This window comes from Oncorhynchus nerka, linkage group LG3 (assembly GCF_034236695.1).
Source record: "Oncorhynchus nerka isolate Pitt River linkage group LG3, Oner_Uvic_2.0, whole genome shotgun sequence".
Taxonomy (NCBI): Eukaryota; Metazoa; Chordata; class Actinopteri; order Salmoniformes; family Salmonidae; genus Oncorhynchus; species Oncorhynchus nerka.
The window spans coordinates 63,997,787-64,069,875 of NC_088398.1; the positions used below are offsets into that span (position 1 = coordinate 63,997,787).

At 42.3% G+C, this 72,089-nt stretch overlaps 1 protein-coding gene and 1 pseudogene across 2 annotated transcripts; one reads left to right on the forward strand and one right to left on the reverse strand.

Moving 5' to 3' along the window:
- Positions 1-9,926: 9,926 nt before the first annotated feature.
- On the reverse strand, positions 9,927-20,451 carry LOC115112417 (Fanconi anemia group B protein-like; annotated as a pseudogene).
- Positions 20,452-22,873: 2,422 nt separating this feature from the next.
- On the forward strand, positions 22,874-51,183 carry LOC115112407 (motile sperm domain-containing protein 2-like). 2 transcript variants are annotated; one of them, XM_029639454.2, is made up of 15 exons: positions 22,874-23,119; positions 23,220-23,283; positions 24,950-25,102; positions 25,869-25,955; positions 26,610-26,764; positions 29,083-29,143; positions 31,518-31,556; positions 31,772-31,896; positions 32,643-32,813; positions 38,602-38,723; positions 46,325-46,418; positions 46,538-46,634; positions 47,439-47,568; positions 49,727-49,829; positions 50,073-51,183. In XM_029639454.2, the coding sequence occupies exons 1-15, from the start codon at positions 23,087-23,089 to the stop codon at positions 50,214-50,216; spliced, it is 1,578 nt and encodes a 525-aa protein (XP_029495314.1). In that variant the 5' UTR covers positions 22,874-23,086; the 3' UTR covers positions 50,217-51,183. The 2 variants fall into 2 exon arrangements, with proteins under 2 accessions (XP_029495314.1, XP_029495323.1); XM_029639463.2 differs by lacking the exon at positions 50,073-51,183 and having other exon boundaries at positions 49,620-49,798.
- Positions 51,184-72,089: the final 20,906 nt, after the last annotated feature.

Sequence of the window (72,089 nt, forward strand, 5' to 3'; positions counted from 1 at the left end):
TCCCCCACTGTTTCCAGGCAGCGCGCAGCTTTCGGACAGGCCAAAGGAGTACTTCGGGACCATCCAAGTGTGAAGTATGGACTGCGTATGGACTGCGATTCCCGGCCGTTTATGGATATCTCACATGGGTAAAGACTACACATTTGAATCTCCGGATGAGGCTATGGCTCACATTCAACATCACATCAAGAAGTCTTGAATATGCTCACAGTTCAGCAACTGTTGCTTGCGTACTGTGGATAGTAAGTAACCCACTTGTTGTACAATTATGCTTAGACATAACAGGCTAGTCTTGTATAGTTGGTGAAAGTGCCTTATCTCGCTCACCTATTTAGTTTGTTTACACATTGTCTCGGTGACTCAAAATATTTTTGGTTATTTGTTTACTGCATCCGTTTGCATTGACCCAGTTAACAGTACATGTCTCCCGAGGCTACCTACACGGTTTTTGGGGCCTCACTTTAATTAGAAAAGTTTTGAGCTGTCATTTATGCCCAGCAAACGTTCAACGTTGCGCACACGTAGTTTTTTGGTATTGGTTGTAAGCTTTCTCAGCTTCAACTAGACTACTATTATAATTACTATTATTTTTGATTGTCTTACTACGATTTCCTTACTTCAAATTAGATTTTTGGCTGAGAGCCTTTATACATTTTATTTATTTTCCCTCTCAATGCCTGTTATAAGACTGGGAATACAATTATATACATCTACAAGTGGTGCTTTTGTCATTCCGTTTGCACAAGGGATTCACCTTTTTTTTATTTGAAAAAATACATACAAATCTTTCTTTTTGCTGCTTGATCCACTAACAAAACGCGACTTTAAAGAGCGGGACTGTGGGTTTAGGTTTAAGACCGCACTCTCACAGACATACTGTGCGAAGAGAACATGTTCTATTTAGGCTTGTACCTCGTTTGGGGAGGTATTGTCTGGGATGGGGGGAGGGGGTGGGGGGGCAGGTTGAATTGTTCAGTTCTAATGTTGTCATTCTGTCTTTTTAGTTTTTTTATCTGTTTTTTTTTCTGTACTTTTTCCAAACATCTACCAACGTACATTATTACTCTGAGACAAGTTATTCTGGGGGTTTTGGGCGCTCATTGCTTTTCCATTCTATGCTCTAATGACAGGGTTGAATAATGGGAATGCCCAGAGGGGCCGAAATAATACGATCAAGTACATTTCTTGGAATACCAAAGGGGTTAACAACCCGGTGAAGCGTAAGAGGGTGTTGACACACTTAAAGGGTTTGAATGCAAATATTGCATTTCTACAAGAGACTCACTTGAGGACTGGTGAGCATTTTAGGATGCGTAAGGACTGGGTTGGTCAAGTGTTCCACTCGAACTTTCATAGTAAATCAAGAGGTGCTGCTATTCTGGTTGATAAAGCTACTCCCTTTGTAGCTTCTGAGGTTATTGCTGATCCTAAGGGACGATACGTCATAGTAACCGGTGAACTGTTTTCTACCCCTCTTGTTTTGGCTAGTGTTTATGCTCCCAATTGGATGACACAAGTTTCATTTCTTCCTTTCTGTCTACTATTCCCAATTTAGATTCTCATTTGTTGATTTTAGGGGGGGATTTCAACTGTAAAATGTCCCCAGTTCTTGACAAGTCCTCACAAACAAATACAGGCCCATCTAAATGTGCCCTACTTATTCAATCCTTTCTTCAGAAATGTGCTATGTTTGAGGCCTGGTGTTTCCTACATCCTACAGATAGACAATATTCCTTTTATTTTCATGTTCATCAAACATACTCCCGAATTGATTACTTCTTTTTGGACAAACAACTTCTGCCTAACCTTCGGCAGTGTACTTACGAGAGTATTGTTATCTCTGACCATTCACCATTAGTGCTTGAACTAGAGTTTCCCCAGCGACCTCCTATGTGTTATCAATGGCGTCTCAACCCCATTTTACTCTCAGATAAGGAGTTTGTCAATTTCATCTCTTCTGAAATCACCTTATTCCTAGAAACTAATTCAACACCGGGTATGTCCTGCTCTACCATATGGGAGTCTCTCAAAGCATACCTACGTGGCCAAATTATTTCTTATACAGCCAACCAAAACAGAGTTCGCTCCCAGCGACTTCGGGACCTGAGCGAGTCCAGAGCCACACTGGATGAGAAGTATGCTACGGATCCTTCCTCTGATCTGCATAAAGAGCGCCAACTACTCCAATCTGAATTTGATGAGCTTTCTACCAGGCAAGCTGAACAGTTACTCTTGCGAGCTCGATACAAAGTCTATGAACAAGGCGACAAGGCCAGTAAACTCCTTGCGCATCAGATCCGTAAATCTGAGGCCTCACGTTTAATCCCACAAATAAGGACCCCGTCTGGTGCCACCACAGTTATACATAAAGAGATCAATGATCAATTTAAACAAATTTACTCTGCGCTATACACCTCTGAATCCCCTCAAGACCCCTTGCTGATTGACTCCTTCTTTAATGGCTTGAATATGCCTTCAATTGATACAGACTCCCATGACTATCTAGAAGAAGAATTTACGCTTGAGGAGATTGCAACAGCAGTGTCCGCAATGAAAAGTGGTAAATCACCGGGTCCGGACGGTTTTCCAACCGAATTTTACAGGACGTTTTCTGGTCTGCTTTGCCCATTCTTGTCTCGACTATTTGCAGAGTGCCTCAATACTTCAAAGCTACCGCCTAGTCTTTATCAGGCTTCAATTTCATTACTACTAAAGAAAAACAAAGACCCCCTGGAATGTGGATCCTATCGCCCAATCTCGCTTTTAAACTGTGATTACAAAATCCTAGCTAAGCTTTTAGCCATCCGTATGGAAGGCTTGCTGCACCAAGTAATACACTCTGACCAGACTGGCTTTGTGAGAAATAGGCATTTATTTTTCAATATTAGGCGCCTTATGAATATACTGTACTCCCCAGCGTCGGAGGACCTGGAGGTGGTGGTCTCACTTGATGCCGAAAAAGCGTTTGACCGCGTTGAGTGGGATTACCTAACAGCTGCCCTTTATAGATTTGGCTTTGGCCCCAAATTCATTGCGTGGATAAAGATTCTTTATTTTTCCCCCATGGCTTCGGTACGGACTAATAACTTGTCCTCTGACTATTTTCCCTTGCACCGCGGATCCAGACAGGGTTGCCCACTCTCCCCCTTGTTGTTTGCTTTGGCAATCGAGCCTCTCGCCATTGCACTACGCTCTAGTGATTCCATTCAAGGCATAATCAGGGCGGGCTGGGAGCAGAAAGTCTCGCTATATGCTGACTACCTCCTTTTGTTTATCTCCAACCCCGATACCTCATTGCCACGTGCCCTATCTGTTCTTAAAAAGTTTGGATCAATCTCAGGGTACAAGCTGAATCTAGGCAAGAGTGAGCTTTTTCCGGTAAACAAGGCTGCTTTAACCTCTTGCCTCTACTTGGGACGCTTGCGTCCCAACTAGAGCTCTGGAAATGCAAATGCGCTACGCTAAATGCTAATAGTATTAGTTAAAACTCAAAAGTTCATTAAAATACACATGCAGGGTATCAAATTAAAGCTACACTCGTTGTGAATCCAGGCAACAAGTCCGATTTTTAAAATGCTTTTCGGCGACAGCATGAGAAGCTATTATCTGATAGCATGCACCAATACACTACAACACAAAAGCACAGCAGGGGACGTAAACAAAATAATTAGCATTTCGGCGTTACACAAACCGCACAATAAAATAGAAAACAGTCATTACCTTTCACCATCTTCTTTGTTGGCACTCCTAGATGTCCCATAAACACTATTGGGTCTTTATTTCGATTAAATCGGGCCATATAAAGCCAAGATATCGTTATATGTAGACTGTGTGATAAACGAAAAAAACAGCGATTTCACAACGTAACGTCATTTTTTAAAATTCAAAAAGTAGACGATAAACTTTCACAAAACACTTCGAAATACGTTTGTAATGCTACTTTAGGTATTAGTAAACGTTAATAAGCGATAAAAATCATCCATAGGCGATGTAAAAATCATTAGCTGTCGTCTTGGAAAAAATTTCACGAGAGAGCTCTTCCGGAATGATCTGGGCGGAGACCGGAGGTAAGTGGTGCCCCTGTTTCGGTTCAACCAAGAATCAAAGATGATTCAATTCACAAGACTCTAGACAACATGGGGATGCTGTGGGAGTTGAATGCTCGGTCTTATCTAATTCGGCTCACTGTTAACAATTGCTGGAAGTGGCGCAAGGATATTTATTTCCATTTTCTGTGATCAGGTTTTCCTGCGCTTTCCGATGTAACGCACGTTATGTAATAGCCACAGTCGTGATTTAACCAGTTTTAAAAACGTCCGAGGGTTTCCTATCCACACATTCTAACCATATGAACGTACTATATTCCTGGCATGAGTAGCAGGGCGCTGAAATGTTGCGCGATTTTTAACAAAATGTTCAAAAAAGTAGAGGGTAGGAGCAACAGGTTAAAGTGCTCTTTTACAAGTTCTCAGTTTAGGATTGTCCGGGATCAATTCACTTACTTGGGAGTAAAAGTGACAAGGAAATATTCAAATTTGTTTCAGGAAAACATTGTTGCTCTAGCAGACAGATTGAAACAATCTTTTACTTTTTGGAATTCGCTACCCCTTTCTCTTATCGGAAGGATTAATGTCATTAAAATGAATGTGTTGCCCAAATTTTTATATTTATTTCAATGTTTACCCATTTTTATTCCAAAATCTTTTTTTATTTCACTGGATCAAACATTCATGCATTTTATTTGGGATGGCAAGGTACCACGGATTGGTAGAAAACATTTACAGAAGCCTAGGTCATTGGGGGGTTTAGCTCTACCAAATTTTCAGACATACTACTGGGCTGCAAATTTCAGAGCCGTTCTGTACTGGCTGCAGACTGATCCTACTGGCCCTAGACCACTCTGGGTCCAGATGGAGTCTGAATCGTGTAAACCTGCAGCACTTTCCTCTGTGCTGTGCTCGTCTCTCCCAGTGTCCCTAGGCAAAAGGTGTGTCAACCCAATTGTAAAGCAGTCTCTTAAAATTTGGAATCAGTTCCGTTTAGCCTTTAACCTCCTAACCGCTTTTCTCTATCAGGCCCAATCAATCAGAACATTTTATTTCCTCCATCTTTGAATGATGGGCCTTTTGGAATTTGGCACTCACTAGACTTCTCCTCGCTAGCCCAATTATTCTTTGATGATACATTTGCCTCTTTCTCTCAGCTGCAGGAAAAGTTCAATCTCCCCCAATCCCACTTTTTCCGCTATCTCCAGACTAGAAACTTTGTCAGGGCTAACACACCTGGATTTCCCAATAGGCCTGTGAATACAGCTATAGAGAGCATCTTGGAGCTGAACAAGCTTCCTAGGGGCGCAATTTCAGATGTATATGCAATCATTCATGACTTACAGAACCCTTCTTTGGTGCCTTTAAAGACTCGATGGGAAAAGGATTTGGGGGAGGAACTTGGGGAAGACGCCTGGGAATCTGTGCTGCACAGGGTGCACTCGTCCTATGTTAGCACTAGACACAGCCTCATTCAATTCAAGGTGGTTCACCGTATCCACTTGGGGGCCAAACTTGGAAGAATATTCTCTGATTTTGATCCTACCTGTGTCAGATGTAAAGTGGAACCAGCCACACTGTTGCATATGTTTTGGGGCTGTCATAAACTGTCAGGTTTCTGGGAATTAATATTTAAATGTTTCTCTGATATATATGACACTGTTATAGATCCGTCTCCCCTTACAGCCCTTTTTGGAGTACTGCCCATGGGTACCCCCCTATCAAGAATCCAGTCGGACACTGTTGCTTATACAACTCTTTTAGCTAGACGGCTAATACTACAGAACTGGAAGATGGCAGCTCCCCCATCTTATAAATATTGGGTGAGGGATGTGTTGTGCTCTCTGAAACTAGAAAAAATCCAATTCAATTCACGTGGGAACCTCAAACTGTTTGATGAGGCTTGGGCTCCATTCCGGTCTTACTTTAAACAGTCCATCCTCTGATGGCATTCCAATTAATACTAAAATAAGTCTATGACTTAAGGGTTGGAGGAGCCTCTCTCTGTGTTTTTGCTGGAGGGGGGGGGGCATTAAGGTCCATGTGCTTATTGATTGTGATCCGCAGATGCCTTGTTCATCTTGCTCGGGCAGAGACTGAAGTGTGAGCTTGTTTTTCCCAGTTATTTTTACACTTTGTTCACGCCTACATGAATAATCATTTTATTTTTTTTATTTTAAAGCATTGTAAAAAAAAAAACTGTCCAGTGGATGGTCGGTCTGTGGCCATGACTCTCTGTGAGTGGTTGCATTTCTCCACCCTTATCCCTTGACTGTTTACAGGAACAATGGTGAGGTGTTTGCTCTGTCCCTGTACTATAGATTGCCCTTTAGCCTGGTATGTTTAACTTGTCTAAAGTATGGTATCTTTAAAGCAATTGTTTTATTTGTATTTTTATTTGTATTTTTTTTCTAGTTGAGTATATTATTTATATTGCTTTGTCTTGTCTATGTGTGTGTGTGTAAAACTTAATAAACAGAGTAAAAAAAAATAATAATAATCTTTGGTCGCAAATGGGTCTTCCAAACAGACAATGACCACAAGCATATTTCCAAAGTTGTGGCAAAATGGCTTAAGGACAACAAAGTCAAGGTATTGGAGTGGCCATCACAAAGCCCTGACCTCAATCCCATAGAACATTTGTGGTCAGAACTGAAAAAGCGTGTGCGAGTAGGGAGGCCTACAAACCAGACTCAGTTACACCAGCTCTGTCAGGAGGCATGGGTCAAAATTCACCCAACTTATTGTGGGAAGCTTGTGGAAGGCCACCCAAATGTTTGACCCAAGTGCAACCAAATACTAATTGAGTGTACTGTATGTAAAATTCTGACCCACTGGGATTGTGATGAAAGAAATTAAAGCTGAAATAAATCATTCTCTCTAAAATTATTCTGACATTTCACATTCTTAAAATAAAGTGGTGATCCTAACTGACCAAAGACAGGGAATTTTTACTATGATTAAATGTCAGGAAATGTGAAAAACTGAGTTGAAATGTATTTGGCTAAGGTGTATGTAAACTTCTGACTTCAACTGTATATATATTTGGCAGCAGTTGCAACAATTTAGCAGCGGTGGGACACTGCTGCTAAATCAATATAGGGGAAACACTGCATAGTCCTGCAGTGAGAGTAACCTGTGACCTTAGTCAATACATTCCCTTGCAAAAGTATTCATCCCCCTTGGCATTTTTCCTATTTTGTTGCTTTACAACCTGTAATTTAAATGGATTTTTATTTGGATTTCATGTCATGGACATACACAAAATAGTCCAAATTGGTGAAGTGAAATTTAAAAAATGACTTGTTTAAAAAATAAATAAACGGAAAAGTGGTGCGTGCATATCTATACACCCCCTTTGCTATGAAGCCCCTAAATGAGATCTGGTGCAACCAATTACCTTTAGAAGTCACATAATTAGTTAGATTGCACACAGGTGGACTTTATTGAACTGTCACATTATCTCAGTGTATATACACCTGTTATGAAAGGCCCCAGGGCCTGCAACACCACTAAGCAAGGGGCACCACCAAGCGAGCGGCACCATGAAAGGTTGTGGAGAAGTACAGGTGAGGTTTGGGTAATAAAAAAATATCTGAAACTTTGAACATCCCACGGAGCACCATTAAATCCGTTATTAAAAAATGGAAAGAATATGGCACTACAACAAACCTGCCAAGAGAGGGCCGCCCACCAAAACTCTCGGACCAGGCAAGGAGGGCATTATCAGAGAGGAAACAAAGAGATCAAAGATAACCCTGAAGGAGCTGCAAAGTTCCACAGCAGAGATTGGATTATCTGTCCATTGGACCACTTTAAGCCATACACTCCACAGAGCTGGGCTTTACGGAAGAGTGGTCAGGAAAAAGTCATTGCTTAAAGAAAAAAATAAGCAAACACGTTTGGTGTTCGCAAAAAGGCATGTGGGAGACTCCCCAAACATATGGAAGAAGGTACACTGGTCAGATGAGAATAACATTTTAGCTTTTTGGCCATCAAGGAAAACGCTATGTCTGGTGCAAACCCAACCATCGCCACAGTGAAGCATGGTGGTGGCAGCATCATGCTGTGGGAATGTTTTTCATCGGCAGGGACTGAGAAACTGGTCAGAATTGAAGGAATGATGGCACTAAATACAGGGAAATTATTGAGGGAAAAATGTTTCAGTCTTCCAGAGATTTGAGACTGGGATGGAGGTTCACCTTCCAGCTGGACAATGACCCTCAGCATACTGCTAAAGCAACACTCGAGTGGTTAAGAGGAAACATTTAAATGTCTTGGGATGGCCTAGTCAAAGCCCAGACCTCAATCCAATTGAGAATCTGTGGTATGACTTAAATGTTGCTGTACACCAGCAGAACCCATCCAACTTGAAGGAGCTGGAGCAGTTTTGCTCCAGCTCCTTAAAAAAATCCCAGTGGCTAGATGTGCCAAGCTTAGAGAGACATATCCCAAGAGACTTGCCGCTGTAATTGCAGCAAATGGTGGCTCTACAAAGTATTGACTTTGGGGGGTGAATAGTTATGCACGCTCAAGTTTTCCGATTTCTTTGTGTCTTATTTCATGTTTGTTTCACACTAAAATATATTTTGCATCTTCAAAGTGGTAGGCATGTTGTGTAAATCAAATGATACAAAAAAATCCATTTAATTCCAGGATGTAAGGCAACAAAATAGGAAAAATGCCAAGGGGGTTAATACTTTCACAAGCCACTATAGCTATAGCAAGCAGACCAGGGGCAGAGCGATCAAGGTTGACATGGAAGACCTCCTGTCACTCAGCATCAACATAAACAATGACTCCACTCCTCTCCACCAACATTACTCATCATTGTTAGTGTCAACATTACCGCAATGATGCCTTTGGAAACAGTCAATCAAGTATCTGGGGCTTGCTTGTCCCTTAAAGACATGCTCCGGAACTTTGGTGACTAATAAGTATTATTTTACTTCCCGCTTTGGGCTGGATGTGTCAATGTGTAGTTCATACATACATAATCTAAGACAGAATTACAGTCTTGCCTCAATTAGCCGTTTGAATGTAAGGTGTTTTTGGAAGCTGTGCTGCGCCATTTCCCCTACATGTTCCCCCATGTGGGGCAGCACCCTAGTATGTTGAGTACAACCAATGAGCTTCAGCCCCTCGCCATATGAGTGACCGCTAGCAAAATGCACCCACAGCAGAGCAAGAGCAATGATGTGGTACACGTGATGTATTACACAATTTCAGGGACCACTTTTGGCTCGTGAGCACTACTTTTAGAACTACTGGCTAAAAAGTATACAAAAGTACAGAATAATCCCTATAATAGACTATTAAATTATTAATGTAACAGTAACATAAGGATTCCAATAAATTGTACAAGATGGAAACTAGGCTAGTGTACATGACCTTGTCTTGTCAACAGATTTAAATCTGGAATGACTTGTCAATTGCCTTCATGTCTTAATAACAACCTACATAAACTATTTTGGCTCTGGAGAAGAAAGATGCAATCCTGCAAGCTTCATGTCTGGTCCTCTTCTTCAATGGTGCCTGATGACATCCTCTGTCAGAAACCACATTCTTCATTGTGATGGAAGCACTTCTGCAGATGGAAGGCAGCAGGAGCCCTGCAGTCATCCTTCTCAAACTTAATGAAAGTTAGCATGCAATAATGGGATGACAAAACAAATCCCTATACATTCTCCTCAGCCTGCCAGGCAGTGAGGTTTGAAGAGGGCTCCAGGCAGAAAACCATCCCCAGCTGATACCATAACAAATCGAGCAGGTGCCTCAGTGCAGGGTGAGAGTAAAATAGTGTGAGTGTTGTGAAAATGACAGAGAGGAGAAAAACGCAATGGCAGTTAGCACCATAGAACACAATTCTCAGAAAACAGGTTTAAAGCTGAATCGTTTTTATTTAAGTATTCTGTAAATAACAGACACCTTTAGTCAGAAATAACTGATCTAACAGCTTGGGATGATGACTCATGAGAGGGCTGCTGTTGATTCCCTTGGAGGAAGGACACAATAGTAACTGTACTACATGTGGTCATCACGAGACATCATCCAAGATGGGTTTATTTTATAGCATGTTACAGAGAACAGAACTGAACCATGAAGGGCAGAATTGCTACTAAAATGTTTTGCAGCCAAATCCAGCTACCAACCAGGGAAGGAGATTTAGACCTTCCAGTTACCTCCTTTATGCCATCCAGTTACCTCCTAACATTTCATTCTGAACACACACAGCGTTTCCCACTTCAGAACAGAGTAAGAAGCCGGCCTTTCCCAGTGTGCAATGCACAGCAGCACACATTAAAGAGTGTTTCACAGGCTGCCGGTCTGAGGGGAGAAGAGTGGGTGAGAGGAGTAGCGATCACACAGAGATGAGGTGTGAAGGGCAGGACGTTGTCCAAAGGAGACACGCATTCGCCCACACTATTGGTAGACAGGTTTACAGTAACAGATATGTAAACCTGCCAACTACAGTAGCATACACGGTGAACCATATCGATCTCTGGTTTGAAACTTCTGCTTACCAATGCATTGGGTAGCACTCAGTTCAAAATGAGATAAGAGCGACATCACCTGGACTGAAACTCAACATTTCATTGAATAATGGGCACTTACAGAATATTAGAAAGCAAATTAACGTAACTGTACAATCCATTGGTACTCATGAAAGCATATAAATAAAAGGAACTACTATACATGTCAATGCAGTGCAGAGCTGAATGAGTGACTGTGACTCTGAGGGTGGCTATATCTCCCTCCAACTGTACCTGGGCCAGTATCTGGGTCAGCCTGCGATAGCGTTCCACATCCATCAGGGGGCTAAACCTCCTCCTGCTCCTCTCCCTGTCCCACTGCCACACCTCCCTGCACCCCTTGAGTCGCTATGCGGAGCCTGGATCAGGGGGCTCCATCTTTCTCATTCCGCTGCACTTCCTCCCCTCCTTCTCAGTCTCCCCCTCCTCCTCGCCAAGGAGCAGAGACAATCTTCGTACTGGGCGACTTCAACTAGGGCGGTCGGGGAGCCAGAAGATCCCTGTCTATGGACGTAATGGAGCATGACAGCACATTTGACACTGCCAGAGGTCAGCAGTGGGGTCAGGTCAGTCACAGCGGTCACTGCCAGACTGGCACCATCTCGCCTGCTTATCTTGGCCGTAGGCATTGGGTGAGAGCAGTGAGATGGGATCTTTGTGTCTGTGGGGGGTGGGGGGGGACACTTGGCTGTGGGTCTGAATGACCGCAAGCGCCTGGCACTGGCCTGCCTCTGTCAGGAAGGATAAAGTCACACTCTCCGCTAAGTTGGAACAAAAATATATAACACGTCAGGAACAATCACTTGGACATGGTAGGTTGCCGCACAGGGAATCAATTACATTTAGCATTCATGAAGTGAGTGAGCTAGTGAGTGCCAGCAGCATACCACCGTGCATCCCACTGCTGGCTTGCCTCTGAAACTCAGCAGGGTTGGTCCTGGTCAGTCCCTGGACGGGAGACCAGATGCTGCTGGAAGTGGTATTGGAGGACCAGTATATATGCCCTGTGTAGGGTGCCGTCTTTTGGATAGGATGTTAAACAGGTGTCCTGACAGTGTGGTCACTAGAGATCCCATGGGGTGCTAAATTCCCAATCGGGCCCCCATACTATTATGACCACCTAATCATCCCCAGTTTCCAATCTGGCCCTCATACCATTATGACCACTCAATCATCCCCAGCTTCCAATCTGGCCCTCATATCATTATGACCACCTAATCATCCCCAGCTTTCAATTGTCTCATTCATCCCCTGTAACTATTTTTCAGGTTGTTTCTGTAAATGAGAATGTCTTCTCAGTCAACTTACCTGGTAAAATAAGGGATATGAGTAATTTAAAGAAGTCTCAAAGTGCCTGGAGACCCTATGTGCTACTTGAGCTGTACCAGCAATTCCATCATAAGGATGATGCTCTCCAGACAACTGGAGCAACTTGGACTCTTGATTGGTCTGCGCTTCCACAGAAACAGCTCCAGGGCTATTGGAGAGCGTGTTGCCATGGTGACCAGACAGGCATGTGGCTGCTGTGGAGTAATTTCTCAGAAAGCCTGTAGTTATCGCCTGAGAGACTGGCACTTAACAGTAGCTCTTCTATACTTTAGGCTGTGGAAGGTGAGATGTTATTGACGTCTTGCATTGAGAGCACTTCACAGGGATAAACAGCGTTTGATGTTAGGTTTGTTTGCTATATATCCTCATCAATGCAATGATCAAAGTTGTGATGTTGAGACAAATGTCCGGAGGGGAAACATTCTCTTTCAGGTGTGATTTAAGTGAGTGGTTTTGAAGATTAGTATTCAGGCTTTTTTTTCTGGCTTTTGGTTTGGGGAACTGTTCTCGTTGGTAGATTAAGAAATCTGGTTAGACACCAGTTGTGGGATCTAACAGCTGGTAAGTGGCATTCACCAGGCAGGAACCATGGTTGACTGAACCCCATTAACACATACAATCATTATATTAACATCATTACCATTGACATGCCCTCAGCTCCATAACATTAACAAGATATCATGAAGATTTGAAGCGTTACAATTCACTACTATTCGCTACTGGAGGCGGCAGGTAGCCTAGTGGTAAGTGTTGGGCCAGTAACCAAAAGGTTGGCTGATCAAATCCCTAGGCTGAAAGGGGCAGAACAACAGATTTGTACCTTGAGTATGGCAGTTAACCCACTATTTCTAGGCAATAATTATAAATAAGAATATGTTCTTAACTGACTTGCCTTGTTAAATAAAGGTTAAATACAAATGAAGCATAACTGAGGAAAATAAGATATTTCCTGGCTTCCACGCATAGCCTACAAGTCACTGATGCAGACCTTTGGAACATCTACATTTTAAAAAGTCTAATAAATACACGTAATATAGCCTACACCTTCACAATAAATCCAGTATTTATTTTAGACAGTTCTAAAGAAGCATGATATAAAGAAAAAGCAGTCTATTTCAGAAGAATAGTATACTCTGAGTTGTCCTTATGTTAGGTCTGATGTGGCTATGCCAAATTAATGTGGGCTACACTAGTACATTTAGCATTTGGCATTATTTTATATTATTTTACAGTATGAAGAATACAATTGAACAAAGCTGAAAAAAATATAAATATTTTCTCCAAAAGATTTGAGGGAGTGCGCACATGTGGCTATTCTGTGTTGAGCAGTTATTAACAAAGAAATAGGTACTCCTATATGCTTAATTTAGAGTTATTCATGTATCTTTAGTTGGTCTATAAACATTGGGCTATATGTTTTGTACATTTTTTGTACATTGTATGGCTACATGATGAGACTAAAGATGATTTGAAAAAAAGTTGCTTGAAAGGCATGAGCTCTAATTAGTTTTTTTGCACAGGCTGTACACACTTCAATTGCCTCATTCACAATTTGACAAGCACTTGATAATGCCTCAAATTTCATGGCGGCATTCCCTTTGTGGCCGTAATGCACTCTAAAAAAATCCAAGCCTTTTGCGGCCCAGAGTGCTGTGTTGTGCCCTTCTCCCTGAGTGCTGCGCAATCCGAAGTGCCTCTCACTCATATGTCTCTCCATCACGTGATAGGGTCTTTCTCAAAGGCTACAAGTGAAGACAGACACTTCGGGGATACAACAGCATGCGTCCTTATCCAATTTTGAGGTGCATATTGAAGATATTGGAAGAACTGTCCACATTTACTTTGTGTCAGCCAACAATATGAGTAGTCCCAACAAACAGCAAAAGCACTAGCCTATGTCAATCTACCATCCCCCATAGTACAAAAGTCGATCTATTCTGTGCAATAAATAAATATTCCAAACAAAGTCTGGGACACTTGTGGGGTGCAATAGATCCCAAATTAATACAAACACTAGCCAATGTGGATGACGCAACAGATCAGAAAGTTTAGCTTAACATGTTGATAAACTATTAGGCTATTTCTTCACGCAGCAATGTGCACATGGCAGTAGGCTATAAGCGTGAATGTTCCATTAGCAAGAAAACACCATTATCAAAAGTGACCGCAAATGCGATTATGCATGTAATGCTTTTATTATAAAGGTGCATTTTTATGGTGAAAATTATCTTCCCCAAACTTGAAACTCACAAGCAGGTTTTATATGCCAGTTAGGCTCTAAAACCCTTGTAAAACGGATTAATGTTCTTAATTAAAAAGTTATTTGGCCACTTTAGTTGTGATACAAACCTTACCAAAACATGTAGGCCTATGGTCTAGGCTACATGAGGTGTGCAACTACGATCAGAAAATGTCGCAAAAAAAGGCAGTTTGCTGGGCATCATTCATCATTGTGCCTGCAGCACAAATTCCAAAAAGTTCTGGGACACTGTAAAGTCCATGGAGAATAAGAGCACCTCCTCCCAGTTGCCCACTGCACTGAGGCTAGGAAACACTGTCACCACCGATAAATCCACGATAATTGAGAATTTCAATAAGCATTTTTCAACGGCTGGCCATGCTTTCCACCTGGCCACCCCTATAGCCCTGCACCCCCCACAGCAACTCGCCCAAGCCTCCCCCATTTCTCCTTTACCCAAATCCAGATTGCTGATGTTCTGAAAGAGCTGCAAAATCTGGACCCCTACAAATCAGCAGGACTAGACAATCTGCACCCTCTCTTTCTAAAATGATCAGACGAAAATGTTGCAACCCCTATTACTAGCATGTTCAACCTCTCTTTTGTATTGTCTGAGATCCTCAAAGACTGGAAAGCTGCCACGGTCAATCTACTCTTCAAAAGGGGGAGACACTCTAGACCCAAACTGCTACAGACCCATACCTATCCTACCCTGCCTTTCTAAGGTCTTCAAAAGCCAAGTTAACAAACAGATCAATGACCATTTCGACCATTTCGAATCCCGTACCTTCTCCGCAATGCAATCTGGTTTCAGAGCTGGTCATGGGTGCACCTCAGCCATGCTCAAGGTCCTAAATGATATCATAACCTGCATCGATAAGAGACAATACTGTGCAGCTGTATTCATAGACCTGGCCAAGGCTTTTGACTCTGTCAATCACCACATTCATATCGGCAGACTCAACAGCCTTGGTTTCTCAAATGACTGCCTCGCCTGGTTCACCGACTACTTCTCAGACAGAGTTCAGTATGTCAAATCGGAGGGCCTGTTGTCCGGACCTCTGGCAGTCTCTATGGGGTGCCACAGGGTTCAGTTCTCGGGCCGACTCTCTTCTCTGTATACATCAATGATGTCGCTCTTCCTGCTCGTGATTCTTTGATCCACCTCTACACAGACGATACCATTCTGTATACTTCTGGGCCTTCTTTGGAAACTGTTAACTAACCTCCAGACGAGCTTCAATGCCATACAACTTTCCTTCTGTGGCCTCCAACTGCTTTTAAATGCAACTCTTCATCCGATCGCTACCAGCACCTGCCCGCGAGTCCAGCATCACTACTCTGGACGGTTCTGACTTAGAATATGTGGACATCTACAAATACCTAGGTGTCTGGTTAGACTGTAAACTCTCCTTCCAGACTCACATTAAGCATCTCCAATCCAAACGTAAATCTAGTATCGGTTTCCTATTTCACAACAAAGCATCCTTCACTCATACTGCCAAACATACCCTCGTAAAACTGACTATCCTACCAATCCTTGACTTCGGCGATATCATTTACAAAATAGCCTCCAACACTACTCAGCAAATTGGATGCAGTCTATCACAGTGCCATCCGTTTTGTCACCAAAGCCCCATATACTACCCACCACTGCGATCTGTATGCTCTCGTTGGCTGGCCCTCACTTCATATTAGTCGCCAAACCCACTGGCTCCAGGTCATTTATAAGTCTTTGCTAGGTACAGCCCCACCTTATCTCAGCTCACTGGTCACCATAGCAGCACCCACCCATAGCACGCGCTCCAGCAGGTACATATTTCACTGGTCACCCCAAAGCCAATTCCTCCTTTGGCCGCCTTTCCTTCCAGTTCTCTGCTGCCAATGACTGGAAGGAATTGCAAAAATCACTGAAGCTGGAGACCCATATCTTCCTCACTAGCTTTAAGCACCAGCTGTCTGAGCAGCTCACAGATCACTGCACCTGTACATAGCCCATCCAACTACCTCATCCCCATAGTGTTATTTATTTATTTTTTGCTCCTTTGCACCCCAGTATCTCTACTTGCACATTCATCTTCTGCACATCTATTACTCCAGTCTCTATCACTCCAGCATTTAATTGCTAAATTGTAATTATTTCGCCACTATGACCTATTCATTGCCTTACCTCCCTTATCTTACCTCATTTGCACACACTGTATATATCCTTTTTTCCCTATTGTGTTATTGACTGTATGTTTTATTACTTCCATGTGTAACTCTGTGTTGTTGTTTGTGTCGCACTGCTTTGCTTAATCTTGGCCAGGTCACAGTTGTAAATGAGAATTTGTTCTCAACTAGCCTACCTGGTTAAAACGAATAATAACTCACAAGTGATAATATATAATTCACAAGTGATAGGCTAATATTGTCACCCATCAGACTATTCTTGATTTAATATTTACATAAGCTAAATAATATGTGTGAAATTGGTTTTGCTTTAGAATGGACCATTATCATGCACCTGTCTCGAAACAGGGGCAGCGGGAAAAAATACATGTCATCTATGCGCTTAAATAGAGAATGGAGGATGCTTTTCCTGTGGTTCATTTTAGTGGGCTATACTCCTGTTGTAAAGATAAACAATGTGATTAATATTAGGAAAGTTGAGAAATAAATATAGTAGGCTTAGTCTATAGAAAGCTGATGGGATCCTCCTCGTTCTAGTAGAGGCCATCACCCTGTTTTCTCACGCAAATGCATTGCCTATAGAAATGTTGCACAACATGAGCACATGAAGTGTTTGACTAGATATTCAACCACATTTGCATTAATGTCAGAGTGATTAGAGGGACAATAGAGTGTTGAGTACCAGGCAGTTAGCAAGTTTGGTAGGCTAATAATGACCAGCAGCAGCATCAGAGATTGGAAAGCCTAATTACCATGACTAAACGGTCACCTGGAATTTGAGGGGGGTAATATGGTCACTGCAATGGCCCTAATTGAAGGTATAACCTGCATCTTCTCATCTGTTGCCTCATCCTCTGACTTGTCATCCTCATCCCATAGAGAAACAAGTCCTTCCCTTTCGAGGATCAGACACTACCATAAACACCAATATGATAACAGTTCCTTACAGTTGAAGTTGGAATTATACATACACCTTAGCCAAATACATTTAAACTCAGTTTTTCACAATTCCTGACATTTAATCCTAGTAACAATTCCCTGTCTTAGGTCAGTTAGGATCACCACTTCATTTTAAGAATATGAAATGTCAGAATAATAGTAGAGAGAATGATTTATTTCAGCTTTTATTTCTTTCATCACATTCCCAGAAGTTTACAAACACTCAATTAGTCAGAAGTTTACATACACTCAATTAGTATTTGGTAGCATTACCATTAAATTGTTTCACTTGCGTCAAACGTTTTGGGTAGCTTTCCACAAGCTTCCCACAATACATTTGGTGAATGTTGGCCCATTCCTCCTGACAGAGCTGGTGTAACTGAGACAGGTTTGTAGGCCTCCTTGCTCACACAAGCTTTTTCAGTTCTGACCACAAATGTTCTATGGGATTGAGGTCAGGGCTTTGTGATGGCCACTCCAATACCTTGACAATGTTGTCCTTAAGACATTTTGCCAAAACTTTGGAAGTATGGTTGGGGTCATTGTCCATTTGGAAGACCCATTTGCGGCCAAGATTTAACTTCCTGAATGATGTCTTGAGATGTTGCTTCAATATATCCACACAATTTTCCTCCCTCATGATGCCATCTATTTTGTGTACCTGTCCCCCCTGCAGCAAAGCACCCTCACAACATGATGATCCCCCCCCCCGTGCTTCACTGTTGGGATGGTGTTCTTCGGCTTGCAAGCATCCCCCTTTTTCCTCCAAACATAACAATGGTCATTATGGCCAAACAGTTCTATTTTTTGTTTCATCAGACCAAAGGACATTCCTCCAAAACGTACGATCTTTGTCCCCATGTGCAGTTGCAAACCATAGTCTGACTTTTTTTATGGCGGTCTTAGAGCAGTGGACTTCCTTGCTGAGCGGCCTTGCAGGTTATGTCGATATAGGACAAATTTTACTGTGGATATAGATAATTTTGTACCTGTTTCCTCCAGCATCTTCACAAGGTCCTTCACTGTTGTTCTTGGATTGATTTGCACTTTTCGCACCAAAGTATGTTCATCTCTAGGAGACAGAATGCATCTCCTTCCTGAGCGGTATGGCGGCTGCATGGTCCCATGGGGTTTATATTTGCGTACTATTGTTTGTACAGATGAGCGTGGTACCTTCAGGCATTTGGAAATTGCTCCCAAGGATGAACCAGACTTTTGGAGGTCTACAATTTTTTTCTGAGGTCTTGGCTGATTTCTTTAGATTTTCCCATGATGTCAAGCAAAGAGGCACTGAGTTTGAAGGTAGGCCCTGAAATACGTACACAGGTACACCTCCAATTGACTCAAATGATGTCAATTAGCCTATCAGAAGCTTCTAAAATCATGACATAATTTTCTGGACTTTTCCAAGCTGTTTAAAGGCACAGTCAACTTAGTGTATGTAAACTTCTGACCCACTGGGATTGTGATACAGTGAATTATAAGTGAAATAATCTGTCTGTAAACAATTGTTGGAAAAAGTACTTGTGTCATGCACAAAGTAGATGTCCTAACCGATCAAGCTATAGTTTGTTAACAAGAAATTTGTGGAGTGGTTGAAAAACGAGTTTTAATGACTCCAACCTAAGTGTATGCAAATTTCCGTCTTCAACTGTACATCTAAATGACATATATTGAATGGTAAGAAAGATCATGATAATGTAAGAAAGATAAGCATGACTCTGCGATTGACAATCACCTGCTCTGTCTGGGTGAGAATGTGTTCTCTTCCTGAGACCTCTTCTGTAAGGGCTTGGACTGACTGGCGTAGAATCCTCTCTTTTACCCTTATATCTCTCTGAAGAACCCGGAGCAAGGTCAGACCCCTCTATAGAAACACATCAGGGGGGGTATCAACAACAACATGTTGGATAAACGGGAATAGCCTTGCATCTGGACAATAGACTCCAAACATTACAACCGTTTAATAACTGTACCCAAATACTAATAACAACTTTGATGCTGCTCTCTTTAATGTAACAATATACCTGTAGTCTGTCCTGTAGAGTTTTGACAGTTAGGAGGTAGTTCTCTTGAGCTGTGTCAGATATGGTCCGTCCTTCACTGCTCTCATGTCCATGCTGAAACATACAACAATCTTCACACATCAGAACTGGGTTATAAGTAGGGTGTTATAAGACTGGTAAAGAAGAGCAGAAAAGTACAGCATCTCTCAGAATAGGTTGTCCCGCAGAGATCTGTGATGAGGTATTGATCCACTGGACCCACAGTAGGGCTCTGGCTTCCAAAGACCAGCAGTATCTGATCTGTTCCACAGTCCACAACGTCATCCTCACGGAGGGAGCTCACACCCAACCAGCATGATGCTACCCGAGGGAGACAGAGCAGGGCCATGACAATTATACAGTTTTACACAGTAAGCAATGAGCATGATGATCTCACAAAATAGCATTCCAATACCTGAAATGTGTCTTTCCATACTGCACAGACTGCACATGGTTGAAAGAGATGGCAAACAGACATCCATTCCGTCCAGTGTTGACCATCTGAATGTGGTGAGGTTCTTCAAAAGGAAACCTGGCATACCTTTCAAATACAGCAACTGCTTTTTACTGGTCGCTGCCACCAGTTGATTTTGACACACTGTTCACCTCTTCAGCTGAGATCACAAATCTACACGGTGTGATGGAACTGTAGGCATGAGTTAAGATCAGAGCACCGTTACATACTTGTCCTTCCTCTACAAAATACCCCAGGGTTTTGCTCCTCCCTGGACAGTCCAATTGATCATTCAGGCATTCTTTGGATAGTGTTTGGGAATCTAGTATGAATATTTTCCTTTTGTTGAGGGGATCCTCACCAATAAAGTTCAGAGCGAGCTTGATAGGCATTTGTCTAACTTCACCTGCTTGTAGAGAAATGTAAAAGACAACACCTTCATGGCTCCATATTACACTAGGGCCCTTCAAGACAGTAACATTTCCTTTAATCCGGTATGGTAGATTAAACTCCATATGTGGCTCTTATCTATTTGACCTGCTCAGAGTGAGAAGCCTGTACTTGAACACATCCCCCTACTTATCAGTAAAATGCATGGTGAAGTCACTGTTTCCCACATGTAGGGCAAAGATGCATGCCACCATATCAACATCTGATTAACTCTTTCTGTTGATAACAGCCATATTACCACCATTCCCGTTTGAGAAAGTGCCACCATCCATTGAAATGTCAGTCTGCTGAAAGCCAGTTCTGATCCTCTTCAACTTTCGCCATCTCTGGGAATGGAGCGTTAGTATTGAAATGTGAGAATGTCACCACGGAAGGAAAGTAGTTTCATGTGTTGGCTGGGACAGTCTTGTGTCATTGTGGTATTATTGCCGCGTTCAAGTGATAGTCAGAACAAGGAAACTGGGAAATGTTCGACTTGTTAAAGGTTGTACAGTCGTGGCCAATAGTTTTGAGAATGACACAAATATACATTTTCACAAAGTTTGCTGCTTCAGTGTCTTTAGATATTTTTGTCAGATGTTACTATGGAATATCGAAGTATAATTATAAGCATTTCATAAGTGTCAAAGGCTTTTATTGACAATTATATGAAGTTGATGTAAAGAGTCAATATTTGCAGTGTTGGCCCTTCTTTTTCAAGACCTCCGCAATCTGCCCTGGCATGCTGTCGATTAACTTCTGGGCCACATCCTGACTGATGACAGCCCATTCTTGCATAATCAATGCTTGGAGTTTGTCAGAATTTGTGGGTTTTTGTTTGCCCACCCGCCTCTTGAGGATTGACCACAAGTTCTCAATGGGATTAAGGTCTGGGGAGTTTCCTGGCCATGGACCCAAAATAGTGATGTTTTGTTTCCCGAGCCACTTAGTTATCACTTTTGCCTTATGGTAAGGTGCTTCATCATGCTGGAAAAGGCATTGTTTGTCACCAAACTGTTCCTGGGTGGTTGGGAGAAGTTGCTCTCAGAGGATGTGTTGGTACCATTCTTTATTCATGGCTGTGTTCTTAGGCAAAATTGTGAGTGAGCCTACTCCCTTGGCTGAGAAGCAACCCCACACATGAATGGTTTCAGGATGCTTTACTGTTGGCATGACACAGGACTGATGGTAGCGCTCACCTTGTCTTCTCCTGACTTTTTTTCGGATGCCGCAAACAATCGGAAAATGGATTCATCAGAGAAAACAACTTTACCCCAGTCCTCAGCAGTCCAATCCCTGTACCTTTTGCAGAATATCAGTCTGTCCCTGATGTTTTTCCTGGAGAGAAGTGACTTCTTTGCTGCCCTTCTTGACACCTGGCCATCCTCCAAAAGTCTTCACCTCACTATGCGTGCAGATGCACTCACACCTGCCTGCTGCCATTCCCGAGCAAGCTCTGTACGGGTGGTGCCTCGATCCCGCAGCTGAATCAAATTTAGGAGACGGTCCTGGAGGTTGCTGGTCTTTCTTGGGCTCCCTGAAGCCTTTTTCACAACAATTGAACCGCTCTCCTTGAAGTTCTTGATGATCCGATAAATGGTTGATTTAGGTGCATTCTTACTGGCAGCAATATCCTTGCCTGTGAAGCCCTTTTTGTGCCAAGCAATGATGACGGCACCTGTTTCCTTAAAGGTAACCAGGATTGACAGAGGAAGAACAATGATTCTAAGCATCACCCTGCTTTTGAAGCTTCCAGTCTGTTAATCGAACACAATCAGCATGACAGAGTGATCTCCAGCCTTGTCCTCGACAACAGTCACACCTGTGTTAATTAACGAGAGAATCACTGACATGATGTCAGCTGGTCCTTTTGTGGCAGGGCTGAAATGCAGTGGAAATGTTTTGGGGGATTTAGTTCATTTGCATGGCAAAGAGGAACTTTGCAATTATTTGCAATTCATCTGATCACTCTTCAGAACATTCTGGAGTATATGCAAATTGCCATCATACAAACTGAGGCAGCAGACTTTGTGAAAATGAACATTTGTGTCATTCTCAAAACTTTTGGCCACGACTGTAGTTACACACGTGCCGCGTTCAACCATTTAGCAAGTTGAACATTTCCGAGTTTCCTAGTATAGAGTAGCCCGTGAACCAAGGCTGAACTACGCAGCTGCTGACGTTAACTAACGTTACATAATACATACATGCATACATGATTTAGTTATACAAATTATAACAGATGATGCTTACCTGCACATAGGTAATGGGCAATAGTTTTCCGAATACTTATCTATCAGAGTTATTGGGCAACAGTTTCTCGAATACGTATCTATCAAACATCACTACACGAAAGTCAAAACATCTCGCCAGAGACTGGGTGCGCTCGATTCATGTCGCTCGCGTGGAAGACGTTGAGTGATTTTGATGGGCTACATCCAAAATGGTTCATTCATATACGTTTAAATTGTTATAAAGTATAAATATGATATTGTAAAAAAGTTATACGCTAATATAAGTATCATACAAGGCTTTAAATCCGATATGCAACTACTTTTGCTCAGTATTGGCCGCTCATCCGTGTATCCGGGGCAGCACATAACGCAAATGAAGTAAGAAACTTTGCATTGTGGGTTAGCCAGTATTGTCTCCGGCAACAGACAAATGTACAATACATATTGTTGTCATCAATGCTTACGTTGATAAATAATTAAATAATCCATTAAATATTCTTTACATTTGATTGAATGGACCTTAGATGTCTAATTTTTTAGGTATCACTTTGATGATCTAGCCAAGAGCTAAAATGGCAATACAAGGGCAAGTTTCATACGCCAGAACTGATTTATTCCTCAACTTCAATATACCCATTCTAGCCAGAACAGCAGAGTCACTTGAACATGGCGGAAGTTGGGAAGTTTGAACCAGAGCAGGTAGCTTACCATTTCATTTTTCTTGCAATAATACGTATATTTTCCAAGCCATTTGTAATGCATTCATTACACATGTCTAACTGATCTTTCTGTACAACAGGACATTGAGAAGAAGATTGTGGAGACGAGACAGAAGTTCAACAATGTGTATGTCCAAGGACAAGGTAAATTCATGCTAACAGGCTAACTAACGTTAGTTAGGTAACAACATGTATTTTTACAACAAGACCCCCATATTCTAGCTAATTAACATTCGCTCCTGTAACAGCTAGCTAGCTGTTAGCTAAAAGCCAGATATCATGGGCTGTTCGATTGCATTCCATCCATCTAGCTATTTTACTTAGCTAGCGCAACACATTATCATCAGCTGCTTTACCAGTCAGTTGTTTGACAGATTGTTCTGATACATTAATTAATGGATGAGTAATGATTATTTGTTTGGCTACTGGCAGTGACATGACATATGTCTGTATTAACATCATAATTATGATCTAAACTCGTTTTTTTGTAATAGAAAATACAGTTATATTGAGTAGCCTACTTGAGGTGTGACCTTTAATAAAGCCATACAATATCAAATAAAATTTTATTTGTCACATGCGCAGAATACAACAGGTGTAGTAGACCTTACAGTGAAATGCTTACCCCCCCCCCCCCCCCCCCCAAAAAGGTATGAGATAAGAATAACAAATAATTAAAGAGCAGCAGTAAATAACAATAGCGGGCTACATACAGGGGGTACCGGTACAGAGTCAATGTTAATGTGGGGCACTAACCAATTTGTAAGTCGCTCTGGATAAGAGCGTCTGCTAAATGACTTAAATGTAAATGTAAATGTAATAACAGAGAGTAGCAGCAGTGTTCCAGAGGGGGGGGGCATGCAAATAGTCTGGGTAGCCATTTGATTAGCTGTTCAGGAGTCTTATGGCTTGGGGGTAGAAGCTATTTAGGAGCCTCTTGTACCTAAACTTGGTGCTCCGGTATCGCTTGCTGTGCGGTAGCAGAGAGAACAGTCTATGACTAGGGTGGATGGAGTATTTGACCATTTTTAGGGCCTTCCTCTGACACCGCCAGGTATAAAGGTCCTGAATGGCAGGAAGCTTGGTCCCAGTGATGTACTGGGCCATACTCACTACCCTCTGTAGTGCCTTGTGGTCGGAGGCCGAGCAGTTGCCATACCAGGCAGTGATGCAACCCGTCAGGATGCTCTCGATGGTGCAGCTGTAAAACATTTTGAGGATCTGAGGACCCATGCCAAATCTTTTCAGTCTCATGAGGAGGAATAGGTTTTGTCGTGTCTTCTTCACAACTGTCTTGGTGTGCTTGGACCATGTTAGTTTGTTGGTGATGTGGACGTCAGGGAACTTGAAGCTCTCGACCTGCTCCACTACAGCCCCGTCGATAAGAAGGGGGGCATGCTCGGTCCTCTTTTTCCTGTAGTCCACAATCATCTCCTTTGTCTAGATCACGTTGAGGGAGAGGTTGTTGTCCTGGCACCTATAGGCTGTCTCATCGTTGTCGGTATGCCTTTCAGTTCCCTGTTAAGCATTGTTGAGAGACCAATCCATCTTTCAAAGAACACTTGTTTCCTAAATAATCTTTATATTGGTAGATACATGTCAGCATTTTAGTAAATTAGGTAGCTGAAGGCAGCCTTGTTTAGTATAGGAGGCTAAGTGCTGTCTTCACTCTATGGTTGAGTCTTGTCATAAAAGGTTATAAGCAACAAACTCATAGGTGCTGTAGGTGTTATGGTTGTAGGTCAGACGTTGGAGTAGGAATTCAGTTTCATGTCAAGTGATTTAAGTTTTTTACTGTTCTCCCTCACAGAATCTGACAAATATGACTCCAGAGATGTGGACAGGCTACAAAAGGATGATGCTCTGGTGGAGGCATACCTGACATGGCGACTATACTCTGTGGACGATGCCCTGAAGATGATTGATGACAGTTTCCTGTGGAGGAAAGAATTTAGTTTGAATGGTGAGCGGTCTGGGCACATATTTAACCTCTAGTAAAACTGCACTGCACGTGCACTTGTTTTCAGAGAATGAAGAAGGTGTAAGTGTCGGTCATCAATTAATCACTCTTGAAGTGATTCATCTCGATCTGAGAAGCCTGTGGCTGTATTTGTACCCTACAACATGTGACTTTGGCCTTGCTTAGGGTTGAGTGTAGAAAACAGGAACAGCACACATTCTCATTCCCTGCTAAACTAGTATCTTAACTGTATTCAAATACAGGCAAGTTATACAGTGCAGTTTTATTTGGACCTATAAGTATCACCACACTGGGATGGTTCATCAGTAGCTGTCTTTGTGTGTCAATGTGTTATAGATTCTTGACCTTCTCTCAGATAAAGGCTTATTGTGTGCTGTGTGGTAATATTTCCATCTGTTCCGCATGGAGACAATCCTCTCTATTTTTCTTACGTTTCACTTTTAAATTGCTACATTTTACTCATACAAATACAGGGTTTTCTAGCCAGACAACATTCAGTTTGTTAAATCGGTGTCATGCAGAAATTAGATTTACAAACGTTATCTCTTCCAATTGCCTAACTTCTGATATTGGCAATGCCTTATTGTCACTTGTTGACAAGATTTGTCGGTCTTGTATGGTGGCGAGGAGTTAGGAATTACTTTGGTTTTTATGATAATTATTTTGGCCAATAATTGTTCTTGTTATAAAACATTCTTATTGATTTCTGTTTTATATTGTTGGCTGATAATGTATTGTCTTGTTTCAGACCTCACTGAGAGCAGCATTCCAAAGTGGATGTTTGAGACGGGGGCTGTCTTCCTCCACGGCTACGACAAGGAAGGCAACAAGCTCTGTATGTTGATTAATGATGCTCATACTGCACCATATGTATAATTGATTTCTCTCTAATAATTACTCACAGACACTATTATTACCCCTTACAAAGGGTTACCAAAAATTGTAAGCTATTGCTTTGTAATATGTTTAACACATAAAGTACCAGTCAAAAGTTTGGACACACCTACTCATTCCAGGTTTTATTTTTTATTTTTTGCTATTTTCTACATTGTAGAATAATAGTGAAGACATCACAACTATGAAATAACACATACGGAATCATGTAGTAACCAAAAAAGTGTTAAACAAATTAAAATATATTTTATAATTTAGTTTCTTCAAAGTAGGCACCCTTTGCCTTGAGGACAGCTTTGCACACTCTTGGCATTCTCTCAACCAGCTTCACTTGGAATGCTTTTCCAACAGTCTTGAAGGAGATCCCATTTATGCTGAGCACTTGTTGGCTGCTTTTCCTTCACTGTTCAGTCCAACTCATCCCAAACCATCTCAATTGGGCTGAGGTCAGGTGATTGTGGAGGCCAGGTCATCTGATGTAGAAAATAGTAAATACATTTTTCATTTTTAACTTGAATGACTAGGTGTGTCCAAACTTTTGACTGGTACTGTATGTTGAGGTTATTGAATGCAATACTTTTGTCTGTGTTCTCAGTCTGGTTCAAAGTCAAGCTCCATACCAAGGATGCAAAGACCAGCATGGACAAGAAGAAGTATGTTGCCTTCTGGCTGGAGCGATATGCTAAGAGAGAGCCAGGGATGCCACTCACTGTTGTGTTTGACATGGCCGATTCAGGGATCAGCAATATCGTAAGTGAACACTTACCTTTTTGATTAAGATTGTAGTCTTTTCTTGTATTTGTCACCTTCCCTTATTATAAATTTAACCTTGATTTAGCTAGGCAAGTCAGTTAAGAACAAATTCTTATTTACAATGACAGCCTACTGGGGGGAAGGGGGTTAACTGCCTTATTCAGAGGCAGAACAACAGATTTTTACCTTGTCAGCTTGGGGATTCGATCCAGCAACCTTTCAGTTACTGGCCCAATGCTCTAATCACTAGGCTATTTGATAGTGTTTGAATAATCAAACCAGGGCTACAGCTCTGATTTATACCAATGTCGCTGTTGATCCACTCTACATAGATTTAAGGAGGGCTTTATTGATCAATTTCTGTCCTCATAATTAAACATGTTTTCCCCATTTTCAAAAAGAAGTAGCCTACGTCTGTTTGTGTGTGGTTATGAGTGTCATTGAAGTCCTGTTGAGCTTTCTAATTTTGCTTACTGTTTGAGCCTGGGACATGGAGGGATTGATGCTCTTCAATGGTTTAACACATTGAAAGTGACCTTTAAATTAGTTTGGTCATTCCAAGTCGACTGACTGTCTAATTCATAGACTGACTTTGTCTCGATCGGAGTTTCCCAGCAGGCACTCTCCTTTCTGTCAGCCAGCTCGCTTCACTGGCCAAACTCTCTCTTGGAGAAATGCCCTAATTAAATACACACAAGCCAGAGAGAGAATAAATAACTTCACGAAACCCTAATATGAAATTAGTGATACTAGGACCCCTGGCAGTACTTGGCCTATCCACAGGGAGTACTTGAGAAATCTCATGAGACCATAGGGCTACTGGTAAAATGCACATGAGAGGGTAAATCAGGGGTACTCTGGGCAGACCAACATTCAGTAGGTGGGACAGTAACCGAAAAAGGTTGGGAACCATTGATCTGGTGCAGTGTTTCCCAACCCTGGTCCTCAAGTGCCCCCAACAGTACACATTTTTATTGTAACCCTGGACAAGCACACCTGTGTACTGTTTGGGGTACTCGAGGACCAGAGTTGGGAAACATTGGTCTAGTGCATGGCAATGAGTCTCTGTGGGGCATAGGATGGAGCCAGGCTGATAGGCTCCTCTTCCTAAGGGTCTGACTAGCTAGAATATTGATAGTTCTGTTGTCTGATGATAATATGGCCATTATGGTAATGAAACGTGTGGTATCTTTGACTGAGCAGGGGTCTACAGTGTGACCACTATACTTGAATATGCGCCTAAATATGTTGTGCGGCCTGGAATTTTAATTTAGGACAACCAGTGCACATAGAAAAATTAAGGATTCTAGCTTTAATATCTCAAACATTTTTCGTTGTGCTCCTACATTTCTTTGTGTGCGTATGCATTTTTCTACTTAGGTGCACACATGCTCCTTGTGAAAAAGGTCAGCGTAGAGCCCTTCTCAGTAAATTCTCATGAAGGAGGCATTTCATGGTTAGCTGTAATCCATTAAACTGACTGTGAAATGTTTTAGATACTGTTGGTCTTGTGGGATTGTATAAAAACCCACCTCTGTCTTTGTTTGAGGCCTCAGGACAGATAGTATTGGGTTGTTTACAGGGTTTCCAACACTCTGTCCTGCACTCCGGAGCATGTTTATTTTTTACCCGTGCACTACACAGCTGATTCAAATAATCAAAGCTTGATGATGACTTGGTTATTTGAATCACCTGTTCGTGCGAAAACCAAAACGTGCACCCAGAGGGGGCCCCAGGACCTAGTTTGGGAAACCCTGGTTTAGAGAACACTTTTGCACAGACAAAAAGGAAACATTTGAGTTTCAAAGCTGTCTGTAGTTATCTCAGCCAAGGCTTGATACTGTATGTAGAGCAAGTTTATTCAACCTTCTATGAAGATCAAGGTTACGCAATCATAAAGTAAACAACCAGACTGCAACGTTTCAGCAAATACTGTGAATGGATTACAGTTAATAATCCAATTTGAGCAAAGTAAGAGTAAAAGTAGTTGTGGTGTTGCATGGGGTGCAGTGTGCACTGCACACACACTACTTTTGTATCACACGTTTTTCCCAGAAATGTATTTAATATGATTGAGTTGAGGGAAGGTGTTTGAAAGTATTGACTACAGCTTTGTTCAGCTTTGTGACAAAGTTTAAATGGTTATGAATTGGGTCATTGCACAGCTAGCTTGAGGCAGTAAATATCTCCGGCTGAGCAAACGGGTTCCCTATTGAAAGGCCATAAAACGTCTTTGCTAGTCAAAGCCTGCTTTGAGGCTGTATATAGTACTGTACTTTCTGAGTCCTAATTATACTCTCTTTCATTTTTTTCAGGACATGGATTTTGTGAAGTATGTAATTAATTGCTTCAAAGTGTATTATCCAAAGTTTCTATGTAAGTATATACAATTTGAAACAATATGGAGTTCATTCACAGGTTGATTGATAAACGTTGTATGACACATATACAGTGGGGGAAAAAAATATTTAGTCAGCCACCAATTGTGCATGTTCTCCCACTTAAAAAGATGAGAGAGGCCTGTAATTTTCATCAGAGGTACACTTCAACTATGACAGACAAAATGAGAAAAAAAAATCCAGAAAATCACATTGTAGGATTTTTAAATGAATTTATTTGCAAATTATGGTGGAAAATAAGTATTTGGTCAATAACAAAAGTTTATCTCAATACTTTGTTATATACCCTTTGTTGGCAATGACAGAGGTCAAACGTTTTCTGTAAGTCTTCACAAGGTTTTCACACACTGTTGCTGGTATTTTGGCCCATTCCTCCATGCAGATCTCCTCTAGAGCAGTGATGTTTTGGGGCTGTTGCTGGGCAACACGGACTTTCAACTCCCTCCAAAGATTTTCTATGGGGTTGAGATCTGGAGACTGGCTAGGCCACTCCAGGACCTTGAAATGCTTCTTACGAAGCCACTCCTTCGTTGCCGGGGCGGTGTGTTTGGGATCATTGTCATGCTGAAAGACCCAGCCACTTTTCATCTTCAATGCCCTTGCTGATGGAAGGTGGTTTTCATTCAAAATCTCACGATACATGGCCTCATTCATTCTTTCCTTTACACGGATTAGTCGTTCTGGTCCCTTTGCAGAAAAACAGCCCCAAAACATGATGTTTCCACCCCCATGCTTCACAGTAGGTATGGATGCAACTCAGCATTCTTTGTCCTCCAAACACGACGAGTTTAGTTTTTAGCAAAAAGTTCTATTTTGGTTTCATCTGACCATATGACATTCTCCCAATCTTCTTCTGGATCATCCAAATGCTCTCTAGCAAACTTCAGACGGGCCTGGACATGTACTGGCTTAAGCAGGAGGACACGTCTGGCACTGCAGGATTTGAGTCCCTGGCGGCGTAGTGTGTTACTGATGGTAGGCTTTGTTACTTTGGTCCCAGCTCTCTGCAGGTCATTCACTAGGTCCCCCCGTGTGGTTCTGGGATTTTTGCTCACCGTTCTTGTGATCATTTTGACCCCACGGGGGGAGATCTTGCGTGGATCCCCAGATCGAGGGAGATTATCAGTGGTCTTGTATGTCTTCCATTTCCTTATAATTGCTCCCACAGTTGATTTCTTTAAACCAAGCTGCTTACCTATTGCAGATTCAGTCTTCCCAGCCTGGTGCAGGTCTACAATTTTGCTTCTGGTGTCCTTTGACAGCTCTTTTGTCTTGGCCATAGTGGAGTTTGGAGTGTGACTGTTTGAGGTTGTGGACAGGTGTCTTTTATACTGATAACAAGTTCAAACAGGTGCCATTAATACAGGTAACGAGTGGAGGACAGAGGAGCCTTTTAAAGAAGAAGTTACAGGTCTGTGAGAGCCAGAAATCTTGCTTGTTTGTAGGTGACCAAATACTTATTTTCCACCATATTTTGCAAATAAATTCATTAAAAATCCCACAATGTGATTTTCTGGATTTTTTCCCTCATTTTGTCTGTCATAGTTGAAGTGTACCTACGATGAAAATTACAGGCCTCTCTCATCTTTTTAAGTGAGAGAACTTGCACAATTGGTGGCTGACTAAATACTTTTTTGCCCCACTGTATGTAATTGTTCCTATTATTGACCCACATCCTCTTTAAAATGGGTTTTATTAAATGTATTATAAGAAACAAAAGTACATGGAATGCTGTCATATGATTCTGTGTTAGGGCCAATGCTACATTAGTACACCGAGCGTTGGGAACACCTTGAGTTGCAACAACTCCCCTTTTACCCTCAGAACAGCCTCATTTTGTCCGGGCATGGACTCTACAAGGTGTCGAAAGCGTTCTACAGGGATGCTGGCCCATGTTGACTCCAATGCTTCCTACAGTTGTGTGAAGTTTGCTGGATGTTCTTTGGGTGGTGGACCATTCTTGATACACTCGGGAGACTGTTGAGTGTGGAGAAACCCAAAATATCCCGTTCAAAGGCACTTAAATATTTTGTTCACCCTCTGAATGGCACACATACACAAGAGTGGCTTACCAAGGAAAACTTCTGAAAACACTAATTCGAAGTAAAAACGAGTTGGCACACATTCCAAATCCATATCTCAATTGTCTCAAGGTGTAAAAGTACTTCTTTAACCTGTCTCCTCCCCTTCATCTACATTGATTGAAGAGGATTTAACAAGTGACATCAATATGGAATGATAGCTTTGACCTGGATTCACCTGGTCAGTCTATGTCATGGAAAGAGCAGGTGTTTTTAATGTTTTGTACACTCAGTGTATTTCACCCCTCAGTCATGGTCTTGTCATTTCAGCCAAAATGATCATTGTCGACATGCCATGGATCTTGAATGGTGAGTCATGTAGTTATTGAAACGATTTGCAACAGAAACGGAATCATCGTAATTTGGACATCGTAGTTCAAATCAAAGTTTATTCATTGCGTACACAGATTTGCAAGTGCAGCGAAATGCTTATGTTTCTACCTCTAAAAGTGCAGTAATATCTAGCAATACAATAACCAAAAACAACAAATTACAAGTTTGTACATGTGTTTTTGTTTTTTTAGCTGCATGGAAGATTGTGAGGACATGGTTAGGTCCAGAAGCCATCAGCAAGCTCAAGTTTGCATCTAAAAATGAGATCCAAACATTTATTGGCCCTGAATACCTGCCTCCTCACATGGGTGGAACGGTATGTACCCGCAGTATTCAACTCACTGAAGATGGCAATGACGCCATCTATCTACCTGGCTACATATATTTTCATCTTACTATCATCTGATAAATTCCCTTTTCAAATGTCAACATTTGACAGGTTTTGCCTCTTATTTCTTCCCTCACTTGTCATGAGAAAATGTGACTAACCTGTGATTAGTCAATATTTATATTTATTTATTGTTGACTTAACCCAATGAGTCCCACTTAACACCGGTGCGTTTTGGACTTCTAACCCCTTTTAAACATTGTGTTGGATTCATCTATTTCTTCTGCAGACTAATGGTTGGTACCTACGGCTGTGTGATTAACGGGCTGAGCTAGAGCGGTTTTTGTGAGAAGGACGGATCCCGAAAGAGGATTTTTAAATCTTTAGAGTCCAATTCGTCAGTGACAACTTCACACAGTTATCACTGATGAATTGGATATTCATTTCCCAGTGAGGAAACAATATCTGTACCGAAAGCATTCATATAAATTTAATTTTTTATGAGGTTTTTGTTTCGGCGGACCTTATTTCTTTATTTGACGTTCATGAATGCAACTGTTTATGTCAACTTGTTTTGTGTTCTACTTGTAGCCCTGGTTCTCCTGAAAAGAAAATGGTAAAACACTTAATTGTGAGACAGAATATAAGGGCTGGACTTGCAGATAAGTGAAAAGTTGATTTTTGCTGGGGTCTCGGCGCTGATAGTATTAACCCTATCGCTGACTTCATTCCAGGATCCCTTCAGATACAGCTATCCTCCCCTTCCTGACGATGACTTCCAAACGCCAGTATGTGAGAACGGACCAATCGTCAGCGAGGACGACAACGAGAGCAAGGACTTCGAATCAGACAGCAAGGAGTTAGAGTCGAGCTTCAGCTCCGAGGTCGCCATCGAGCCCAAAAAGGTACAAAACCTTTAGTTTAACAAACTTTTTTTGTTTATTTACCGAACTCCTCCCTCTGAATGTAGGTACAGGAAGGAAGACAGTAACGCATAGAATTAAATATTCACGCTGGGGCTGCATATGAACTCATACTCCGCCTTGAATAGCCTACTACTTATCCACTTAATTTTCAGAAGTAGTACATGAGTCTGTTGTCATGTTTCTAATGTAGCCTACTGTTAAAACTGATGATGGATGCTGCTATTACTCATTAACATTAGAGTCAATACAGTTAGTATCTGCAGTGTGCTGATTACTGACGATTTAACCCTGCATTGGGCTCTCTACGAAACAGCAGAGACCTTTTCTCTTCGTCATTAGCCTTAATTAACATTAAACACACCCCGTTCTCACTTGTCAGTCAAATAAGACATTAGAGGTTCAGTCAAGTCCCTCCTCACTTTGATGTGCCGTTTTCCTCCCAGACCCTTTCATTTCTCAAAGTTTAGGGTGAGATTACAGCATGTAATCGGCCTCCTCTATGGAGAGAGCTGTGAATTGTAGAGGCGGTAATGTCCTAATTTGGCAGCTGTTACGCTCTTCCTCATTGTCTCAGTCAAGGTGACTCCCCATGTCTCCAGCTGCAGCTTAATCCTTCCTGTCCATTGACTGTACTCACATAACACATCACAGTCCCTTCTTCAGTCTCCCTCACTCACCCCACGGCTCCTCTCATCTCCTGAGCACTTCTCTGGCTACTGAGAATGTGTCAAGTCTGACTGCCGTCACAGAAGCTCTTCCCCGCATGCTTCGTTCAGCATACCTAACTTCACAGAAGTTTTTAAAGCACTTCCCAGAATACTTCATTTATTTTGTGTTGTCGCTAATGATTTTGGCTCAACCTTGTTGGAGGCTGGGTGATGAGAGTGAGACAGACGTTGGGGTGATGTGGTTTGTCAGAGGCTGTTATTTGTGTGTGTGATGGTCTCAGATGGTTAGTTGGCAGCCCCACCGGCCCGGACGGCCCCCGTGCAACCAGGCACCATCACAGAGACCCTGCAGCTCTTGGCTTTAACACACCTCCTCACAGACACCATCTAGCATTCTCTGCTGTCGTCAGGCTGCTGCACCCTAGCAACGGTCAGGGCTTCATTGTCAGCATATGCAGCACAAATTTATGTATCTCTCTCTGTCTTTCTCTTACTGTAGCTAAGGTTCTTCATTTATTTATCCACAGTTGATATTTGGCGTCTTCTTTGTGACACAGAAAGCAAACACATTGTAGTGAGTAGCTAATAGAACAATATCAGCCTGGGATGTAGGGTACACCCTATATATACATTTCTGTCATTTGAAGACTAGCCTGAGTAGGCCTACCTGTTTCAATAAATATTATTCAGTGTAATGTGAACTGGATGGTAGTGAAGTGATTGTGTTAATGTGGCCTCTGTGTCGCTGCGCTGGGTGTCGGTGTCGCTACGCTGGGTGTCGCTACGCTGGGTGTCGCTACGCTGGGTGTCGCTGCGCTGAGTGTGTTGTCTCTACCGTGACAGACTCGAGGGAGGGGTGTGTGTGACTGCGCTGTGTCGAAGCAAACTCCTGCGCCCTTAAGCCTTCTGGGTAACCTGCACCACTGTCATAGCTCACAGGGGGCTCTGTACACACACACACACGGGTGTTTACACACACACACACAAACGAACTTGCGCTCCAGAGTTGCCCTGTCAGCTACACATCACAAAGCTGCTCACATGAGCCTTTTAAGCCTCTTCATTGTCAATGATGATAAATTGGCAAACCAGAATCTAAGCCTGATCAAGTTTGTGTGTGGTTTTGTGTTTCGACCTATGTGCAATTTAGTGGATGAATGTATGTTAATGGGTCCATCAATACACGTGAGCAATGTTCCCTCTAACTTTTTTTCAGTACTATGCAAATTTCAGGTCTGCTGAACGAAAACCTTAACATTGTGAAAATTCTGTGCAACTTCCAGCACGTGATTACTGTGAACACTGAGACTGTACCCGCTTACAGTTTCAGACAGTGGTCAAGTAGCCTACTTTGGCTGTTTGATCTTATTGTAGGCCTATCAGTGGCCTACCATAAAAAACAATGGAGAAAAATGCATCCCATAAAATGTTTACATGGAATTAGCTGTTATATCATTCAACCTACAGTAGCAGCCAATGTGTGGTGTTCAATGTAGGCCAACATTAATGAGACTCTTGGAAAAAAACATCTAGGTCTTGACATTAAACCGTTTATCCACTTGTCCTTCAGACAAGGAGGTGACTGAAAATGTGTTGTTTGATGCAAGAAGCCACTTTACAAAATACAATATCTGTATATTCCCATACCATTATTCCAGAGAATCAGACAATTTATACTACGCACTGCCTGTGGGCTACTTAAGACCGTCTCAAAATACAACACTGCCCCTTTAAGACAAAAAAAAGCTAAAAAAAACTAGCTAGCAAAGAATATGAACAAATGTGCACACGTGGCTACATGCAACTCTCTTTTATTTAAATAAAAGAGAGGCAAGTCAGTTAAGAAGAAATTCTTATTTACAATGACAGCCTCGCTTTGATAAAAAATAAATAAAAAATGCATCTACTCAAGATTGCTCATACCGTAGCCTATACACAGTCCAGTTCAAAGTGAATGGCACAGATCCATATATGGCAATGGCTATTTGCATATAGGCCTACTGCAGCTCTGATTGGTTATGGCACACCTGTCTGTGTAGAGTACGGGCCTGAGTCATGCCTGTCAATGCAATAGAATCCTACTCCAATGCTTTCTGCCTACAAGAAATTATCTTTCACACTTCATTTTGCATACTAAGTCTTGCATAGTTTTGCACATTTGTTTTATTACATTGATTTGAAAGTGGCTAATATTGCATTGACTCGATCACATTTCTCACAGTAGAGCGAAACATGATAGTGTTAACTAAAGGGGAAAACTCAAGGAAGGTGAGTGAAGTTCAATCTCGTGCTTCTCTGCGTGGGGGAATATTTATTCTGCTTGGCAGTCTGAGGAGAGCTACGCGCCCGCGTGCATCTTAAAGGGATCGTTGCCTGTGAGCAGAATGTAGTCTTTGGTGCCTCTGATTTAACCAGTCCCTAATGATCTACATAGGCTATAGGCTAATCTCTTGGCTTGCTGGCTTTAAAGGCATACTTCGGGATTTTGACAATGAGGCCCTTTATCTACTTCCCCGGAGTCAGATGAACTTGTGAATACCATTTTTATGTCTCTGTGTCCAGTGTGAAAGAAGTTAGAGGTAGTTTTTCAAGTTAGAATTGGCTCACGACACTACCTCTAAATTCCTTTATACTGGACACAGAGACATAAAAATGGTATCCACAAGTTCATCTGACTCTGGTGAAGTATCCCGTTAAGGTCCTAACACCAATCATGATACCCATTATTTACAGCTTGTCTGTCTGCACACATTCCACTGTCATGATCATGTTCTGCTGCTCCTATCTCTACATAAAGCCAGTCTCAGTACTGAATAAATACCTGTGGCTCTCAACAGTGTGTTGATACAGTAGCTTCCCAGATCAGCTCATTTCCTTTCTCTCTGTTTTGACTCAAGGGCTGGTTTTGGTAAGGCATTGTATGATCTCTGCCTCACCAGCAACACTGATTCCTGGAGAGTTCTGCATTCTGAAAGGGCAGTCTGAGGGTTTTACTCATGTACCAGCCCCGCCATCGAGTCACCATCATGAACACGTTCAGCCTTTCATTGAATCCAAAATGGACCTGGACCAAACATTTAAAATATGACCCCCACAATGTGTTGCACTTATCACAGTGTCATGATTTTGAAGAGATTCATAGCCAATCAAGTAGGCTATGAGATACATAACTCACAATAGTCTATCAGAAAATAAGAAGGAACGTTTGCCCCCTTGATTCCTGTGACCAGCATTATAACATGGTGATATTTTATCCAACTTCAGAATTTTAATAACTTAATATAACGTTAGGGAAATAATGTTTTGTAGCGAAAGTAAAGCATTTGTGCCAAGTGTATACGTAACATGCCTTATCGAATTGTACTGATCTTTTAACCCAAAATTATACTTTATTTTATCATTACTGTTGTATTAATATCAACTGTACTGTAATGATGTACTAATATACTAATGTTTATAATACTAAGAAAAGAGTATTCTACTACCACCAGCATGACATCCTTTATTTTTACCACACTCAATGTTAGCACATTTGCACTGAGACTGAAGTAATACAATGTATATTCAACTACCTTATGCCATATTATAACTGTAATTGAAAGCACTTCCTCTGTATATCGATGCCTCTGTGTAACGAGAGAGTACTTATTTAAAAATAATCTGTGTTGTGCCTTATTGTCAATACTCTCCAGATGATCAGACTGTCACTCCATGGTCTGTTGGGGAAGCTGCCTACAAATCATATTATCAAAACAAGTATTTCATACGGTCTACATTTCTTAGACATTTCTGGATCTATGGATTTCTGAATTGTATCTCCTGCTTAGATCAGCCTTATTCATTCCAGTTTGTGTATTTGTTATTGTTGTGATTTTCACATTTTAGCTAGTAGGATTGGACTGTTTTAGTGTGTTGATATTACACGTTAAGACCTTTTCATTAATGTTAGTTCATGCATGGTTTGTAGTTCTAGTGCCAAAGATTATTGTCAATATCTCAATACTGAGTATTTTGATCCTGGTTTTGACTAACCAGAATGATAAACTGAAAGTGTTGTTTTACTAATGTTTAATTAAAAATAAAATTTGTTATGAGTTTTACTTTTCTGTAGTTATTTGATACAGTGTATATAATCAATAGAAATGCTGTATTTTGTATTTATTCAATCAACCAAGCAGTCTATTGAAGTCAATTATGGTCATGTATCTTTCAACAGCAGCTAATGAATCCCCATTCTCCCCATATCTTACTCAGTACTGTATTGCACTTGATTTGAACACTGAATAAAAATAAACATTTCAGAAGCAGCTCAAAGTCTCTTGATGTCTTTATTGTGTCATCTGTGTGTGGTGTGTGTCGCAGCAGCCTGCTGAAGGGGGAGGTGTGTGTGTGTGTGTGTGTGTATGTGTGTGTGTGCATGTTGCTTATCACAGCAGAAGACACACTCCATCTGACTCATTAGTGCTTGTACGTGCATCATAGGCAGACCCCAGTCACCTCTCTATCAGCTCTCCCATCTTCTCACATCCTCTCCTGCTGTACTCCCCATCTCCCATCTGCCTCACACAAGCTGTGGGACTGGCCTTGGTCAATATGGTATGGAAACCAAATGATGCTCGTCCCACCACAACTTCATCTGTCCTTCCCCAAATTTCTGCTAACATTGCACAAACCATGTGTTTATCAGCTGTTCTGTAGTCTTGTGACATTGTGTAAATGGATGTATGAGGAAGTCTGTTGGATTTGGGTGAAAGTTTACAGTTGAAGTGAAAGAGCTTACTTTTGTGTTCTCTCTGTTCTCACAGGATGTGAGTGTGTTCCTGTTGCCTCACTGTACTGTGAACAAGGGTCAGAGATTGTTATGGGGATTGATGTATTAATTATGAAATTAAGTGTCATACAAAGCTCCCTATTTTTAAAATGTTTCATCCCATCATTTGAAATGGACTATAGTTAGGCATGTAATAGTTTTATTTAGAAATTAATAAAGATATGTTAATCATTTGTATCTTTAGAACACCTCTCCAATCAAAGCACCTTAGAATAATTTGATCAGTGTGTTGATGAACATTGTCTCACGAAGCCACTCCTTGTTTCAGGTGTATTTCTCAGAGGAGAGCCTGAGCAGTCTGAAACTGGACGACAACGACAAAGGAGACAGCCGGCCGAAGGGAGCCAGGAAGCCACTGACCACATTCAAGGCCCCTCTGCTACACGTCAGGTATTCAAGCCAACTTTCTCAGAACTCCCTCTCTTAGCCATCTCTTCCTGAATATCAAATAAATCCCTAGCCCCTAATCGGTAGATACACATGTATCTCTGAAAGGATCAAATAGGTGTAGTTCTTTCACCTTGCCTTCTGGGTGGAATTTTCAACGTATTATTTATCCAGTAGTTGCAGATGTACAAGGGTTTCTAGGAAGTCGGAAGAGACTAGGGTTTGATTTGGAATTCAGCATATCTCTCAGCTGCACTCGAGGCTTAAAGAATAGTCGACTGGTAGCACAGTGACTAGGCTATAGCCAATCCATGCCCACATGTTGGATTTGAAGGTGTTGTAGAGCTTAGAGTGAATGTATTGTTGACACTCAAGCCCAGAGCCAGATATCGATACATTTGTATCTGGATGGATCGATTAATCTTGTAGTATCTAAACAGAAATAAAGGATGTCTGCGATTGAGTGGAAATCAGTTGGTGCAGTTAATTTACAGTAATAATCAATGGAATTAATTGATCACACTGATGATTACTGCCCATATTAACCATGGAACAGCCTGTAGTCCCATCATTCAAATTGGATGGCCTAATGAATGTTTCAGTAGTGATCAAGCGACACTTTTGTGCAAAACATAGTTCAAGGTCACTCTGTTACCTAATTGTACTCTTTTGTGATGAAGCTGATGTATCCATTTACCCTGATGTTGATTATAGACCGGCAATCTTCACCCTGAGGCTGATTATAGACCGGCATTCTTCACCCTGAGGTTGATTATAGAACGGCATACTTCACCCTGAGGCTGATTATAGACCGGCATTCTTCACCCTGAGGTTGATTATAGAACGGCATACTTCACCCTGAGGTTGATTATAGAACGGCATACTTCACCCTGAGGTTGATTATAGACCGGCATTCTTTCCCCTGATGTTGATTATAGACCGGCAATCTTCACCCTGAGGCTGATTATAGACCGGCATTCTTTCCCCTGATGTTGATTATAGACCGGCAATCTTCACCCTGAGGCTGATTATAGACCGGCATTCTTCACCCTGAGGTTCATTATAGAACGGCATACTTCACCCTGAGGTTGATTATAGGCTGGCATTCTTTCCCCTGATGTTGATTATAGACTGGCAATCTTCACTCTGAGGTTGATTATAGACCGGCATTCTTCACCCTGAGGTTCATTATAGAACGGCATACTTCACTCTGATGTTGATTATAGACCGGCATTCTTCACCCTGAGGTTCATTATAGAACGGCATTCTTCACCCTGAGGTTGATTATAGACCGGCATTCTTCACCCTGAGGTTGATTATAGAACGGCATACTTCACCCTGAGGTTGATTATAGACCGGCAATCTTCACTCTGAGGTTGATTATAGACCGGCAATCTTCACTCTGAGGTTGATTATAGACCGGCATTCTTTCCCCTGATGTTGATTATAGACTGGCAATCTTCACTCTGATGTTGATTATAGACCGGCATTCTTCACCCTGAGGTTCATTATAGAACGGCATTCTTCACCCTGAGGTTGATTATAGGCTGGCATTCTTTCCCCTGTTGTTGATTATAGACTGGCATTCTTCACTCTGAGGTTGATTATAGACCGGCAATCTTCACTCTGAGGTTGATTATAGACCGGCATTCTTCACCCTGAGGTTCATTATAGAACGGCATTCTTCACCCTGAGGATGATTATAGGCTGGCATTCTTCACCCTGAGGTTGATTATAGACCGGCATTCTTCACCCTGAGGTTCATTATAGAACGGCATTCTTCACCCTGAGGTTGATTATAGGCTGGCATTCTTTCCCCTGATGTTGATTATAGACTGGCAATCTTCACTCTGAGGTTCATTATAGAACGGCATTCTTCACTCTGAGGTTGATTATAGACCGGCATTCTTTCCCCTGATGTTGATTATAGACTGGCAATCTTCACTCTGAGGTTGATTATAGGCTGGCATTCTTTCCCCTGATGTTGATTATAGAACAGCATTCTTCACTCTGAGGTTGATTATAGGCTGGCATTCTTTCCCCTGATGTTGATTATAGACTGGCAATCTTCACTCTGAGGTTGATTATAGACCGGCATTCTTCACCCTGAGGTTGATTATAGACCGGCATTCTTCACTCTGAGGTTGATTATAGACCGGCATTCTTACCCCTGATGTTGATTATAGACCGGCAATCTTCACCCTCATTCTTTTTATAATTAAATCCCACCTGTTTCGATCAATTCTAGTGAGATTGATCAGGCCTCACCAGAAAGTCATGAACTAGGGCATTCGAAACCATTAAATATTTCCTCTCCCTTTTCTTTCCCTGTCCTTCAGAAACAATTAAAAAACATTTCAACCATTTCCATCCTGCATACCCAATTTAAAACTAAATTGAAAAGACCCCAAAAAATGTATTCCACAGTATCAATACCACTAACGCATATTAATAACCGGTAAGTTGTGTGTATGTGCTGGTGTGTGTGGTAAACCGTAGGTCCAAAAACACACATGAACAGGCCTTACTTATCTGGGAACTGAGTTTATGGCCTAATCCAGATACTTTTATACTTAAACTGCCCAAAATCACTAACTGCTCTCCCCAAGACCACAGTCTCAGGGAACATTCCAACGAGAGATAATGAAACCCCCCCTCTTCTGGAAAAGAAAGTGTCGATTTTATTACCATTCACAATGCTACATCGTAATCAGCAAACCAAAAGTATTAATTATAAAGCAAAGATGATAATGGTAAATCCACTGACCTTACTCCAATCATTAAACGTTTGTTTTAATCCACCCCATCGTTTATTTATCTTTTATTTAGCATGTACTACCTTTAGACTTGGCAACTTTATCTCGCCAACGATTCACTGGTCTCTTTTCCCCATGATACTCCATAACCACCGCACGACCATGTTCACTAAAAACATGTAAAGTTCATTTTAGGTTTGGTAACCCCTTTGCCTATTCCTCGTGACCCTTCCACCCTTTCGGCCATTCTGAACCCCCCCCCCCCCCCCCAAGGTTTTGGCCAGATAATTTTAATTTTTACCTCGTCCATTCCCCTGGCATTTCGCCTAGATTCTTCAACCCAAAATACTTTTTCCTGAGGCAAATTTAGCCAATTTCTCATCATAAGGAATCTGTGATATTTGATCCCTGGCATCTATTAAAAAGTTGTGTAAAACGTGATCTCATACGTCTTTCTTCACATAGAAACTGTAATCTCTATGAACCACTATCGATCGTACCGAGGCCATACACCACTATGTGTAAGTTTCCTGTCCTGCTACTTTCAGGAGGATTTGTTGTTGCTTTTGAAAAAGATGCAAACGCTTTACATGGCAACATTTCCTCCGAATGTAGCAGGCTCCCTTCCTACTTTACTCTCCCTTTTCCAATGACCAACAGCCCCACACCTAAAACAGGACTTTGTCTCCCTACGCTTTGATGTTTTTCCGCTACGTTTCTTTGTCTTAACTTGGCAATTGAAACTATAGTTAGTGACTTTCCCTGTGGCCATATTAACCCTTCGCACGACTGTGAAGTGAGCAGAGTTATTTTCCACTCTCAAAGCATCCTGCTCTATTTCATCCATTACCCACGCAATTGCCATTTTGATCACGTTTCAAAACTGCCATCAAAGCCGAAGCACAAATTCTATCAATGTGCTCCCGTACCCAGTCTTTCTGTAGCTGAGTACATCTACTAATTCCATTTTTTCAGTTATACTCTTCTGTTGATAAAACACCAATATCAAAACACTTGTATATTGAGCTTTCCATTTCTCAATCATGTCATTGTGCCATACCACAACAGCATCTGAGTTCTTTATTTGATTTGAATTTTCCGTCAACAGGGAAGTGCTGCCCAATTTTATCCAGTTTACTAAATTTTTCCCATATTCGAGCCAAATTGGTAGAATGCTTGTGCACTTCTTTCAGCGCCTCCATAGCTTTATTAAAATGCTCTAGCTCCACTTTACAGGAGAGAATCGGGGCTGTCTGTTGCCATATCAATAGTTATTATTCCCAAACCTCTCCCGACGGTGTCCAGGGTGTTTAGATTTCTACACTGCCGTCTCCAATACGCACCTTCTATGAACTATTTTCTAAGGTAGCACTACCCACTTCCCTGGAGAATGGTTATGGTATTTGTGCCTATTAATTGGTCACGGCACTTAATACCTTGTATTAGAACCAATACTATAGCGTCTGCAAATGTATTACTGTTGTTAATAACACACATTACCAAAATTATTCACACTTGTCTTCCTATTTCCACATAATATGTCATGGTTCCCCCTCCCCATATGGCATAAACCAACCTCTCGCCTTATTGCTACTGCTAATACATGTAACTCAAAAAAGGTTTGAATATCTTATTGCTTTTCTTTTAACCATGCATGTGGCTTACCTTCAGAATTTTTCTGCAACCTTCTTATCATTATCCACATACTCTACTTCCTCACTGTCACTGCAGCTGGGACTTGCGTCACTCTTACAGATCTCACAGGTGAATAGCCCCACTAGGGACCTATCCTATACGGAACCTACCCTGCACTGTATTGTCACTCGTGGATCTCGTGGAGGAAAACCTCCACTTGGGACCTATCCTTAAAGGAACCCATCCTACACCTTATATCAGCCTGGATCTCGTAGAGGAAAACCTCCACTTGGGACCTATCCTTAAAGGAACCCATCCTACACCTTATATCAGCCTGGATCTCATAGAGGAAAACCTCCACTTGGGACCTATCCTTAAAGGAACCCATCCTACACCTTATATCAGCCTGGAACCCATCCTACACCTTATATCAGCCTGGATCTCGTAGAGGAAAACCTCCACTTGGGACCTATCCTTAAAGGAACCCATCCTACACCTTATATCAGCCTGGATCTCATAGAGGAAAACCTCCACTTGGGACCTATCCTTAAAGGAACCCATCCTACACCTTATATCAGCCTGGATCTCATAGAGGAAAACCTCCACTTGGGACCTATCCTTAAAGGAAAACCTCCATCTCATGGGACCTATCCTTAAAGGAACCCATCCTACACCTTATATCAGCCTGGATCTCATCCTAGAGGAAAACCTCCACTTGGGACCTATCCTTAAAGGGACCCATCCTACACCTTATATCAGCCTGGATCTCATCCAGAGGAAAACCTCCACTTGGGACCTATCCTTAAAGGAACCCATCCTACACCTTATATCAGCCTGGATCTCGTAGAGGAAAACCTCCACTTGGGACCTATCCTTAAAGGAACCCATCCTACACCTTATATCAGCCTGGATCTCGTAGAGGAAAACCTCCACTTGGGACCTATCCTTAAAGGAACCTACCCTACACCATATTTTTACCTGGATCTCACAGAGGAAAACCTCTACTCGGGACCTATCCCTAAAGGAACCAACCATACGACCGGTTGTTACTCAATGGGCCTACTGAATAAACTCAGGCTTTCTAGGTCTGTATTCTATAATTGTTCAGCCTACGATTCTCATCTCCCCAATATGTCAAAATGAGTGGAAACAGGTGTAGGGACTGTGCCTACCTTGTTTGTTACCAGCTCCTGCTCCACTGATCTGGACTCCCTGGTTTGACTATAAATCGTGGTGAATCCTGCCGACAACATAAACTGTTAGGTTCTAATTGTTAGAGTAAGAACTCAACGGACACTGTGAAAGCTTAAACCAAGTTTATTCTTCCCAAAGGATCGAACAGCTGAACAGACAAAAACATGTTTACAATAGTGGTGGTATTTGTACTCCACTTTGGGTGGAGTCTTCTCCTTCTCGCTAAACATTGTATATTTTTATTGCTAGCAAGAAACTAAGCGATACAGGCATTAAACGGTTCCTCTTCCCCTAACGTAACCTGACCTGACCTCGACCCCCTTCATCACTAATCCATGGCTCTTTCCCGTTATCAATGCTGCCACATGTGATCGCTTTCCCTACACTCAGTACATTCCAAGCTTAATTGCATACACACCATATACCTTCCTCCTACAGATAACCATTCACTTCTGGTGTAGACCCTCTATATTTCAATAGGATACCTGATAATTAACCCTATCCCAAGTTAAGGAGTTAGAACCCAGAATCCATCAAGGTACAGTACTTGAGAGCTGCCTCCATTGATGGGTATTCCGATGTTAAATTAGATCATTCCTATGTTCCTGAGTCATTTCCGTCCAGTTCAGTTTTTTGGAGAGCAGACTCTTTGATGTGAGATTTTTCACAGCTACGGGCTACGTATTAGAGTGATAAAAGTATTTATATGAGCCTTAAATGCAATTATGTCTCTGAGCTGTGTTAGCCCACGAGGAAGGCAGAACCAGAGCTGGAAGGGCGGAAGAGGGGATGCTTTGATCTTCAGAATGTGGTTGTCAAAAGGTTTCCTGAAGTCTAGAGAGTCATTCCGGGCTCAGGGGAGCGCTGGGCTCCTCACAACGCTTTACTGGGGCAAAGAACAAAACAATCTGTTGTTTAGAGCTCTGTAGCCTACAGAATGTACAGCTAGACTTTTTATATACGCTACACAGGAATTTTTAGCATGTTGGCCATTTCACTGAGTTGTCAGTAGGTACTGAAGCATGCCAGCAGCAGTCCACAGCACAGTGTGGAGAAGTGTTCACTGAGGCTGAATTATCCATTTTACACAATTATCCCTTAAACATGAGCCTGGTGAGGCAGTTGGGGGGGGTGGGGGTGGTCTGTTAGGGGCTGGGATGGGGTGCGCTGAGTGTTGGAGAGCGAATTAGAGTGCCTCGTGGCTACTTTCTCAGGCCATGGATTTTTCCTCTGCTCCTCCAGATTTCACAGCTTTGATGCAAAATCACAGATATTTTCACCCTAGACTTGGGTAATAATGTGGTTTAATTCTCCATTTTCCTCATAAATGGGTTCAGCTACGCCTGCTAGGCTTGAGCCTGCCTTCTTCCCAGGGGCCTGACAGACAGCTCCATATAGGTCAGGAGGAGCACAGCACATCAGAGACTGAGGGTTTGGCCCCAGGGAACATACAGTTAGTCGGGGGCTATTTCTCTGGAATGAACCTCATTGAAAAATATTATAAAGAACATATTGACATCAATTGAGTCGGATAAATGGCAATTACACATGGTATCGATGTAGTGTACAAGGCTTTTTGTTTATTTAAAGCAGAAAAAACATGCAAGCACAGATGGACATAATCTGCCATGTGTTAGCTAGAATATTGAGCTAGATGGTGATCCAGCAGCTGTTTAGTAAATGTGTAACAATGGAAGCTAACAGAATCTACAAGTCCCTGGGTAATCATACTGCAATCACTCTCAGGAAGCAACATCTAAGCTCACGAAGCTTTGCCAAACAGATCGATTAAGCTAAGATATCACGAAGAGGAACAACAAAGCATGCTGTAAAGCAAGAATTCTAACAGATGTATTGGCTTGTTTTGAACACCAGATAGCCATTGTGGCTGATGCCTTCATAAAGAAAAATACATTAGTTTGTTAAGTCACAAATTCAATCGTAGCCAGCCGCCTTGTCTTCATGCAGCCTGTGCTGTTTCTCCTCTAAAATGTAATGTATTTTATCTCTTACTTCCAGTCCAGCAGAGGAGCTGAGCTTTGGGTCCAAAGAGTCAGACAGGAAGTGTCTTATCATCCTCGATAATGTGTCCAAGAATCAAGTGGCCTTCAAGGTATGTGCATGCCGCTGTGTGTGCAAGCGTGGCACTCTGTGCTTGTGTGTGCCCATGTGTGTGTATGTGTGTGAAAATAAACAATCTCCAAGCTGACTTGACGGTGTCTCCTTCCACAGGTACGAACAACAGCACCTGAGAAGTACAGAGTGAAGCCCAGCAACAGCTGCTGTGATTCGGGCGCTTCTGTGGATATAGTGGTGTCCTTACATGGAGGTAAAGTACTGCACTTATCTCTCGCTCTCTCTCTCTCTCTTTCTCCCTACCCACTCCTCTTATCTAGTTCCTTCGGATGTTTCCAGATGCACCAGAAGAAACTTCAGAATAATCAAAAGGTCCAGTCTCAGTCTAATAACTTTGGAAAGTGCTGACAGAGTACAGCTTTCTTTTGCCTGACATACATATTTTAAGAGTGATAAAATAATAATCTCTTATCTTCCCCTAAACTGAGCCTTTCAGAAATCTAACGGTGGGTAAATAAACTTTATTGAGCCAGTCTCAGTACTCTGTGGAAGGCTGAAACCCCTAAGGTCAATGTTTTCCTCTTGATCACTTGAGACCAACATTGAGTAGGGATGCAGGGACTTGGCTGATAAGACGTTCAGAGGACTTCAAGCATGGAAATGTCAGTCATGGCTTCTGATGTGCTAGATATGGGTTTTTTGAATAATCAAATTCTGGCATTATTCCAAAGTTTTAGGGTTTCCTTCTCTCTCTGGGTTTAACTTAATTCAGTTTTCGGGAGCCACCGTCTATCGCCTATATCTTGTTCATTTGTTCGAGTTTAGTGGATAAGAACCCTCACTTTTTCTGTTCACAGCTGTGACAAGAGTTAGCTCTTTCAGATCTATCTTCTGATTATTGGATTCTGACAGCAGTGGGGTTTAAACTGTATACTTTGTACAGCTGATCCCATCCAAATGTAGGAATCTAGATACATAAACTGAACAATATACTGAGATAAAAAAAATAGTTCAATGAGTTCATGAGTTCAATGAGTTCATGGATGTGTTTGTGCAGGCTACCAGGCATCTCTGCAGGACCGCTTCCTAGTTATGGCTGCAGAGATGGAGCAGAACGCTGGTGCTGCATCACCAGAGCTCGTTCACTTCTGGAAGGACGTGCCCAAAACCAAGATCATGGAGCACAGGTACATCATCATCAATGCCTCCTCATGGATGGGAATATACACTGAGTTTACAAAACATTAAGAACACCTGCACTTTCCATGACATAGGCTGACCAGATGAATCCTGGTGAAAGCTATGGTCCCTTATTGATGTCCCCTGTTAAATCCACTTCAATCAGTGTAGACAAAGGGGAGGAGACAGATTAAAGAAGGGTTTTTAAGGCTTGAGACAATTGAGACATGGATTGTGTACGTGTGCCATTCAGAGGGTGAATGGGCAAGACAACATTTTTTAAGTGCCTTTGATATGATAGTAGGTGCCAGGCGTACCGGTTTGTGTCAAATACTGCAACACTGCTGGGGTTTTAAAGCTCAACTTTTTCCCGTCTGTATCAGGAATTGTCCACCACCTAAAGGACATCCAGCCAAGTTGGCACAACTGTGGGATGCTTTGTAGTCAACGTGTACAATCCATTCCCCAACGAATTGAGGCTGTTCTGAGGGCAAAAGGGGGTGGTGCAACTCAAATTAGGAAGGTGTTCCTAATGTTTGGTATACTGAGTGTATGTAAATGAGTAAAACAATTCCTTTTGAGCCAAAGGGCAAGCAGTCATTAATATGCCACCATCAACATCTATAATGACCTCAAGATAACTTTGATTCACTAAACCCATCGTGGTCTTGCAGTGTACAGCACAGATTGCCTCAGCATGGCTGGGGTATGTCAGTGACCTAGCAGGCTGATTATCCCCTCTCCTCAGTCTTCCCTGATGCGACCAGTGATGTATATAAACCCTGGATTGCTGACGCTATGTATTGGCCATTGAGAGGCTTTGAAGCCAGCGGTCGACCATATGGGCAATCCCTAGTATGAGCACTCTTCCATAGTAATTAATGGAGTTCTACAGTATTTCAAATGTTTCAAGGGCAAAATTACATGTATTTAAAGCTGCAATATGTAACTTTTGGGCGACCTGACCAAATTCACATATAAATATTTGTTATAGATCTGTCATTCTAATTGAAAGTAAGTCTAAGAAGTGGTAGATCAATTCTATGTGCGCTAAGTTTCCTTTTTGTATATTTTACTTCCAGTATCAAACAGCTGAAAATACTATATTTTTTTGCTTTGGAAAGATATTTCACAGCGGTTTAGATGGTACAGTGATTCAATGTAAGGGCTTCGGAAACATATGTTAACATTGCCAAAGCAAGTGAAGTAGATAATAAACCAAAGTGAAATAAACAATCAAATGAACAGTAAACATTACACTCACAAAAGTTCCAAAATAATAAAGACATTTCAAATGTCATGTGCAAATGGTTAAAGTATGAAAAGGGAAATAAATAAACATGAATATGGGAGGTATTTAGAGTGGTGTTTGTTCTTCACTGGTTGCCCTTTTCTTGTGGCAACAGGTCACAAATCTTGCTGCAGCGATGGCACACTGTGGTATTCCACCCAATAGATATGGGAGTTCAAAATTGGGTTTGTTTTCAAATGATTTGTGGATCTGTGTAATCTGAGGAAAGTGTGTATAATATGGTCATACATTTGGCATGAGGTTAGGAAGTGCAGGTATTCTGCCACTGTGTACTCTCTGTTTTGGGCCAAATAACATTCTAGTTTGGTCAGTTTTTTTGTTGGTAATTAATTCCAATGTGTCAAGTAATTATCTTTTAGTTTTCCCATGATTTGGTTGGGTCTAATTGTGTTGCTGTCCTGGAGCTGTCTTAGTAATTCTCTACACTATACTTGCTTGTTTTGTCACATAAACTGAAATTGTAGTCGGGACAGTAACATTAGTACATTTTTAAATATTATTTTTATTTATTTTTATGTTTAGCTCACATAATATAATAAAAAATTATGCATTAAGGCAGGGGTGTCAGACTCATTTCACGGAGGGCCGAGTGCCTGCTGGTTTTGGGTTTTTCCGTTCAATTAAGACTTAGACACTCGGCCCTCTGTGGAATGAGTTTGACATGTCCATTAAGGTGTCTGTAATAGAATAAACGTGTCAAACTAATGTAGGCATTTAATAAATGCAAAATCTTTTTTTATAATTGAGGAGGAGTACCAAGATGGCTGCGCGGTGGCTTCAATACAGCGCCCACGGTCAGTCATCCAGGGTTTATACACATCATTGGACGTGACTGTGTCCTGTCCTTCCTGTAGATTACGATGTCACATCCTGGAGAGCACTAAGCCCATCCTGACCTGTGGAAGTGACAGCCCAATGGAAGGAGGAGCCAATGGCCACCCGGACCTGCACACGACGGTGAGCTCTCCACTCCTATTGGATGATGCTCCTCCACCCACAAGAATATATTAACCTATATAATATTAATCAATGTACAGTATTTGCTGTATTTTAACTTTGATTTAATTGGTTTATCTTCTTTCCCCCCTTTCTTTTTACACTATTACAAGCATTATACATTTTCATGGTGTCAAATTGATATGGGAAACTGAAAAGTGAATACATTAGTAAGATGAAGTTAACAAATGCTCTCCTCTGCAGCTGATGCGTGTGATGGTGTGTAACGCCCGGCTGGAGCAGAAGCTGGACCAGTATCTGTGGGTCCAGCAGGTTCTGATTGGTCTGGTGCTTGTTGTCATGATGTTCACCTTCCTGTGTCTCTACAACCTTCCTGGGACTTCCTGACCTGACAACATGGTCTACCTCCTCCTCCCATCTAACATAGAGACTACAGCAGCAGAAAGCTTAACCAACAGGAAGAGGGCTGGTGTTGGACTCAGTGATAATTTGAGAGTAGACTCTCTTCACTACAAGAGCTGTCGTCATGGAGATGGAGTGCTGCTCTGTTCCGTAGCAGTGAGCTTGTGTAGTTGCCCAGAGAGATTCCTCATAGTTACCTGGGTGTTGTGAGAGGTACCGTACCTAAAGAGTCTCGACACTGTGAAATGAAATCAATAATGTATTTTTACTACTGATCATGGAATTATACAGTGCCTTCAGAAAGTATTCATACCCCTTGACTTATTCCACATTTTTTTGTGTTAGGTTATTTTCCTGCTGAAAGGTGAATTCATATCCCAGTGTCTGGTGGAAACCTGACTGAACCAAGATTTCTTCTAGGATATTACCTGTGGTTAGCTCTATTACGTTTATTTTTTATCCTGAAACTCCCCGGCCCTAACGATTACAAGCATACCCATAAGATGATGCAGTCACCACTATGCTTGAAAATATAGAGAGTAGTACTCAGTAATGTGTTGTATTGGATTTGCCCCAAACCAAACACTTTTTATTCAGGACAAAAAGTGAATTGCTTTACCACATTCTTTTCAGTATTACTTTAGTGCCTTGTTGCAAACAAGATGCATGTTTTGGAATATTTTTTATTCTGTACAGGCTTCCTTCTTTTCACTCTTGTCAATTAGGTTAGTATTGTGAAGTAACTACAATATGATTGATCCATCCTCAGTTTTATCCTATCTCAGCCATACAACTCTGTAACTGTATTAAAGTCGCTATTGGCGTCATGGTGAAATTCCTGAGCGGTTTCCTTCCTCTCCGGCAACTGAGTTAAGAAGGACGCCTGTATCAAAGTGCAATTAATAACTATAACACCATGCTCAAAGGGATATTAAAAAATGTCTGCTTTTTATGTTTCCGGTGCCTTTCTTTGCGAGGCATTGGTAAACCTTCTTGGTCTTTGTGGTTGAATCTGTGTTGGAAATTAACTGCTCAACTGATGGACCTTACAATTTTTTGTATGTGTGGGGTACAGAGAAGAGGTCATCATACAAACATAATGTTAAACACTATTATTGCACACAGAGTTTTTCACCTTTATTTAACCAGGTAGGCTAGTTGAGAACAAGTTCTCATTTGCAACTGCGACCTGGCCAAGATAAAGCATAGCAATTCGACAACAACACAGAGTTACACATGGAATAAACAAAACATAGTCAATAATACAGTAGAACAAAAGAAAACAAAAAGTATATATACAGTGAGTGCAAATGAGGTAAGATAAGGGAGTTAAGGCAATAAATAGGCCATGGTGGTGAAGTAATTACAATATAGCAATTATACACTGGAATGGTAGATGTACAGAAAATGAATGTGCAAGTAGAGATACAGGGGTGCAAAGGAGCAAGATACATAAATATATACTGTATGGGGATGAGGTAGGTAGATAGATGGGCTGTTTACAGATGGGCTATGTACAGGTGCAGTGATCTGTGAGCTGCTCTGACAGCTGGTGAGGGAGAAATGAGTCTCCAGCTTCAGAGATTTTTGCAGTACGTTCCAGTCATTGGCAGCAGAGAACTGGACGGAAAGACGACCAAAGGAGGAATTGGCTTTGGGGGTGACCAGTGAGATATACCTGCTGGAGCGCGTGCCTCGAGTGGGTGCTGCTATGGTGACCAGTGAGCTGAGATAAGGCGGGGCTTTACCTAGCAGAGAATTGTAGATAACCTGTAGCCAGTGGGTCTAGCGACGAGTATGAAGCGAGGGCCAACCAACAAGAGCGTACAGGTCGCAATGGTGGGTAGTGTATGGGGCTTTGGTGACAAAACGGATGGCACTGTGATAGACTGCATCCAGTTTGTTGAGTAGAGTGTTGGAGGCTATTTTATGGATGACATCACCGAAGTCGAGTATCGGTAGGATGGTCAGTTTTACGAGGGTATGTTTGGCAGCATGAGTGAAGGATGCTTTGTTGCGAAATAGGAAGCCAATTCTAGATTTAATTTTGGATTGGAGATGCTTAATGTGAGTCTGGAAGGAGTTTACAGTCTAACCTAGGTATTTGTAGTTCTAAGTCAAGAGTCGTCCAGAGTAGTGATGCTGGACGGGCGAGCAGGTGCGGGCAGTGATCGGTTGAATAGCATACATTTAGTTCTCCCTGCGTTTAAGAGCAGTTGGAGGCCACGGAAGGAGAGTTGTATGGCATTGAAGCTCGTCTGGAGGTTAGTTAACACAGTGTCCAAAGAGGGGCCAGAAGTATACAGAATGGTGTCATCTGCGTAGTGGTGTACCAGAGAATCACCAGCAGCAAGAGCAACATCATTGATGTATACAGAGAAGAGAGGGCCTGAGGATTGAACCCTGTGGCATCCCCATAGAAACTGCCAGAGGTCCGGACAACAGGCCCTCCGATTTGACACACTGAACTCTATCAGAGAAGTAGTTGGTAAACCAGGCGAGGCAATCATTTGAGAAACCAAGGCTGTCGACTATTCCAATAAGAATGTGGTGATTGACAGAGTCGAAAGCCTTGGCCAGGTCAATGAATACAGCTGTACAGTAATGTCTCTTATTGACAGCGGTTATGATGTCGTTTAGGACCTTGAGTGTGGCTGAGGCACCCATGATCAGCTCTGAAAGCAGATTGCATAGCGGAGAAGGTAGGGTGGGATTCGAAATGGTCGGTAATCTGTTTGTTAACTTGGATTTCCAAGACCTTAGAGAGACAGGGTAGGATAGATATAGGTCTGTAGCAGTCTGGGTCTAGAGTGTCACCCCCTTTGAAGAGGGGGATGACCGCGGAAGCTTTCCAATCTTTGGGAATCTCAGACGATACGAAAGAGAGGTTGAACAGGCTAGTAATAGGGGTTGCAACAATTTCTGCAGATAATTTTAGAAAAAGAGGGTCAAGATTGTCTAGCCTGGCTGATTTGTAGGGGTCCAGATTTTGCAGCTCTTTCAGAACATCAGCTATCTGGATTTGGGTAAAGGAGAAATGGTGGGGGCTTTGGCGGGTTTCTGTGGAGGGTGCCTGGCAGTTGACCGGGGTAGGGGTAGCCAGGTGGAAAGCATGGCCAGCCGTAGAGAAATGCTTATTGAAATTCTCGATTATAGTGGATTTATCGGTGGTGACAGTGTTTCCTAGCCTCAGAGCAGTGGGCAGCTGGGAGGAGGTGCTCTTATTCTCCATGGACTTTACAGTGTCCCAGAACTTTTTGGAGTTAGTAATACAGGATGCAAATTTATGTTTGAAAAAGCTAGCCTTAGCTTTCCTAACTGCCTGTATATATTTGTTCCTAACTTCCCTGAAAAGTTGCATATCATTCGATGCTAATGCAGAATGCCACAGGATGTTTTGTGCTGGTCAAGGGGCAGACAGGTCTGGAGTGAACCAAGGACTATATATATTCCTAGTTCTACATTTTTTGAATGGGGCATGCTTATTTAAGATGGTGAGGAAGGCACTTTTAAAGAATAGCCAGGCATCATCTACTGACGGGATGAGGTCAATGTCATTCCAGGATACCCCGGCCAGGTCAATTAGAACGGCCTGCTCGCTGAAGTGTTTTAGGGAGCGTTTGACAATGATGAGGGGTGGTCGTTTGGTCGCAGACCCATTACGGATGTAGGCAATGAGGCAGTGATCGCTGAGATCTTGATTGAAATCAGCAGAGGTTTATTTGGAGGGCGAGCTAGTTAGGATGACATCTATGAGGGTGCCCATGTTTACAGATTTAGAGTTGTAACTGGTAGGTTCAATGATCATTTGTGTGAGATTGAGGGCATCAAGCTTGGATTGTAGAAGGTCTATAGCAAGCGGCAACAGTGAGAGACTTGTTTCTGGAAAGGTGAATTTTTTGAAGTAGAAGCTCTAATTGTTTGGGTACAGACTATGATAGTAATACAGAACTCTGCAGACTATCTTTGCAGTAGATTGCAACACCGCCCCCTTTAGCAGTTCTATCTTAGTGGAAAATGTTATAGTTAGCGAAGGAGATTTCAAGGTTTTTGGTGGTTTTCCTAAGCCAGGATTCAGACACGGCTAAGACATCCAGGTTGGCAGAGTGTGCTAAAGCAGTGAGTAAAACAAACTTAGGGAGGAGGCTTCTAATGTTAACATGCATGAAACAAAGGCTTTTACAGTTACAGAAGTCAACAAATGAGAGCACCTGGGGAGTGGGAGTGGAGCTAGGTTTGCCATACAAAGTGGTTGAATACTTATTGATTCAAGACTTTTCATCTTTACATTTTTTATTAATTTGTAAAAACATAATTCCACTTTGTCATAAGGGGGTATTGTGTGTAGGCCAGTGATAAAATTCATGAAATGTATTTTTTAAATTAATGTTGTAATACAACATTTGGATAAAGTCAAGGGGTGTGAATACTTTCTGCAGGTATTGTATATGAGGTCTATTTATGTCAATATGTAACATGACGTAGAAGATTTAGTAAATTTTTCTGATCTTAATGTACATTTAATTTGAAATATATGAACATATCATGTTTAAGAATAAACTTGAACAAATTTGTTTTTGTTTGTTTAAACAAATAGCATTTTCCTTTTGTTGAACATGACTGTTGTATTGATGGGTTGTATCTGAAAATGGCTTATAAAAATAGGGTTGTTTCTTAATGTGTACAGTGCAATGGTAGAATATTATGAGGGGGTCATGTAGAGTTATACCAAATCTTTGAAAGGCAGTGTGTGCTGGCATGAACAAGGCACCACCAACATGAGCACAGCTCTGTCCTGATACAGTAGATAACCATTTCACTCCTGAAGCAGGCCTGAAACCTCTTTTGTCTTTTAACCCTTATTTTACATTAACAGTCTCACTGTGTCCATGAAGCAGCCCCCTCTTCAGTAAAAGCCTCATCGGTGCAGTGGTGCCTAATTGAAAACAGCAGCGTGCATGACCTCTCCCCACTTACCCCTGGAGAGCCCAGGGAGATCTCTGTCTGTGCTATCTCCCTCTATTTGTTTTAATTACCCTATGCTGGCAACCTAAAAATACCAAGCAATTACTGTTGAGGATGAGGAGATGGCAGAACTCACTCACAGGGCTCAGTGGGAAGGCTGGGTATCTATAACAAGATCCAGTGCAGAGCAATCAACCACAGAGCCAATGCACCACTTATAATAACACGCTGACTTACACCAAGGCTAGTTTGTTCTGCTGTTGGTGTCTGATTTGCCTTTTGTCCCCTCAAAACGATGTGCTGTCTGATCTGTTTGATCTGTCATTGAACTCAAATCAAATCCAATTTTATTTGTCACATGCCGAGCAGTTGCCATGCCAGGCAGTTATGCAACCAGTCAGGATGCTCTCGATGGTGCAGCAACTTTTTGAGGATGTGGGGAACCATGACAAATCTTTTCAGTCTTCTGAGGGGGAAAAGGTGTTGTCGTGTCCTCGTCACAACTGTCTTGCTGAATTTGGACCATGATAGTTTGTTGGTGATGTGGACACCAAGGAACTTGAAGCTCTCAACCTGCTCCACTGCAGCCCCGCCAATGAGAATGGGGGCATGCTCGGCCCTCATTTTCCTGTAGTCCACAATCATCGCCTTTGTCTTGATCATGTTGAGGGAGATGTTGTTATCCTGGCACCACACGGCCAGGTCTCTGACCTCCTACCTATAGGCTGTCTCATCGTTGTCGGTGATCAGGCCTACCACTGTTGAATCGTCAACAAACCTAATGATGGTGTTGGAGTCGTGCCTGGCCATGCAGTCATGAGTGAACAGGGAGTACAGGAGGGGACTGAGCACGCACCCCTGAGGGTCCCCTGTGTTGAAGATCAGCGTGGTAGATGTGTTGTTACCTACCCAACCTGGGGGCGGCCCGTCACGAAGTCCAGGATCCAGTTACAGAGGGAGGTGTTTAGTCCCAGGGTCCTTAGCTTAGTGATGAGCTTTGAAGGCACTATTGTGTTAAACGCTGAGCTGTAGTCAATTAATAGCATTTTTACATAGGAGTTCCTTTTGTCCAGGAAAAGGGCAGTGTGGAGTGCAATAGAGATTGCATTATCTGTGGATCTGTTGGGGTGTTATGCAAATTGAAATGGGTCTAGGGTTTCTGGGATAATGGTGTTGATACTGTATGAACCATGACCAGCCTTTCAAAGCACTTCATGGCTACAGACGTGAATGCTATGGGTCGGTAGTCATTTAGGCAGGTTGCCATGGCGTTCTTGAGGACGGGCTATGGTGATCTGCTTGAAACATGTTGGTATTACGGACTCGGTCAGAGACGGGTTGAAAATATCAGTGAAGACACTTGCCTGTTGGTCAGCACATGCATTGAGCACATATCCTGGTAATCCGTCTGAACGTTTACCTGTTTAAAGGTCATACATCAGCTACAGAGTGCGTGATGTGGTAGCAATTCTATAGGAAGAGAGAGACTCTAGAGTCCTCTAACAACAACTTTATTATAAGATTTGCAAAAATGAAGCAAACAACCATTACAAAGAATGGTACAGAGTTGAAAGCTTAACATAGTCGTGTCTCTTCTTTTATAGACTAAGTACAACCTCTTTTGTCTATGTGGCAGTTTAGCAGATGTGTGGAAACAGGGGCGGAACATAGTGTAAAAGGCGATTGGTTTGTTTGTGCAGATTAAGGTAGCCGAAGGTTGATAACACGCGGGCTCAACTGTATAACTTTGTTGTGTCACAGTTCACACTATAATGTGCTCATTTCTGCAAGGTTCCACACAGCTGACTTCCTGCTGATTGTAGTCATTAAAGTCATTAAAACTCGTTCTTCAACCACTCCACAAATTTCTTGTTAGTTTTGACAAGTCGGTTAGGACATCAACTTTGTGCATGACATAAGTAATTTTTCAACAATTGTTTACAGACAGATTATTTCACTTATAATTCACTGTATCACAATTCCAGTGGGTCAGACGTTTACATACACTAAATTGACTGTGCCTTTAAACAGCTTGGAACATTTTTGAAAATAATGTTTTGGCTTTAGAAGCTTCCTGTTAGACTAATTGACATCATTTGAGTCATTTGGAGGTACCTGTGTATGTATTTCAAGGCCTACCTTCAAACTCAGTGCCACTTTGCTTGACATCATGGGAAAATCAAAAGAAATCAGCCAAGACCTCATAAAATAAATTGTTGACCTCCACAAGTCTGGTTCATCATTGGGAGCAATTTCCAAATGCCTGAAGGTACCACGCTCATCTGTACAAACAATAGTACACAAGTATAAACACCAGCCGTCATACCACTCAGGATGGAGACGCGTTCTGTCTCCTAGAGATGAACGTACTTTGGTGTGAAAAGTGCAAATCAATCCCAGAACAACAGCGAAGGACCTTGTGAAGATGTTGGAGGAAACGGGTACCAACGTATCTATATCCACAGTGAAACGAGTCCTATATCGACATAACCTGAAAGGCCACTCGGCAAGGAGGAAGCCAATGCTCCAAAACCGCCATAAAAAAGCCAGACTACTGTTTGCAACTGCACATGGGGACAAAGATCATACTTTTTGGTGAAATGTCCTCTGGTCTGATGAAACAAAAATATAATTGCTTGGCTATAATGATGTTATGTTTGGAGGAAAAAGGGGGAGGCTTGCAGGCAAAGAACACAATCCCAACCAAGAAGCATGGGGATGGCAGCATCATGTTGTGGGGGTGCTTTGCTGCAGGAGGGACAGGTGCAATTCACAAAATAGATGGCATCATGAGGGAGGAAAATTATGTGGATATATTGAAGCAACATTTCAAGACATCAGTCAGGAAGTTAAAGCTTGGTCGCAAATGAGTCTTCCAAATGGACAATGACCCCAAGCATACTTCCAAAGTTGTGGCAAAATGGCTTAAGGACAACAAAGTCAAGGTATTGGAGTGGCCATCACAAAGCCCTGACATCAATGCTATAGAAAATATGTGGGCAGAACTGAAAAAGCGTGTGCGAGTAAGGAGGCCTACAAACCTGACTCAGTTACACCAGCTCTGTCAGGAGGAATGGGCCAAAATTCACCCAGCTTATTGTTGGAAGCTTGTGGAAGGCTACCCGAAACGTTTGATCCAAGTTAAACAATTTAAAGGCAATGCTACCAAATACTATTTGAGTGTATGTAAACTTCTGACCCACTGTGAATGTGATGAAATAAAAGCTGAAATAAATCATTCTCTCTACTATTATTCTGACATTTCACATTCTTAAAATAAAGTGGTTATTCTAACTGACCTAAGACAGGGATTAAATGTCAGGAATTGTGAAAAACTGAGTATGTATGTATTTGGCTGGGATTGGATTAGAATAGGTTCAGGTTGCTGACAAATCACCATTAATGCATTTTCCCCTCAAAGTTTTAGCCTTTGAAGGTTTACCCCATGAAGTTTCATTTGATAAGAGCACTTCCAGTGCACAAAGTTTTGTTAATGCTGGCCTCTACTGAATACTGTAAGAATGGTGAGATCTCTTGAGTGTGGAAAAAAACTACAAACATAGCCCGAGGTGTTTCCTACCATCAGTTCAGGTTTTACTGTATGATTAAGCAGTGACCAAGTGTTTCCCTCGTGATTCCGGCTGGGATGCTTGTCAAGTGGATGCATTGACCTCCTGATTCTTCTGGTATCGGGGCGGCTATTGTTTGCTGGACTCCCGTCCTGAGCCTGCCGTTGGCTCGAGCTGGAGCGGCTGTTATTTCAGTCCCGCCGTGGGACTATGATGGTGTTGTATACTTCAGTTGCATTGTGGCCACTTCTTGCTCTGGGCTGTTCATCTCCTCCCAGGGCCCATACAACAGCTGCAATGAGAAGACTGACCACAAAATCAACCAACATGATGCGTAGAGACCGGTCCTGGTTCTCCCATGTCATATAGCGTTGCCTATGACGGGACATCAGCTGGTACATCCTCGTCTGGTTTGTGGGGCACCTTCCTGCAGTGGCTGGCATGAACCCACGTAGACCTCTCTGCAACTTTCACTGGGGTTTGAGTCATCAGGAATGGACCAGTCCAGCTCTGTTGGTGCCAAGTCCTTCTGCAGAGGTCCTTGATGACTACCCAATCACCTGGTTAAGGTTTGTGGAGTGGTCCTCCCTTTGATTCAGGTAAAGCCGAAAACCTGGGAAAAATACTTTACATCATTGTTAAGTGCAGCACAGTAACTTAACATTTGATCCTCGCAACCCATCAATGTCAACCTGTTCTTCGGGAATGGAGTGTTAAGCATTCTCCTGGGTTTTCCTGTTAATATTTCATGAGATGCTAAACCAGTGGTACGATGCGCGCGTCCACGCATGTACATCAGAGGCATTACTGTTACCCATGGCAATCTGGTCTCAGCCATCAGTTCAGTCAATTTAATTTTCAGCGTTTGGTTGGCTCTCTCTAGGAGACCACCACTGGATAGCTACAGTGTGTTCGCAGGTCAATCTGCAAACTTTCAGAGATGTTCTGAATAACATTATTTACAAAATGAGAGCCATTGTCTGACGTTCATTTGGACGGCGGACCCCACCTAGGGATGATTTCCCTTCGTAGGTTCTTTGCTACAGCCATGGATGTGGCATGCTTACAAATAAATGCTTCTACACATCTGGTGAAGGCATCAACCATAACCATGCAGTACTTATACCCCTGGCATGGAGTAAGCTCAATGAAGTCCATTATGTGCTCAAAAGGTCCTTCAGGCCTTGGGTGGGCTGACATAGGCATCGTAATGCGTCTGCCTGCATTGTTAGTCATAAATCAAACACTTCGCACAAAATTGCTCTGCAAAAACAGAAAATCCAGGAGCAAACCAAAAATCATGTGCAATTTCTACAACTCCCCCCTTTGACACATGGTCTTGGCCATGTGCCAACTTGGGGGAAGCAAGATCTGGGTAAAATGGGAAGGCCATTTGGCCCCAGCCAGAGGTTCCTCTGTGTGTCAAAGGAACACTTCTTCCTCCACTGTCTCACCTCCCCAGGCCCTGCACCTGATTGCAGATCAGAAACGTCCTGTAAAACATATTTGCAGCAGAAACAGGAAGTGAAACCATTTGGAGAGTTGGGGACACAATCGACATGGCAGCTGCTTTTGCAGCCATATCAGCCATAGCATTCCTTTTAGAGACAGGGTCAGATGAGTTAGTGTGAACTTAACACTTGCAGACAGAAATGGATGTAGGCCAGAGAATTGCTTCCACCAGATTCACAATCAGTTTTAGAATGTGAAATTGTCTTAGCAGATGAAGTAAGGAACCCACGATGCTGCCACAATGTTCCAAAATTGTGTACCGCCCCAAACGCATATCTGCTATCAGTATAAATTGTAACAGTTGGCAAAAGGAAGTTCTTTAGCAATGTCCATTTCGTCCTGTCTCCAAGTCTTCTGGATGTCGACAAGCGGGTAACATCGTCATGGCCCTTTTCACCATCCGCAGGTTGTGGTTGTGGATTATGGAACGTTACCAGAGGTGCCTGGAGAAAGGTTGTGTTTGGGTCCCCTTTTTTTCCTGTTCTGGTCGTGACTGTTGGGGGTGAGGGATTTAGCTGTGTGGTAGGGGTCGAGGTCTATGGTGGACTACGTTCCCAGAGTCCACCAACACCAGAGACAGGACTCAATGTGGGTAGTGGAGGGAATGGATTTCCACTGCTCACGGGCCACCTCCGAATGGTCTGCTGGTAGAGCTGCGGTGGGGGAGACGGCTGAGCAAGTTGCTGTCGGACAAGCAGAGCTGGTGCTGGTGCAGTGGATACAGGGGTATACTAGGGGGGTGGAAAGTCATTATCATCATCCCTGTTTTTCCTTATTTTCTTATCTTCCTCTGTCTGTTTCTTCTTCTTACTTTCTTTCACCTTTATTCTTTTAACTTTCCTTTCTGACTGTCTTTCGGCTTCCCTCTCCCACTTTCTAAACTTACCCCAATCTATTTAACTTTTCTTGCCTTTCTTGGTTCCCTCAAAGTTCTCTAAGTTCTTTATAAATTCTACTAATAAAACTTCACTCAATGTGCCAAAAGGAACACTTCTTCTTCCACTGTCGCATCTCCCCAGGCCCTGCACCTGATTGCAGATCAGAAACATCCTGTAAGAAGTTCCGGAAAACAGTTAAAGACCTGGAGAATAAACCCTCCTCCTCACAGCTGCCCATGTCCCTTAATGTTGATGATGTGGTTGTTACTGACAAGAAGCACATGGCTGAGCTCTTTAATCACCACTTTGTTAAGTCAGGATTCCTATTTGACTCAGCCATGCCTCCTTGCCCGTCCCACATTTCCATATCTCCCACCCCTTCTAATGCGACTATCCCCGATACTTCTCCCTCTTTTTCCCCTGCCCCGCTACAAAGTTTCATACTGCAGGCAGTTACTGAGTCCGATTTTGCTAAAGGAGCTCCTTAAACTTGACCCCAAAAACATCTGGCTCCGATGGTTTAGACCCTTTCTTCTTTAAGGTTTCTGCCCCTATCATTGCCAAGCCTGTCTCTCCTTTCTGGGGAGGTTCCCATTGCTTGGAAGGGAGCCACGGCTCGTCCTTTATTTAAAGGGGGAGATTAACCTGATCCTAACTGTTATAGTCCTGTATCTATTTTGCCCTGTTTATCAAGTGTTGGAAAAACTTGTCAATAATCAACTGACTGGCTTTCTTGATGTCTATAGTGTTCTCTCGGCTATGCAATCTGGTTTCCGCTCAGGTTATGGATGTGGCACTGCAACCTATTCTTGTGGGCCGGCTAAGGAGTATTGGTGTCTCTGAGGGGTCTTTGGCTTGGTTTGCTAACAACCTCTCTCCAAGAGTGCAGTGTATAAAGTAAGAAAATCTGCTGTCTTAGCCACTGCCTGTCACCAAAGGAGTGACAACAACATAGCTCAGGCAGTAGGAAGCTCTCTCATCCATTTGTATGAATACAGGCTTATACTCAGCTGGACCCTCCCCGGATTTTGTGTTAAATGCTCTACAACAAAGCTTTTTTAGTGTCCAACAAGCTTTCTCTTCCCTTAAACTTATTCTGAACACCTCCAAATCAAAGGTAATGTTGGTTTGGTAAAAAATAATGCCCATCTCCCGACAGGTGTGATTACTACCTCTGAAGGTTTGGAGCTTGAGGTAGTCACCTCATAAAAGTACTTGGGAGTATGGCTGAACAGTACACTGTCCTTCTCTCAGCACATATCAAAGCTGCAGGCTAAAGTTAAATCTAAACTTGGTTTCCTCTATCATAATCACTCCTCTTTCACCCCAGCTGCCAAACTAATCCTGTTTAAGATGACCATCCTACCCATGCTAGATTACGGATACATCATTTATAGATCGGCAGGTAAGGGTGCTTTCGAGCGGCTAAAGGTTCTTTACCATTCGATCATCAGATTTGCCACCAATGCTCCTTGTAGGACACATCACTGCACTCTATACTCCTCTGTGAACTGGTCATCTCTGTATACCCATCACAAGACCCACTGGTTGATGCTTATTTTATAAAACCCTCTTAGGCCTCACTCCCCCGTCTGAGATATCTACTGCAGCCCTCATCTTCCACATACAACACCCAATCTGCCAGTCACATTATGTTAAAGGTCCCCAAAGCGCACACACCCCTGGGTCGCTGCAGCTAGTTTTCAGTTCACTGCAGCTAGTGACTGGAACGAACTGCAACAAACACTCAAACTGGACAGTTTTATCTCAATCTCTTCATTCTCTTCATTCAAAGACTCAATCATGGACACTCTGACTCTGACACAACTGACAGTTGTGGCTGCTTTGTGTGATGTATTGCCCTTTGTGCTGTTGTCTGTGCCCAATAATGTTTGTACCATGTTTTGTTGCTACCATGTTGTTGTTATGTTGTGTTGCTACCATGCTGTGTTGTCTGTCATGTGTTGTCTCTCTTTTCGTGATGTGTGTTTTGTCCTATATTTATATTTGATTTATTTTTTATTTTATTCCCTGCCCCCGTCCCTGCAGGAGTCCTTTTGCCTTTTGGTAGGCCATCATTGTAAATAAGAATTTGTTCTTAACTGACTTGTCTAGTTAAATAAAAAAGGGTAAATCTGCTATTTTGTGCCAAAGCGGTACCTGTCCAAGAATGTCCCTGCCCCATTTATCCGCCATTATTTGTACTGGTCCAATCAGCTGATCGGGCAGGCAAGGTTCTCCCTTGCTGCTCTTGCCTCCTTGTGAAACTCCATAATACACACACACTCGAACACAAACACATAAAACAACAGTGTTTAATGAGGAACATCTTCCTTTCTTATAATTCAAAAATATTTGTTTTTTTTTAACCTTTATTTAACTAGGCATGTCAGTTAAGAACAAATTCTTATTTTCAATGACGGCCTAGGAACAGTGGGTTAACTGCCTGTTCAGGGGCAGAACGACAGATTTGTACCTTGTCAGCTCAGGGGTTTGAACTTGCAACCTTCCGGTTACTAGTCCAACGCTCTAACCACTAGGCTACCCTGCCGCCCCATATACAGTATCAGTCAAAAGTTTGGACTTACCTACTCATTCCAGGGCTTTTCTTTATTTTTCCTATATTCTACATTGTAGACTAATAGTGAAAACATAAACTATGAAATAACTCATATATATTTTATATTTGAGATTCTTCAAAGTAGCCACCCTTTGCCTTGATGACAGCTTTGCACATTCTTGGTCTTCTCTCAACCAGCTTCATGAGGTAGTTACCTGGAATGCAGATGTGCCTTGTTAATTTGTGGAATTACTTCCAGCCAATCAGTTGTGTTGTGACAAAGTAGGGCTGGTATACAGAAGATAGCTCTATTTGGTAAAGATCTAGTCCATATTATTGGCAAGAACAGCTCAAATAAGCAAAGAGAAATGACAGTCCATCATTACCTTAAGACATGAAGGTCAGTCAATCCTGAGAACTTTGAAAGTTTCTTCAAGTGCAGTTGCAAAAACCATCAAGTGCTATGATGAAACTGCCTCTCATGATGACCTTCACAGGAAAGGAAGACCCAGAGTTACCTCTGCTGCAGAGGATAAGTTCATGAGGGTTAACTGCACCTCAGATTGCAGCCCAAATAAATGCTTCACAGAGTTCAAGTAACAGACACATCTCAACATCAACTGTTCAGAGGAGAGTGTGTGAATCAGGCCTTCATGGTTGAATTGCTGCAAAGAAACCACTACTAAAGAACACCAATAAGAAGAGACTTGCTTGGGCCAAGAAACATGAGAAATGGACATTAGACAGGTGGAACTCTGTCCTTTGATCTAATGAGTCCTAATTTGAGATTTTTGGTTCCAACCACTTTGTGTTTGTGAGACGAACGGAAGATCTCCGCATGTGTGGTTCCCACCGTGAAGCATGGCGGAGGTGGTGTGATGGTGCTTTGCTGGTGACACTGTCAGTGATTTATTTAGAATTCAAGACACACTTTACCACGACATTCTGCAGCGATACACCATCCCATCTGGTTTGTGCTGAGTGGGACTATCATTTGTTTTTCAACAGGACAATGAATCAACACACCTCGGTGGCTGTGTAAGGGCTATTTGACCAAGAAGGAGAGTGATGGAGTGCTGCATCAGATGACCTAGCCTCCACAAACATCCAACCTCAACCCAATTGAGATGGTTTGGGATGAGTTGGACCACAGAGTTAAGGAAAAGCATCCAACAAGTACTCAGCATATGTGGGAACTCCTTCAAGACTGTTGGAAAAAGCATTCCAGGTGAAGCTAGTTGAGAGAATGCCAAGAGTGTGCAAAGCTGTCATCAAGGCAAAGGGTGGCTACTTTGAAGAATCTCAAATATAACATATTTTGATTTGTTTAGTACTTTTTTGGTTACTACATGATTCCATATGTGTTATTTCATAGTTTTGATGTCTTCACTATTATTCTACAATGTATAAAATAGTTTTTAAAAAATAAAGAAAAAACATTTAATGAGTAGGTTTGACTGGTACTGTATATTCTTAATTATTATATGTCATTTAAAATGTTATACCCACATTGTAGTTTCTCCTATCCAGATCCGAAGAACATCAGAGCCGGTGTAATATGATTCAATCTTAGTCTACCATAAATCGTCTTAGTCTACCTGTTTGATGGTTCGTCGGAGGGCATAGTGGGATTTCTTATAAGCGTCTGGGTTAGTGTCCCGCTCCTTGAAAGCGGCAGCTCAGTGCGGATGTTGCCTGTAATTCATGGCTTCTGGTTGGGGTATGTACGTACAGTCACTGTGGGGATGGCGTCATCAATGCACTTATTGATGAAGCCGGTAACTGAGGTGGTGTACTCCTCAATGCCATCGGATGAATCCTGGAACATATTCCAGTTTGTGCTAGCAAAATAGTCCTGTAGCTTAGCATCTGAGTCATCTGACCACTTCCATATTGAGCAAGTCACTGGTACTTCCTGCTTTGAGTGTTTCATATGCATTGGCTTTTGCTTTGGTTGGAGCCTTTTCTTTTCTCCTTCTTATTTTAGCACACCACGTTCTGCTACCTCATGTTTCGTAACAGTGCTTTTTCTGTGTTTCCCCTTGTTCACATGTTCTGATGTTCTGAACTTTCTTTTTACTCTTAAAGGTTTCTTCTGTATGAGTCTACCTCGCGATTGAGAAACCTCTGTCCTTGTATTAATGGACTGTTTATATTAGTAGTTGGATCATTTGAGGAGAATGTGTGTACTGGGTGTAAAACATGCATTATTTGTTGTATTTTCACTCTCACCGAGAAATGCTTTCACAGCTGTTTGGGGCAGTAAGTGCCTGTGCATTTAGCAGGACAAGGGTAAATAGAGTGCTAGGCTCTCTAGGGGGCTTTAGGTAAAAATGTTAACATCAGGTGCAGGAGGGTAATCTCTTAAATGCAGCTATACCTCCTTCAGTACCTGACCAAGTCTTCGTCAAAATCCAGTCAAAGCCAGATTGATCCAGTTGGTTACATAAAGTGGTCCAAAATCCAGTATGAGCATCCTTCCATGTCCCCACACACTCCCACCACTAATGCATTACTTTCAGTCATTACTGTTCAGAAAGTTAATTAGATGTTTGATGGTGTGCAGACACATGACTGTCTTCTCTCCCCCCTGACAGAGAGAGGAAAGATCTCAATTACATATTCCTTGTGTCCTCTCTCCTCCTTAAAACCCATTGGATGAGAAAGTCAGACGTCCCTCCCCTCTGACCTTCTCCTCCAATAGGTTTTGAGAAGGAGGCAAGGAGAGAGGTCACGAGGAGTATGCAATTGAGATTCTCCCAGACTCATCCTCCTCCCTGATTTCCCAGATGCCACTAATTACACAGGTCTAATAGGTCTACCCAGAGTCCCAGAAGTCAGGAAGTCCTCCACAATATTGATTTAACATTAAACACCAGTAAATTGAAGTCCGGCTCAATGTGCGCAGCTGGCCCAAGATGCTCATTGTATGCTTGAGGGGACAATGATTTACTGCAAGCAGCAAATTGTGAGAGGATCGATGGAGAGGTAGGGAGAGTAACGAGAGCTCCTGGATCTGTATGTGTCTGAGCGGCTGTTGCTGTATTATCACAGAAAAGGGAAATCTCCACGTTCACGGCAGCACATAACCTCATGTTTACTCTGTCAGCCTTTCTGATTATCTGTCAGTTTATAATACAGAGAAAGATGTTAGTGTACAGTGGTTTCAATGTGGGTTCCTCAAGCTCTGTTTTTATGCTTTTAATCTGTACCTATGTGATATGATGTCAATGATGCTAAACCTCATCAGTCAAGGCTAAGCATAGACAGCTAACTGATGGGGCTATTGTGGTGAAATTATTGTAATCAAAAGGACAGACTTTTAGATTTCTTCAGAACAATCTAACTTTATTATTTAATTACTGGTCTTTATTATTTAAAAGCTGGTCTGTAATCACCCCTGGAGGTGATCACTGAGAACTCAACAAGCTGGTTTGAGCCACAGCATTTTATATCAAAGTCCATCCTCCTTCAGTCCACATGACACCAAACAGATGCATGAAATGGGTCACAAGGTTAAGATTTGTATGATAAGATAAGATAATTCACGGCAGAAGTATCTGCTGTAAAAACAGTTTTTATTGTGTAGAGACAATGTTTGGCCCCCCAACTCCATACTGGAGCCATCTCCCCCTGGTACACCAGTAGAGAAACATTAACTCATGCTCTGGAATGCGGAATCCTCAAAAGACATCATAAATCTCCTGTCAGTGTTATCTCTCAGAGGCCCACTTTCAGTTCACACAGACACAATAGAGAGTTATAAGAATCCAGTGGTGGGCCGTCAGGGCCAGCAAGGCCTTCTCTGCTGGCCTAAACATAATCAGAATATATATATTTTTAAAATATATTTTCCCACAAATATGTATTAAATTATTCCCCAGAGTAAAAGTTATACTCTTCATTTCATAGCTTTCCTCTTGGTTGCACTGCTTCCAGCCCCAGGATTTGGAGGGCTGGTCTTTATGTTAGATCTTTTATCCAATCATATTCAGCCATCATTTGTTGCCAGGGGTCTAAAATCTGCCCTCAGTCCTTCAGAATCAACAGTGCGGGCGCTTGTAGTTTAATAAAGCTGAATGGAAATGAAAATGTCAACCAATCAGCTTTAGAGTTGGCTATCCAGCTTTAGAGTTGGCTATTGTACGCCTGCTGGCTGGCTCCAGTGTTACACAAGAGCCAGCTAGCAGGCGTAGTGCGTGCACGTCTTTTGATTGGATTACCAATATTGAGAGGCAGGTCCTATATGGGCAGGTATATGCAAACCTCAGAACTAGGAAACTGAATTTGATAAACTAATTAATTTGCGTACTACTAAGCTGTTTTTTTTTAACCCACAATGGCGGAAGGAGGAGAAGATATCGATTTGGTCGAGGATATAATTATAACGCCATTCTCAAGACAAACTTTTCAAGAAAAGTTAGACATTGTCAGGAGAGGTCGCCCGACGCTACAAAGCCTGTCACAGGCGGGAAAGGGGTTCGTTCGCCACTTTCAAAGTTCCAACTACAAGCGCTATCAATGGCTCACAGGCTCCGAGAAGCACTGCAAACTGTACTGCTGGGAATGCCTATTATTTGCAAGTGATAGATTTGGTGTTTGGAGCCACACTGGCTTTGCAAACTTGAGTTGTCTAACCAAGGCAGAAATGAGACACGGCTGGGAACTTACAAGCAATGGTGCTTTTGAAAACTTTTGGGGACACCCGAGTGGATCTACAGCTCAACGAACAAGCGCGCAGGGCAATGGGAGCTGCACAATGAAAAGGTATGGTACTCTTCCCCTGCAATTCTATGAATAAACATTTCAATTGGTTTTATACTGCGTTTCTGTCTAAATGTATAGTGTCTAGAGCCATGGCATCATAATGATGGTAATAAGAGGTGGATTAATTCGGGTTGGACTGTGTAGGACCTCACTGAAGGCCCAGCCCCCAGGCCCACGGCATGCCACTGTAAGAATCTTCTTGTAATTTCCACCATACTATATTCAGACCTACAGCACATATAGTACTGTACATCAAGAGGGGAGTTTCCCTTCCCCAGCCACTCAATGAAAGCTACATACTGTAGTTATTTCCACATACTGGATCTACTGTAGGTCATTCAAATCAAATTTTATTTGTCACAATTGCCGAATACAAACGGTTTAGACCTTACCGTGAAATGCTTACTTGCAAGCCCTTAGCCAACAATGCAGTTCAAGAAATGGAGTCAAAATATTTACTAAATAAACTAAAGTAACAAAAATGTAATTAAATTAAAAAGTAACACAAGAAAATGACCACAATAACATGGCTATATACAGGGGGTACTGGTACCAAGTCAATGTGCTGGGGTTCAGGTAATTTGTAAAGTGACTATGCGTAGATAATAAACAGTGAGCAGCAGCATTGATTAATTGTTCAGCAGTCTGATGGCTTTGGGGTAGAATCTGTTAAGGAGCCTTTTGGTCCTTGACTTGGCGCTCTGGTATCAGAGAGAACAGTCTATGACTTGGGTGACTGGAGTCTTTAACCATTTTTTTGGGCCTTCATCTGGCTACGCCTAGTATACATGTCCTGGATGTCAGGAAGCTTGGCACCAGTGATGTACTCGGCCATACACATTACCCTCTGTAGCGCCTTACTGTCAAATGCCGAGTAGTTGCCATACCAGGTGGTGATGCAACCGGTCACAATGCTCTCGATGGTGCAGCTGTAGAACTTTTTGAGGATGTGGGGACCCATGCCAAATCCTTTCAGTCTTCTGAGAGAGAAAATGTGTTGTCGTGCCCTCTTCACAACTGTCTTGGTGTGTTTGGACCATGATAGTTTGTTGGTGATGTGGACACCAATGAACTTGAAACTCTTGACCTGCTCCACTACAGCCCCATCGACGTGATTGGTAGCGTGTTCAGCCCTCCTTTTCCTGTAGTTCACAATCAGCACCTTTGTCTTGCTTACGTTGAGGGACAGGTTATTGTCCTGGCACCAAACTGCCAGGTGTCTGACCTCCCTATAGGCTGTCTCATTGTTGTCGGTGACCAGGCCTGCCGTCAGCAAACTTATTGATGGTGTTGGAGTCGTACTTGGCAACGCAGTCGTGCTTGAACAGCGAGTACAGGTGGGGACTAAGCACGCACCCCTGAAGGCCCCCCGTATTGAGGTCAAACGTTTTCTGTAAGTCTTCACAAGGTTTTCACACACTGTTGCTGGTATTTTGGCCCATTCCTCCATGCAGATCTCCTCTAGAGCAGTGATGTTTTGGGGCTGGACAACATGGACTTTCAACTCCCTCCAAAGATTTTCTATGGGGTTGACATCTGGAGACTGGCTAGGCCATTCCAGGACCTTGAAATGCTTCTTACGAAGCCACTCCTTCGTTGCCCGGGCAGTGTGTTTGGGATCATTGTCATGCTGAAAGACCCAGCCACGTTTCATCTTCAATGCCCTTGCTGATGGAAGGAGGTTTTCACTCAAAATCTTATGATACATGGCCTCATTCATTCTTTCCTTTACACGGATCAGTCGTCCTGGTCCCTTTGCAGAAAAACAGCCCCAAAGCATGATGTTTCCACCCCCATGCTTCACAGTAGGTCTGGTGTTCTTTGGATGCAACTCAGCATTCTTTGTCCTCCAAAGACGACGAGTTGAGTTTTTACCAAAAAGTTCTATTTTGGTTTCATCTGACCATATGACATTCTCACAATCTTCTTCTGGATCATCCAAATGCTCTCTAGCAAACGTCAGACGGTCCTGGACATGTACTGGCTTAAGCAGGGGGACACGTCTGGCACTGCAGGATTTGAGTCCCTGGCGGCGTAGTGTGTTACTGATGGAAGGCTTTGTTACTTTGGTCCCAGCTCTCTGCAGGTCATTCAGTAGGTCCCCCCGTGTGGTTCTGCGATTTTTGCTCACCGTTGTGATCATTTTGACCCCACGGGGTGAGATCTTGCGTGGATCCCCAGATCGAGGGAGATTATCAGTGGTCTTGTATGTCTCCATTTCCTAATAATTGCTCCCCCAATTGATTTCTTCAAACCAAGCTGCTTACCTATTGCAGATTCTGTCTTCCCAGTCTGGTGCAGCTCTACAATTTTGTTTCTGGTGTCCTTTGACAGCTCTTTGGTCTTGGCCATAGTGGAGTTTGGAGTGTGACTGTTTGAGGTTGTGGACAGGTGTCTTTTATACTGATAACAAGTTCAAACAGGTGCCATTAAGCCATTAATACAGGTAACGAGTGGAGGACAGGGTAGGCTCTTAAAGAAGAAGTTACAGGTCTGTGAGAGCCATAAATCTTGCTTGTTTGTTGGTGACCAAATACTTATTTTCCACCATAATTTGCATATAAATTCATTAAAAATCCTTCAATGTCATTTTCTGGATTTTTTTTTCTTATTTTGTCTGTCATAGTTGAAGTGTACCTATGATGAAAATTACAGGCCTCTCATCTTTTTAAGTGGGAGAACTTGCACAATTGGTGGCTGACTAAATACTTTTTTACCCCACTGTAGGTGTTTATTTTTTCCAGGTGGGAAAGGGCAGTGTGGATTGAGATTGAGTCATCTATGGATCTGTTGTTGCGGAATGCAAATTGGAGTTGGTCTAGGGTTTCCGGGCATGATGGTGTTGATGTGAGCCATGACCAGCCTTTCAAAGCACTTTATGGCTACAGACGTGAGTGTTGCGGGGCGATAATAATTTAGGCAGGTTACCTTCGCTATCTTGGGCACAGGGACTATGGTGGTCTGCTTGAAACATTTAGGTATTACAGACTGTCAGGGAGAGGTTGGCTGTTAGCCAGCCTGCCAGCTTAGTGGAGTCTGCCACTAGCACAGTCAGTGTAGTCAGCTCAGCTATCCCCATTGAGACAGTGTCTGTACCACGACCTAGGTTGGGCAAAACTAAACATGGCGGTGTTCGCCTTAGCAATCTCAGTAGAATAAAGACTTCCTGCCATTATTGAAAGAGATCTTGATACCTCACATCTCAAAATAGGGCTACTTAATGTTAGATCCCTCACTTCAAAGGCAGTTATAGTCAATGAACTAATCACTGATCCTAATCTTGATGTGATTGGCCTGACTGAAACATGGCTTAAGCCTGACGAATTTACTGTGTTAAATGAGGCCTCACCTCCTGGTTACACTAGTGACCATATCCCCTGAGGTGTTACTAACATTTACGATAGCAAATTTCAATTTACAAAAAAAATGGCGTTTTCGTCATTCTAGTTATGAAATCTATGCAGCCTACTCAATCACTTTTTATAGCTACTGTTTACAGGCCTCCTGGGCCATATACAGCGTTCCTCACTGAGTTCCCTGAATTCCTATCGGACCTTGTAGTCATAGCAGATAATATTCTAATTTTTGGTGATTTTAATATTCAAAT

Coding starts and splice junctions, on each gene's coding strand:
- LOC115112407 (XM_029639454.2), top strand. CDS start 23,087: ATGGCGGAAGTTGGGAAGTTTGAACCAGAGCAG. Junction 26,765..29,082: donor ATTCAGGGATCAGCAATATC/GTAAGTGAACAC, acceptor CATTTTTTTCAG/GACATGGATTTTGTGAAGTA. Junction 46,419..46,537: donor AGAATCAAGTGGCCTTCAAG/GTATGTGCATGC, acceptor CTCCTTCCACAG/GTACGAACAACAGCACCTGA.